We start from the raw sequence: 72,089 nt of genomic DNA, 5'->3' as shown, positions 1-72,089 counted from the left end.
AAATAAACTCAGCGGGTGTGTTGCTTTTTATGGCGCCGGAATCCCCTCTGCTTATCATAACACAGTTTGTCATCGGGCACATGCATATGTGAGCGGTTGTGCGTCGCCTGAGTCATCCCCGCGCCGGACAACTCGCTCCACGTGACATCGTCGGATAAGCAGCTCGCTGTTTGTAATAAAATGAGACAAAGCACCGCCATGCTCAGCCATGCAAGCCGCAGTACAAGAGTGCAGACGGGCCCGTTTTGTTTACTGCCACTGATAACTAATGTCTACAAGTTGCAGAAAATTGAAAAAGCAAATGGCATCGCTTTTTAGGCAGCGGGGGATCAAAGCGCAGCAACGTTTTTAAAAACATCAAATGGAAAAAAATTACAAGGCTGGGTAATGAGTAGGCTTATTTCTGGTTATTCGGCGTGGACACATTCATTACGTAGTAGGGGGCAAGACTTGCTAAAAAGGTCCTCAGACCGAAAACACACACATTACTCACTCTCCATCGGCCTGAATTTGTCTTTTTCTGTCAGGTTTATCACAGGCGGGGCGCCGCGCTCCGTGTTAGCAAATGCCACAAGTAACAAGTAGACATTTGGAACATTTAAAGTGACTCATGAACAAATACTACAGAGCCCTATATCCGACGTGGTGCGATGACAAACCCAGGCCTTCCTTCGGAGAAAAGAGAGAAATAAAAAAAATGAGGTGACTTCAGTGTAACCCTTTAATTTGTTTCATTCCGGGATGGGAGGGGAGGTTGTTATCATTCCAGTTCAAGTAATTAAAACATCACTCTGCATGTGCCAAAGAACGGCTGTTTCTTTTTTCTCTCTCGCTCGCTCTCCCTCTTTTTTTCTGCTGCCCGCGCACACGGTCTCCAAAGCATCAGCACATTACAAACCAATTTCCCTATATCAGCTTATATTCACATTTGATTCTGTCGCAGTGCTGATGGGAGTTGGAACACGGGTCTCTGTACACAGGAATCTAAATAACGTTATGAAGCCTGGCACAGAACTCATTTATAATCCAATGCCTTGGCTGAATTCCATTATGAGTTTTTTTTTTTTCCCCTCCTTTATTTGTGGGAAATAAGGGAAAACTGAAATTATTATAAAAACGGCATCAACATACAGTAACTGCTTGGAAGCTGCGGCTCCGGCCTGAAAACGACTACGTGCACAAAAGGAAGCCGCGGACAGGGTTTTATAAATTATCCTCCCTTTTGGGAAGAGCAACAATATATTAGCTTTGCTTGCTGAACTTTTATCACAGGCTATTGATACTCGATACCCACAGGTCCTATTTTGAACTCGGGGTCCAGCTGCCTCATGTAAGACAGGCAGGGAAAAAGGCTGAAATTACATTTTTCTCTATGGTGCAAGAAAGCAAGTAAACTGAGGAGGCCAACGACACAAATTAATCTCAAACCCAAAAATGTCTCATGTCGTAGGCAGCTGCCTGTATCACACACACCTCGACGCCCTGCGAGCCAAATCAACATCTGGAACCAAACTGATAAAGCATTTCGAGGCGCAGGAGCCACGGGCCAAGCTGCTTTGATATACTCCAAACTTTACCGGGAAAGTTGCGACGCCGTCTCAGGTGTCACACACGCAATGTCACAATGGCGACTGGGGGACGGTGGCCCCCGTGCCGCGGACTGAAACCTTGGAACATCTGGAGAATCCCTTGGCGAGCGCACGGCAGCCGGGCCGGGAGAAGATGTCAGACCTGAGTGACACGCAGATGCGTGGCCTCTTGGCCGTCCAAGGCTACCGGGCTGGGATAACTCATTAATCAGAGGAGCCCGCCAGCCGGAGGGTGCTGCCGCCGCCAAGTGTCTCCCCGCACACCGCCGCCAAAGCTCGCAGACATAAACACATTAGAGCCCGGGACGCAGGCTGTATATTAATTGACATATTTCATACATCTCCCGTTCCTTTCTGTCACAGTCCCGGCCCCGAAACTCTCTGATAATTGGCCCAAATGACCACAACGGACAATTCCTGACGCAATCCTCTGGTGCAAACCGCAAAATATGATCTATTCCCTTCATCGAATCAGGCACAAAACAACAAGCTCGGCACTGTATATCATCATTACTGTACACAGGGAGGGATGACAAAGAGTTACCTGTCACCTTGTCTCGGGGAAAAGGCGATTTAATTACTTATCAAATAGCCTTCAATGTCAACAGACTAAATCTGTTTCATAAATGTGCATGTAACAATTTTTGACTTTTTCCACTTCCCAAGGGGAGGAAAATCAATTTTAATCTAAAGTCCTCAAGCCGTTCCATATGTATGTCCCGGTGCAGCGTACTGTACATCATCGCGGGCAATAAATGGCTGTGTGACAGAGGAGAGGGGGGAGAGGGGGAAAAAAAAAATACATAATTGAAGTTGTTGTTTGCATTGCTTAGTGAGGCACTTTTTGCCGAGCGCTGCCAGACTCGTGTTATATTATATTGTCAACATTCCTAATGAGTTGCTCTCATAATTTAGGATCCGGGGCGGCTGATGGAAGAAAAGGGAATGCAAGAAAAAAGAAAAAAAATCTTTGTGTCGCCGTCTGCCATGTTGCGATTACATCCGCTACACCCCCTCCGGTTGGGAGCAGCCCACTCGTTCTGATGCCTTTTCTGTACAGGTTAGTCACTCCACTAGCTCTCCACAGCACTTCATGTATATATATAGGACTGTTATGCGAATGTGAGAACGCTAATGCTCTTGGAGTCTGCTCCGTGTGCATGTGACAGCGAAGTTGCTTTTCTTAATTCATCTCAGATTGCATTTTCTGACCCCTCAATCCTGACAATGCCATTCGGAGGGAGGATTTCACATCCAGTTTAAAAAGCCTGCATTTATATATTTATACTACTAGAGAGCGTGGATTTGTTTATTTCTGTCTAAATGCTAAAGGGGCCGACTCCTTTCATCACCAGTCGGGCACTTGGCAGGCAAAATCCCGACAAATTAGCCCGGGATGACGATTCGGCCTTAAGCGTCGGAGGAAACTCGTTGGAGGCCATCATCTGGAGACTAATCTATTTATCACACTTGGCATTAAGTTGACCGAACGGCTCAGGCCCGTGCATCAAATCATTTGTTAGTTGTTACGTATTGAATCGCTGCATTACACAAAGCTTTTCTGCATATTCTCTCTTTTTTTCTCTGCCTCCCCCCCCCCCGCGGTGATAAAAAGTCAGGCATGTTTATACATGAAATGCCCGGAGAATATTTGCTCTGAAGGGTTTCCTCCGTGAATCTCAATCGCCCTCTTAAGCCTGAAACATGCTTCTGCGTTTTCACGGGCCCGTAAGCTCAAGAGCCCTTCCGGGTCCCTTACGTGCTTCTGTATCCCTCCTTACGTGCTGACGGGTGTCGACCCCCTTTTCTAAAATTTACGGCAAAGCTCCGCAAGCTCACTCAGCCCGCAAGGCTGTGATTGGTCTGCTCTTCATCCCTTCTGGAGCTGCATTTCCGGTTTCATGCCCCATAATACCGGCAGAAATCATGGAAGATTTAGAAGAACGAATATGGACCAAATAGAAGAGCACTTGGCAGAAGATATCCGATAGTATGATCACTTGTATAACCTGTCACTGACTGACGGATTTGTCCGGCAGAAAAAGGCTACGAGGAGCCGCAGTGGCTATGTAAATAAACAATCGACGAAGAAGAAAGAAGGCGTCTCTAAGGTCGTCTTCGACAAAAAGCATTACTCCGCCTAGTGTTGTGGCGCGGAATTGCTTTGAAAGACGCGCAACGGTTGGGGAAGCATGAATGAAAACGAGTCTTGCGCCACAGCGGCATGAAAAGACGCAGACGCGGTCGCAGAAGCATGTTTCAGGCTTTAGGGAGGAGGGGAGTGGGGGAGGGTGGGTCTGGGGGGGACGGAGAGACAGAGAGAGGAGGGACAAATCTTCTTACTTTGGAGCTTATTGAGCAGAATGAGTCATGCACGGAGATGAAACGTGACTGCAAAGCAAAAAGGTAAAAAGGAAAGCCTGACGAGAACAGAGGAGCGACGAGATGAGATGGAGCGAGAGAGAGAGAGAGAGAGATAGAGAGAGAGAAAGAGAGGAGGGTACAGAGAGGTGAGACAGACAGGGGAGAAACAGACACGCAGCGACAAAGGGGGGAGCACGAGAGGAAGCGGGACAACATACAACAAGGCATGAGTACATGTACACGCGTGCACAAGTGTGTGTTTGTGTGTATGTAGGGTAGGGGGGGGGGGGTACTAAGATGGGCGAATGGAAGAAGGGAGGGATGGCAACATTAAAGACCAGATAAAATTAGTTCCATCAGGCCTCTCCAAGTGTTCTATTTTATGGTGCGACCCACCACCGGGGGAGCTGCTGCCTTCTTGGAGTGTCACGGGCCGGGGATGCCGACACGCGGCACTTTCAATATCACTGACTGAATTGTTCAAGGTGTCACTATTGATAGTGACACAGCCGCGCTGAAAAGGAGCCAGCCTTCACATGATGTTCTGCGCCCCCTCCGTCTCTGCCTCAGCCGCTTTCCACCGGCCGCCTCTTCCACCGGCGGCCACCGTTATTGTTTTCGGCCCGTTTTAAAAAAAACTGTAAAGCCAAGTGAGGAAGTGGTAGACTGGGTGGGGGGGGGCAATGTCGGCGTGCCAGCAAATCTTGCAGCCTTTGCCCCCCCCTCCCCTTCCCCGCCTCCTGTCAATGTCACGACCTGTGGCAAAAAAAAACTCAAGCCTGCATTGGATTTCCCCTCATTCAGGAGGAACAATGTTCCCAGGCTACTTGCACATTAATGACTCGGGGGCCTTTAATTGTCAAAGGGGACCGCGTCTCAGGTACAATGGGCCGGGGAGAGGGAGCTCTTTTTAATGCCATCGATTATTTATCCTGACCTTCAGCCGGGGTGAAAGAAAGAAAGGAGAAGTCAACAGAGAAAGGAAATGTTTCCCGAGCAAACTGAACACCTCCTGTGTCTGTTTCCACTCCACGTTTTATCCGATCCTTAAGCCCAGCTGCTTCTCCCTCGCCCCTTCCCACTATAGTCTTTAAAGCTCGTCCAAAAAAAGAGTAATCCCCCATAACTAAACCCCCAAAAAAAAAAATCCAAAAAGGATGAGGTAGCCAAAGCACTGGCTTGATAGCAAACGGCAACCCCTTCTTTCTCCGGGACCACTTTGTGGGACCATCGCGCACGGGGGGGATGAATATTTCCAGCAAGGGCAACAATCAACAGTGGAAGTCGAATTTGACTGCAGCGGGGAAAAAAAGTAGTGATCGTTGAATCCAACCTTGTTCAGACATGAATCAGTCAATAAGTGATATTAATGTGTTTACATCACACCTATCACCTACACTGAGGTTGCATCTTGGGGGTGGGGGGGGGGTGGCCGGGCGTTTTATCACGGGAAGTCCTGCTTTTATGATTGTGTTAACCATATGCTTAAGAAAATGAGAATTCGCCAACCATCAGGGGAATTACAAAAGGGGAGAGAGGCAAATTTCAAGGCCAGCAGTTAAGCTTGTTGACACATTTTAATCTAGGGAAGCCAGACGAGCCGCTTCCAACCCATGACTTTGTGGGGAGATGTAAAGGCTGGAGAGTGCTTGAAACAGATGTCGGGCTCTTTTTTTTTTTTTTTTTTTTTTCCCTCGTCCCTCTGAGCGTGATATGGATGCCATCAGCATCACGGGCTGCATTCATAACAGAGTTATTGAACCTGGGCTCGGCTCCATTGAAATTCAGCGCCACGCCACGCTGTTAAGGCTCTATCTTAAAACATGCACCTGGCTACGTACGGGGAATAAGCTCGTTACCCGCTGGAGGGAGATGAGGAACCCCGCTGGCTCCCTGCACCTCGATGGCCACAAGTCTTTTTTTTTTCCTTTTTCAGAAACAAAGTCGGTATTTTCTGGAAAACAAGGGGGGGGGGGACGCAATTGATTTGCAATTTGCATAATCCATTTGTGATTACACGGACGATTTTCACTTCGGGTTTATCGCAACTCCGCCAAACTCTGATGTGGCCAAACATGAGCACGTAAATACTTATCAAACTAAGACGAGTCCGATTTCAAATGAAAAGTTCAGATTGCCACATGCTGGGTCTGACAACAAATACTCAGCCTCACGATAAGAAATGACCATTTCATTATTAACCAGCCGATATCATTTCTACTTGAGTTCAAACAAAGGGAAAATAAAGAGCTTAATTATGATATTATAGAACTAGTTTGCATACCTCCTCCTTATATTCAATACATAATTCACTACCTTGCAGACTCAGCTTTTTAACCCGTTTAGACTAAATGCAACAAATGCATGGATACACCTATAAACCAGGTGAGTGCTTCTCCCTGGAGAGAGACATTTGTGTCTAATCCACGTTTTCTAAACATGTAACTGATGAAAAAGATGGCGATTCGCTGAAATACTTGCGGTAAAGGTGAAATGCATTATGGGAACTGTAGAAAAAAATTGCTGATGATCTAAGATCAAAGGGAGCGATATTGATACAGATTCATGTTTCACTGACGAAAACGACAATAAATAAAATGCCCGAAAAAGTCACCCTCAAATCATAAGTGATAAAAGTTGATGTTCATAACAGTCTACATGCATAGGAAATTTCCTGTGTAGATGCTGTGGTGTCTCCACCTTTATTGTTAATAATATCATCACTACCTGTGTAGGACCTTTCATGCCAAGATACAGCCTTCACCATCAGTTTAGAGCCATAAAAACTAAATGAGGACAGGAACACTGAATCATCTGAATCGAGAAAAAGCTGCTCCATTGCTACGTAGTTTGATTTCCAGGCTAAATTGCCGTCAGTATTTAGATCAACATGTAGTTGGTCAAATGCAATCTGTGAAGCTCGGAGATCTGACCTGTAATTAACAAGTTCACCAGCGTCCAAATCGGGCTTCGTAAGCAGAGCTTTTAAAAGCATCAGGCGGAGAAAAAAAAAAACTAATTGCAGAGAAGTGTTAATTGTTCTCGTTTCTTGGCAGAGTCACTGGAAGCTGGGTTTAAATAGTTCGCTGCAGGAACGGGGTCCAGTTAGAGCACATGTGGACGGATTCATTGCTGTCAAACATCTGCATACATCTGCTTGTTATGATACTGCCAGTTTTTATTTATGTGATCTGTCGTATTTTTGTCATTTATTGTTGCAAAAAAAAAAATACCCCCGGAAATCCCACTCAACTCTGTGTGGAATTTCCAGCCAGGAGATCACACAAGCAATAAAAATAATGTGTTACATGACGCTTTTCTCCACAGCGATTTACATTTTTGGTACACTCAGCATTTATGACAACAACCCATTTTAGGTGTTCAGTATCTTTGCCAAAGACACTTAGGCATGCAGGTGGGAAAGAGTGGTATTCAAACCAGCAACCCTCTTGTTGCAGAACACCCACTCTATCCCCTAGGCCACGCTCTCCCCAGAGTTGACCAGATTATCTGGATTTCATCATCATTTCATTGTGTTACACTGATGTAATTACATTGTTATTAATGCTTCATGAAGGTGAAGAGTGCAGTAAATTTGAAATACAAAATTGGCAGCGGTGGGATTTGAACCCACGCCTCCAGAGAGACTGGAGCCTTAATCCAGCGCCTTAGACCGCTCGGCCACGCTACCCTTAACATGTGTTATGAAATTCCTGGTGTCATAAAAATGCTGACGAGGGTTGAACCAGGACATGAGCAATAAAGAGGTATCAAAAAATCCATCTGGACTTTACTTCAAACTGTCCTTGTCTCATTTTGTTATTTGTGAATTCCAGAATTCATCAGAGCATTGTGGAACTTTGTCTTTTACTTTTTGCCTGCACAAAAAGCCAGGCTGGAAACTGGGTGACAAAGCTTCTCCCGCCTTTCGCCTTAATCAAAAAACCAGTTCAGAAATTGAACTGTCACACAGGAGCTTATGCGCCCCGCACATCTCCGCACTGCTTAAGTTATACATAAACATTTCTGCCACGGAGCCCAGATAAGCAATAGGCGTGCCTGGGAGAGATAGCGGAGGTCAGTTCCCTTGTCCATTCATACCCCCCCCCCCCCCCTCCCAGTCCCCCTGCTGGCCTTTCATGCTAATTATAAGATTTCTCTGTAATCCAGCGCAAAGCCACAATCTGCCGTACGGGAAATATTTATAGTCCTGGAAACGGCGAGCCGCTCTCCTGCCGCCCATTCCCCACACTCAATGGTTAATGGGTTCTCTCCTGACCTCTGCTTGGCGGGGGGGGGGGGGGCGCACACTTACACGGTTACACGGACTTATGCAAATGTGGTCAGCTCTCCTGCCGTGTTTGTGTGCGAGGTGACGCGTGTAGCGTGGAATCACGGGCTTGGCAGCGAGCAGGGGGGGGGGTCACAGTGGAGGTTTAAATCCCAGCAGGACAGGTTAACAGTGGAAACACGGCCTGAAGGTCAATCATCCTTACTCGTTTGATTGTTTAGAGATTAGTCGCCTCAACTTACTCGGCTATTTGCCTTTTGAACCGCCCATGTGAGGTGGCTCTCTTTCAATTACCCCAAAACGCTCGCCTGGCCGTAACAGGAAGTCGGCCGCGCTGTGGATAATTCATCAGAGGGTTTTCAGCGTCTCTCTCACACAGAGGAGTGGAGGTCCGCTCGCCGCCAGCCAAGGTCTGGCTCCGCCGACTAATGGCACGGTGCTCCAATTAGAGGTGACAGAGAGGAAGGTCCCGACCCCCCGTAAACCTCGTCAGTGGAGAGCTGTCAATCAGCGCGCGGCACAAGGGGGAGGTCCCGTCGCCTGGCAGTTATTGGCATGATGGGCGAGACCGGGGTCCGTTGTGATGAGGTCGACATTGACCCGTGCGCTTATCTCCGATCAAACATCTGCTGCCGATACAGGCGCGGGGAGGGAGGGAGGTGCCGGGGCGGAGCTGAAGTGAAGCCGCATCAGTTATGGCTTGAGAACATGACGGCGGCGATGAATGGATGGCTTTTCAATTAGAGGTCATCTGGACACTTCCCTTTGTCATGGGCAAGTGAGATTCAATTTCCTGATTGCTCCAGTCCGTCCTCGTGCCTCCCTATAGCAGGGGCACATATTGCTGTGAAACAGAAAGGGGTTAAAAAGGTTAAATTCTTCTAAGAGGGCGAGCGTTGAAGTTCAGTGAATTCGGGGACTTGTGTCGCATGTTTTGAGAACGCTTGGTACGGTGGCATGAAGTGATTGAGCAGATGGGGTTTTCCAGTCCGTGAGAGATGCGTCATCTACTCAGACAATGGTTTTAAAATGCATGAGGCTGCCGGAACAAACAGCGAATCTAAATGGAGATGATTTCTGAGATTTCCCTGACAGCAGGAAGACTATTGCACATACTGTGTATCACGGAGGCAGTCAAGGGATCACAAAAAACTTACAATGAAGGTGGTATTAGCCTCAGGTCATCTCTGCTCTGGCCTCATAGGCGTGGGATAGACGATCTGAATTTTCCATTTGATAACATTTTACTTGACACACAAGACGGGAAAAGAAATCAAAGCAGGTTTCTCTCCGGCGTATTTGCAACCGAGAGATCGAGACAAGATGTTCTGATCCATATACAAATCAACCATCTGAGCTCGTATATGATGTCGCCGCGTTTGTTTTTAACGCTCACTCATTCCACGTTGTTATAAAAGACAACAAGGAGAGCTGATCGCAATTCTGATGCAAACATTGCATTAGGGCCACTTACAAGAAGAAAGGAGGAGATTTTCGAGAATAAAGTTGAAATATTGCAAGACTGAAGTTGTTATCTGAAGATCAGTCTGTTTCATGAGTAAATATTTGATGTAAATACTTTCGTTATTTGGTTATTCGTGAATCCGATAATCTTTTATGACATCAGCACCACATTATCATAAGTATTAGGGCTTTCAAAAGATTGTGCAAGGACATTTCTATTACAAGGAAGAAACACACAGATTTAGAGGGAATGTTTGGTTATGTCTGCGTGATATGCAAAGGGATTTCTTAGTTTCTCTTGAGACTGATTTTTTAATCAGGGGTTTCCCTGCTGCTTATTTCACACACATAAAAAAAATCTTTTTGTAATTTTGCAGCTTAATTCTCGAAATCTGATGTTTCTTTAAACCTTCAATATGGCCCTTATACAAGATTTGAGCATTCAAAATTACCTTTCATGATATCGGATCAATTATAAGCAACGGAGAATAAGACACTCAACATAAATCACATTTTAGAATCAAACTGAGTCATAGTGAATATGTTTACGTCTTTTTCAAACGCCACACTTTGCAAAGAACGCCTTGGAAAATTAGACCTTCATCCTGTGCCAGCCCAGGGGTATGTAGGAAAAAAAAAGTAGGCTGCGGTAAACACAGTCACTGCTTCAACCCAATCGCAGAGGAAGAGAACAGTGCCAGTATAACAAATACACTTCATGCACCTGGATTCTGGCTCACTTTGCTTCCTGTCCTGTGTGGCTCTTTTAAACGTGGGGGGGGGGGTGATGATGATTTTCACATGAGCAAAATTAAGCGAATGCCTAAATCACTACCACGTGCACATATTTAAGAACAGAGCAGTTAACAATATAGAATAAATGATTATCAATGCTTCTAATTCCTTTATAGCATTTAAATGATTCACGACACAAATGTCTGATATTCTCTATGTGTCAGTTGGACGGCGGTTAGAGAAGAGAGGAGAGTAGTGAAGCTGTTTGTGTTGTTGGATCTGTGCAGTGCTCGGCAACGTTACCGAATATGATCTCACACGCCGGGCATTAGTTCACACTGATTATCCTCCGACCTGGGCTGTGTTGCGACTTCCTGGCCCCGGCAATAATGTTCGCTCTCACATCTCGGGAATAACTCCGACAAGGTGTTGTCACTGACAACACAAACTATCCTCTCCACATTCTCAGCTCCAGACATGTGGAGATTCCTTGACACTGACAACCACGCGGCGGTGCTATGACAACCTGGGAGTAAGGCAACATGTGTGCGTGTTTGTGTGTGTGTGTGTGTGTCTGGACACTAGTAAGGGGGTGTTTGATGGAAAGATGATTGAGGGGAAGGAACGTGACAGAAGACACGGCGTCACTCCGAGAGGTGTGTGATGAAGTTGGCGTGTCCGCAGGCGACTTGTTTTTCCTGTCCGTCTTTTTAACTCTGGGCCGGGGAAACGCCCCGCTCCCCCCCCCCCCCCCCCCCACCACCACCACCACCACTCCTCACCCATTCCCAAAGCCCAGCACAATACATCAACGGGTGTCTGGACGGCCGCTTTGTAATAACTCTTCAATCTCTGGAGGAATAACCCCATCACAATGCATGAGACGACATCTTTTATTTTTTAAATCAATTGAGCGGATCGAAAACAACGCGCGCCAACAAACGCTGCCAACAACCACCAAAAAACGCGGCAAATGAGGAGTGATGCGCGGGCGGAGGACTGCGTTAGCGTCCGTCGGAGCACAGACTCTGATGCTGGGAGAGCATGAAAGGAGGCGGGGGACAAAGAAGACAGTGGGGACGGGCAGATGGAGGACCAAAAAAGAAATGAACACTTAATCATTATATTTGCCCGTTCGAATTTTGTTCCCTTCCATCACTTTCAATTATTAAACACCGCCTTTAAGAATGAGTCACTTTATAACTACAGAAAGACCAATAGTCCCTAAAGCTGCATGTTACATTAGTCGACTATGTGCAGAGCAAACGACTTTCATTTAGCTTTACAGCTGACTAGCTTTTATGTCCCTCTGAAAACTATCCTCAGAGCCAAATGGTCACGTGGAGGAGAAGGATAGTGGGGGAAGTGTGTGTGTGGGGGGGTAAAGATGGATGTGAGGAGGGAGTATATCAGTCCACAAACACAATGGCTATAATTAATCATCAGCTGTGTTATTTCTTATCTAGAGATTATTTAGGGGAGGAGGGGGAAGTGAGATCCGGGGGAAAAAGGCTCGGGTGATAGGGAGAGTTCGACACAGGGAGAGGTGTGAAACTGGAAGTACAGAATATGGGTCACTGGTTTTTGGGGGGCGCTCCTCATAAACATAATCAGCAGGTAGGTTAAAGTAAAATAGAGGGGAATATATATATATATTATAGGACTTTCCTTTTTAATTCTATCCTACTCCGATTATGGTATCGTGTCTTCCCAAGCTGGTATCTTCATCAGCATCTTCTAAGTGTCTGGCTCCTGTTTTTATTCTGAAGATGTTTGTATTCTGGTCCAGATTTATTTAAAATGTATCCAGGCCCAGGTTTTCTGCATCAGAACCACACTCAAAATCCACACTTTCTGATGACAGACAAAAAATGGCTTCAATCTGTCGGCACTGCAAAAACCTGGATCCATCAAATCCACACGGCTTCAACTTTAGTTACATGGAAATTAAACTTCCAAAGATCTCCAGGCAGAAAATAGTGTCTCACGTTGACAAGAAAAAAAAGAAACAACCCTGAGGCGTTGTTTTGGAGGAACATTTGCACATCGGGAGGCGATCGTTGTCATTAAAAATGGATAATTCCCTGCGAACGAAAATGCCACAAAATAAAGACAAACAGTAAAAAAGACATATGTCCACTGTGATTGCACTTTTCAAATCATCAAAAACTTGCTATTTTCAGCATGCAGGATGTTAGCTCCGAGGTTATTCCCCGTAGTTAATGGGGATTATGAAAAAGTAACAGCGATGGGGAAGAATGCTGGGCGAGGCACGTGACTGTTGACCAGGACGGAAATCACGACAATAATTAACGGGTAAATCTAGGTTTAATCGAGGCTCCTGTGGTCTTGGGGAAAAAATTCATAGAAGAAATGTTTCAGTGAAGAACTCAGATCAATACAAAGCATAGCTACGAGGACCCAGGGAGCAGCTGATGAGTGCCTGTCACCTTTAACTGACCTTTAAGCAGCTTTAATTTGTCTATCAAGAGCGGGATTTGCAACAGGATGACATGTATCAACCAGCTAAGCGGAGGTAATGATTGCCGAGGTATAATCCTGGAGTGGCCACATTTAAAATCCACATAAATAAGAGAATTCTTTTAAGCGGAGGCAAAGATGGGTGAGGTGTTTGAGCGGTGGTGGTGGATCTCGGGCCGGCTATCTCGGCCTGCCATTTAATTTTTCGCAGCTCAGGAGAGTGTAAGCGCTCAATCAGCCCCCCCGGTGCAGAGAACCAGCCAAGGAATAGCCGAGGTAATGCCTCAACCTCCCTTTGGCTAGGTGGCGCTTGACTGTTTCACCATCAACATGGGATCAAGTACCCTCTCTAATGACTAATATCGATGCCCTGTACTTACAGAGGCACCAAGCCTCCAAAATGTCAACAGTGGCATTTTATGTGCTAATGCCATATGGGTGCAGTGGGCTGTTAAAAAGCTTTTCCTCCTGCACGCCACGCTCAAATGCTAATACCTCGGCACTCTCTGGTCCGCTTCACTTTCAGTCCCCGTTATGCTAGATTAGCGGCTGACATCTCGCAGCGCGCGGCCAGCTTGCGTTGATACAGAGGAAGGCGTTCACGGGTGGCCATTCTGACTCAGCCCGACAGATTGGTGTGCCGTACAATGAGAGTACATTCAGTGCCCGGCCCCGGCACCGGCGCGGGGCCCCGAGTGCAACCTGTGCTTGTGCCACAGAAGGTGAAATTATATAACATCCATATTTTGCATCCAGAAATAGCAATGTAGGCCTGGCACAGAGTTGGGTAGCCCTGCGTGACGGCATCCGAGAAGTGTGACAAAACAAAAGCTGCAGGAGACATCACTCAAGTTTAGCATCTTTTCAATTTTGCCTCCCATTTTTTTCTTGCTTATTGTCGAATGCATACTTTTGCATTTATTCCCGTTTGGCACAAATCAAGTCAAGTTGGCATTATGTTGCCTAAAGTTGTTTTTTTAAAGTCTGAAATCCAGGTGCAGTGGTGAAGACAGGTAGAGTTGGATTTGCTCTAATGGCTTTGCTCTTTGACAGGCCAACAGTCTTTGTTCCTCATCACACTCCATAACCCAACTGACGCCCATGACTCATTTTGTCACTCATCTCCCACACAAAGGCTGTCCTTGCCCTATTGCCCTGTCAACTGACTCACTCTAAATCTTTCTGTAAAGATGGCAATAGCGCCCGGGCTTTCCTCCCAGAATGGACATGAAATTAGGTAGATAGCCCCGGGATCGCTTACTCTTTCTGCCAGTCCTTGCACACTTGTGTCACAACCTGCAGGTGTGCCAACGCCCCAACCACCCCCCACACACCACTCGTTCCCCCAGTCGGCCTGTGATGTGACAGGAACAGAGCATACTGGTTCTGTGCAAATTGCAGAAAGTAAAAAACGCTGAGGCCCGGAGAACGGCTGTGTTTATCTGCTGCGAGATCTGCAGATGAGCTGACTGATCTAAAGCAAGCAGGGCTCGGGGCAAAATGAGATTTCTAATCCTAAACAAATTCTGAGGCAAGGCGGAACAGAAGAGCAGAGCTCCCTTATTTACATAGGCTGGTATCACAAACACAAAGTGACAGGGAGGGGGGTGGGATCCAGGCAGGCAAAATGTCAACCTTGTTTGAATGACCTCATAATGCAGATTAATACTGACATAACCTGCCATTTAGACAGGAACTGCAATCCTGTGGGCTCAGATTATTTGAGTATCAATAGCTTGTGGGGCCATTCACAGATTCATTAGGCTGACCGACTCTTTACAGGAGTGACAATTTGTTTTGTGACCCCTGAAAGCGAAAATGTCAGTTTGGCAGTTGCCGGGATGTGATCAGCTTCAGGAGGGCAGAGTCCTGTGCCTGAGCCACAGAAATCCCTCCTGCTATTGTGGAAAACGGCCCGTCCACGTCACGTGCACACTTGATACATTTACGTGAGCAGCTTAGTCAATCGCGCTTCCTCCCCACTATTTCCCATATTGATTAGATAACGTACAGTATAATTCTGTTCACTCACTGATTGTACATCTGCCTTCAAATGGTCAAGATAACACCTACATTCAAACGTATTGGGAGTATCCAAGCGTATCCATCCACTGAGGACACGATGCAAAGAGTCTAATTTAGATTTTAGATTAACATTAATTACAACAAAAATAAAGAAAAAAAGAAGAAGAATCTGATCTACACCAAATTAATTACGCCCGGGTGAGTGAATGCTTCGGGAGCAACCGGCCAATCAAAGATGGTCTTAAATCATCAGTTGTTCTACAATGCCCCCACGGCGAGCCCAATGAAAGACTCTTGCAAATTAAAAAGTGACCATCGTTTATTGGTCACCGCTTGAAGCCAGCTGCCTCAGAGGAAGCCCCATGGCTGTTCCCGGGCCTGTTTGGACCAGCAGGGCCCCGCTGCCACGCCAAGAATAACAACTCTGGCTTTTCTAATGAAAACTGATTTACTGGTGGATACCACATTTGTCTCTTTTGAAAATAAAATAGGTAATAAGCTTGAATGACAAGATGGAGTACTTTAAAGACTGAGAGATATTACTAATACTTTAAAGTTACTGTTCAGGTTGGTGGATAAACTCGAGTATTTTTTAACATTTGCTTTTTTTATTTTGTGTGTTGTTGCTGCAAAAAGCAAAAACACTGTACAAACTAAATTTATTATAGCATTGGTATACTGGACCCTTCTAAGAATCGCCCCCATAAGATGGTTGAGGGGTTTGTGTTTCCCGTTGATCCTGGAAGATGTGTTGATGGGGGGGGAGACCAGACTAAGAGGGATTCACACAACCCTCATGAATGATTCTCTTTGGGAGAAGGGGGAAAGAATCAGGGACCCATGCTGGTGCCAGACCTGGAAGGGGATGGCGTGCCGTGGCCGGGCCTTGACCCATGGAGTCCTCTTAGGAGGAGGCACAGTTTGAAGACCCCGGGGGGGGGGGGGGGCTTCACTTGTACCTCTGGCAGGGAGGTCACTGTCACTTCTCAGCGGCGAGGCGCCAGGTGTGGACGAGATTGGCCCCGACATGCTGAAGGCCCTGGACAATGTTGGGCTGTCCTGGTTGACACGCCTCTTCAATGCCACACGGAGGTTGGGGACAGAGCCTGTGGACCGGCAGCAGGAGGCCGTGGTGTTCATATTTTAAAAAGGGGGGAGCGGAGGGTGCGTTGCTGGGGAGAGGTGATGTGTGGACTACCTAGCTTATTAAGCTGCTGCCATGACGATCAGACCCTGGATTGTTAGATTTACTAATGTATTTCTTGTGTGACTTTTACTCACATTGCGTACCGATGCAATTACTGGTCCCTTAGCAAAATAAATGTACATGTAAAAATACAAACTCCTAAAATATGATGCATTTCTATAACCATACATCTGAAGAGCAGGATAAAGTCAGCCCAGCCTCCCACTGGAATAAAATTATCTGACCAAAATAACCGGCCTCTTTCTGAAAATATAAGTGGGAATCAGATCAGCGGAAAATGCCACAGCATAGCTAGCATTACCCGGCATAACGTACAGTTGGCCGTGGCCCACCTCCCACTTGGAGCAACAGTCCAGTTCAGCTGACTCAACCTTGTGGCCCACAAATAGAAAGGAAAAAAAAAAAAAAGGCTTTTTTTAATTTACATGCAGCTGGTGCCGTTTCCACACCATGAGACTTTGGCACGGGCTGCTGGAGCGCCGCACGCTCGCCGGGGCTGGCACCAGTTTCTCCATCTAAACCTTTGCAGAAGTCCAGCCGTGACGCAAGAGGCAGGAGTATTTCGGGACGAAGTGTGTGGGTTTCCCAAAGAGCGACCGGAGACAATTTTAACTGGATGAGCACGATTCCTTCCTATTCCTGCATTCCAGTGGGGAAGTTATTTTCGGGGCGACGCTTTACAAGGCACCAGGCACAGCAGGCGGAAAAGAAACTAACACGCAGTTGGAAGAAACAGGCGCAGGACACATCTGACATTATCCGAGGTCCTGCAGCCGGAGATAGGTGCTAAAACTCCTGCACAGTCACAGCCAAGATTTTTGGCTGAAGAATTCTGTGGGTGTAATATTGTTTCCTGCTTCTAGAATAGATTCCCAAGGCATTCATGACAGTAGGTTTACATTACAAACTTTATATGTTGTAATAAAGAAAGTACAACCCATTATACTGATGATTTGGATTATACCAGTGTTTGTGCAAATTAATATTTGTTTTGCAGGCATTTTCTGCACACAATGATTAATTATAGGGTGAAAGAATCAATGTGAATTGAACAAACAGACGATTCTGTTGGCTCAGTGACACGCTGCATATTGCAAATATAGATGGACACTTTCACTCTAATTCATTTCTTCTTCTGCACTGAGACTCATTACATTATCAGCTCCTTCCCGGGCGCATTGCCATGTCCTAGATTTACAAAGCACAGCTCGCACCCTTCACTCGTGTATTCTGAGCAAAGGAAATAAGAAAAAAAAAAAAAAAGGTGAACATTCCTATAAAAAGGAGCAAACCATTTTGTCTGTGGTTCACAAGCTACCCGTTTCCGGGTTTCCTGTTGCAATGCTTTGTGCGGACATTGCATTTTTCTCTGTTCCTGGGTTTCGTGTAAAGCGATCCTGGCACACCACTGTTCCGGACCGTCTTGAGTGATCCATTACTCAGCCATGCCAACGGCACCCTTTCAAGTCTTCCAAGCGTTGGCAGCTTGAAGAGCAGGCACACAATCAGACATTTCATCCCGGGTGCTTCTTGCACTGTATTTTTCTCCCGGAAATCAGTTCCTTCCCTCCAAGGTCCAGGCGTGCTCATACAAAGAAAGTCTCCATGTCGGTATTAAAACATTTTTAGGTCGCTGCAACAGTATGTAACCCTAATGATCTTCTGCATCTGACGTGGAACATTTTCAACGATTAGTGAATGTGGTGAGCGCTTACCACAGGGTGAGCGCTTACCACAGGGTGTGTGTGTGTGTGTGTGTGTGTGTGTGTGTGAGTGAGTTTGAAAAGTGAGAGCGTGGTAAGGCACAGTGCTCCACGACTCGTTCTCCTAATCGTGCGGAAACTCAGACTACTTGCAGGAGCAATGAGGGAGGTAATGAGAAAGTAATTTTTACTAATTTTCGCCGAGCTCCACTTCCATTCTGTATGATTGTGTGTGCCGTCTGCATCATTACGGGCAACATCTGCAACAGCTCGCCATGCGTACGCCACCGAGAAGGAGTGGGGGGGGGGGGGGAAGAAGGGGCAGAGAAGTAGAGGAGAGAGACTACAAGCTGGTGACTGAGTTTCATGTGGAAGAAAAACAAGAAAGCAAAGGGCTGCCAATCCTCCAAGCTCATACTGCCTCCTGTTGTCGAGACTCTTACTCATCAAGGTGGTTGTGATCTGAGACAATGAAGCCCTCTGTCGAGATGTGTTTTTTTTTCTTTCTTCCCTCTCACTAAGTCCGCCGCCAAGCAGCTGCCGCTAATCTCTGTTAGCAGAGCCCCGCTAAACAGCTGACTACAGCCTTTAATCTGGTCCCACCACAATCATTACCTCTGGAGCCAGGCGGGGAGGGGTGGGGGGGGGGGGGGGGGGCTTCTGCTTAACACAATCGCAGAAGAGTAAACAAATGAAACCTGATTTGTGTCCATTTGTCAGCCATTCCTCTGGCTTTTGCGTAATCTCATTTGAATATTTGCGGTAGGAGCCAAAGTTGCAATCATCTCATCGGGCCGTCGCGTGCACGCTCCACAGCTCTGGCCTGCGTTTGCCCAGTCTGCCTAATTTGTTGCAGCAGCTTCCAGAAAAAAAAAAGTTTGGAAACTTCAAAATCCAAGCTCTTGTAGTGCCGCTCGCTTTATCCCTCCTGACCACCGCCACAGGAAAATCCTAAGAAGGATTGTTCACACAACCTCATGGAGCCATCTGTGGCCCCTGTTGCTCCCCATAACGGCCCCCGACTCAACATACGCTCCTGTTTGCTTCATCGCTTTTCCGTGTCATGCCTGCACGTCAGACTAACACGAGGAGGCGGCCACTTTGGATGACAAACACCGGCACAAATTTGTCTTTGCAAAAACACGGCTCGACGGGTCACCGCCAGACAAGCTTGTCATATGGCGTGTTCTTGTAGAGAAGGCATTTCTCTCTCTTCTGGAATCGCCAGTCTCCGGCTCGGCCCCAGTGCTTATATATGAAAGTCTGTGATTTGACTCCTCCGCCACGAGCACACGAGGGGACAGGTGTCCGTGAAATTAAAGTCAGGGGGGGTTTTCAGAAGTGTGCGAGGAAATGCAGAGAAGCCCCCTTGCTGCAGACTGCAGATTACCTCTATATAGCATGAGAGCTGCTGGAGAGCTGAGGCAGCCCCCTGTGACGAGCCCGCGGGGAGAACGCTACCAGCAACTTGACAATGACTTCTGGACACTTTGTTCTTAGCTCCTCCGAGGGGGGGGGGGAAAGCTGGACTTGTGTGATGATCACAGGGGTTTGATGCTTGCTGTGTTATCGGAAGATGCAGTACTTTGCCATTATTGTGCCCCTGCCTTATTATAGATTCCATTAAGATGGCAGTTAAATTGGATGTCTCCATCAGCTCTGGAGCATGTTGTTTGTTTTAGAGGAACGGGATGCTGAGTCACAGAAGTATTATTAAGTCTTTCAGAAGATAACAGATGAATTAAAGTGACAAAGCAAGCAAGAGGCTACTGTCTTTTTCCTTTTTCCTACTGGTTATGTACAAAAAAAAAAGGACAAATCGAAATACTATTCAGCCACAATCCATATTTAAGATAAGAGTTTTTCTAATTATTTTAGTTTAGCAAAAATGAGTTTGCACCATCAATGACTTTAATGTGATGTCAAGTAACGCAGGGGAGTCGCTGATAACAGCCAAGAGAGTGATGGGGTAAAAATGTGTCCGAAAATGTGTCGGTTAATTAGGAAAGTACAGAACGTATTGCTTGGAGACCTCATGGATGTTAGGTGTAGTTGCTGTATATGCTAAAATCACTATGTTTCCATTTATAACACAGCTGAATGTGTATGTGAGGGGTGGCTGGTAGGTTGGGTAGTTTTCTTCAGGTCCACAGAGCCTGTCAGTGTCTTTAGCTCATTGCTTTGGTTTTACAGCCTGTAGCTTTTCTGCTTTGGTTCACTCTCACCACTTTCATCAGCACTGGGATCAGTCCAGCCGTATCAGGCAGCCGCTTTCAGCACGGAGAGGTCTGATAAACCCACTGTTCGCTGCCTGCTCAGCACCACATGACAGACAGAGAAAGAGCTGGAGAACATAGTGGAGCGTTTAGCCACAGAAAAGACTCAAGAGTTGGTGGAGACCACCAAATCCAAATCGGAGCGAGAAAAAGACACCTGCATCGGCTGGATGTTAAAATATCTAATATCCAAAGTATCCACATTATCAGATACACACAAACAAACTACAAAAGTCTCTTTTGATTAGTAAAAAAAAAACGAATAGATTTTAACTCTTCTTTTATCTGCTCTATTTTGTATTTAATCTAAATTGGAGATGAACATGCCATTAATTATCTATTAGCTGTTTGACCTCTTTAAATACAATATACAGATATGAAAATTATCTCTCCGGGTTCATGTAAAAAAATAATTGGGAAAATAAGCAATAAGAAAGAAAAGTGACCCAATAATGAAAATACAGTTATCAGACTCCATTTATTAATTTCATGTACTGATCGTTCCCACAGATTTTCCATGTTCATACAGCTTTTCAAAGCATTCAGTACAGTATCTAATTCTCTAACTGTTGGTGATACTAGCAATAACAATATACAATGGACCTGGTGCCTTGTAAATAATGAATTATGACACTAATATATTTCATTTAAAATCATGTTAATTCCTTCATTAGATTTTCACTCAAGCTTGGAAATCAAGTTTAGGGTTAAAATTAAGTTTAAATAGGATATAAAGGGTCCACATATTCTCTACTTGGAATCTGACACCCCATAAGGTTTAAACCTTAACAAACAGGACATTTCTTCACAGGAAAGCTAAAATGCAGAGTAATCTACTGGAACTCAACCATGCAGCCGATCCGATTTCGCACCGGAGTCACTCCTGGCTTTTAAAAGACATTTCCCCTGCATCGCTGGGGAAGGAGCACATTGAAAATGAAAGATTAGTGCGATTGTGTTACATTATTGTGAGGTTCCCCTCTCAGCTTAGGCTGATTTGTGAGCCCATTGAGCGATGTTGCGGGCGCACTCCTTCGGTAATAGATGTACTGGGCCTTGAATTGTTGTGCGGCGGAAGCAGTTCAATTAATACAGAACCGCCATAAAATAACTATTGAAGTGACGAACGGGTAAGTGAAAAAGCGTTTACCTCTGCGGCCGCGGGGGGGGATGTGCGCCTGCTGGAATTTATGCCGGCGAATCAAGCGCTTTTGGGGAAGATGATGCCGTCGACTAAATATATCCGGCTGTCACACACAAGAAGGGGCAGGTAAAAGATGGACCCGTTATCTCTCACACCATCGACGGATGATGGCTCATTTGAATATTTACAGCTGCATCTAAGGTAGAGAGAATGATCTCCTATCATTAGGCCACAGGCCAGTCAGTGCAGCATAAAGATGCATCAGAGACGGCAGTAAAATGCAAGGGTGGGAATAAAGAGAAGAAGTTGGCATGCATGGCGTTTGGTTATCTCGCACACAGTGAGAGCAGGAGAGGCCTCAAGGTGCAAAATGCCCCCGGTTGACCGTGTGGTGGGATGGAGAACGCCCTCTCACTACTGTCAATATTCATTTCTGGCAGAATTGACAACAACAACAAAAAAAAGCCAAAAGGATAAATATGCATGAGGGCTGAAGGAGGTGGTCGGAGGGAGAGTAAGAACTCCTGGTTTTAGTCAACAAGCCCACAGTGTTCACTGCATGCTGATTAAACACTCGAGTGCAGGAGGACTAAGTCATGTCTGACAACTGCCGGCTGAGGAAGAGTTTCTAATTCATGCTTTGCCACATCCAGGAGGTTGTCTGGTCTTAGTCATGGCTGCCGTTTGTTTTTGCTCTAATTGGACTAGGATGTTTTTCGACGATCCGGAGCTGGTTATTTTTGGTGTGTGTGTGTCACCACCGAGTATATTTGGTTGTGGTTGTCTCCTGCCATTACCCAGAAAGACTCAATGCTGGCTTAATGGTTATCATGAGCAAGGGCTGTCATTTGCTGTGTGGAAAAAAAAGAGAACCTGCTCCGGTTGAAGGTGAGTTAATCCTGGAACCACTTCCAAGAATTAGATCAGATCACATGCACGTTTGCAGCGGTGGCTTGTGGGAAAATGGACGGTGTCCAGAGTGTAGTTTACATGGGTTTCAATTAGCAGCGTTTAAATGAATTAAGAGGTTTAAAGTCCATTGCTGTTCTAGTGGTGGTATTAACCTGGTGCTTCTCATTAGCCACCCCTGGCTGATAAAGAGAGTAAGGGGAGCGGCGGTGCAGACCGACACCTCTCGCTGACAACGGGTGACAGAGTGGATCACACTGCCTCATGAATAGTAATGGCCGCCAACATGTCCCACTCTCCCCCGTGTGAGGAGTGACGGATTCCTGTGTCAACAGGGCCCATGGCTGGGGGAAAAAACGACTGACAAGTGACTGAGACATTCTGGGGGGAGGAGGAAGAGAGGGGAAAAAAAACCAGTGGTGACATGAAGGGTGCATCATAAGATTGTTGGTCTGTCAGAGCTGCCTTCATTACCTCCCTGAGAGCGGGTAAATAAACTCTGTTTGCAGGGAAGAGGAAGTGAGACTGGATTGTTACCCAGTGGCCTTTGGGGCGCGTGGAGAGGCGCTGGCGCGTCTCAATAAATCAGGCTGAGCAGCCGCTCTTAATGCACTCCCCAAACTATCGATAAAGGAAGGAGAGGCAAACGCGCCTTTTCTCTGGAGTGATGTCACAGATAACCCGGCGGGCACACGCTCTTCCTCACTGACCAGGTCCTGGGCTGATCGATAGCAGCACGACGCCTCACTTGGCAAATGCACAGGTGAGCAGAATGTGGAATAAGCTGCGAGAGCGGAGAAAAGACCGAGTTTTCTAATGGAGCCAGAAGTGGCAGCGCTGGCTGACACGTCCAGAGCTTCAGACAGGAGCCACAAAAAAAAGCTCCACTGAGCCAAGCAGTTGGACATCACACTTCAGCCAAGTCTACGGCCTTGAAATGTGGGAGAGGTGGACGGGCACCTCTGCTCCGGGTTGTCTGGCTTTCTCCTGATCAAAATGTCTTGTTATTGTGTTGACTGAAATGTGAGCACAGCTGGGTCCACGAGTAGTTCATTTGTTCCCTGTGAACTCCCCTGGCACTGGACGGACTTTCCAAACTAGTTGGTGGAATAAAGGTTACAGGTTACACAGGCGGACGCTAATCGAATCCGTCCATAGAGTCCAATTACTGACAAACTCGTGTGCAACATGTCCCGGGCCTTTCAAGACAGCCGAGCATGAAACGTTTGAGAAAGTCACTCCACTCGCAGTCCTTCATCCTATTAAAAAAAAAATAAGCTCTACCTCTCACACGGCTGCCATGTGTATTCCTCACATCCAGGACAAAATTATCCCTCAGCAGGTTTCTCCGCCGCACAAGGAAACCATGTCCGAATAATCCAATTGAAATAAAAACATTTATTCCTACACAATGGTGTCCCGCTGCTACCTGAGTGACAAATACCTAACTTGCCTCGTGGCAAAGTCACTGATTAACCTTTTGCGTGTCATTGAAGTGCAGTCACCTCGGTTAAGTCTCAGGTTTACCCTCTGACACAGCTGTACAATGTTAAAATAAAACGTTCGTCTGAACTCCTTTTAATGTCAATGAAATTTATGGACATGGCTTTTCACCAGCTCGCATTTAGCATCTTCCCCCGCAGCCGTCTCCTCACTTTGTATCGGGCATCATTTCACGTCGTCTTCTGATTGGTTGGGTTGGAGGTTTTCAGTTGCAGCAGTCACACTGTGTGGAAGATTTCTGCATAAACAACACAACTGATCCGACGAACCATTACCACGTCTGAAATGACAAGTGCCAGAAGGACAAAACCTAAATGTCACTTCACTCTGTCCATCAGGCTGCAGCTGTCCAAACTGTTGCAGTGATCATTAGTAGATGATGCACTTCAACAGGTCCACATCTGCAGTCACTTCCCATGACTACTGGTCGGACTGGTTTCCCGAGGCTAGGCAGCCGGGACACACTGGTTTTTATCATTTCCGCGCACTTTCATCTCTAACTGGTAAAAGTAAAAGGTGTGTGGGAACTGGACAAAGACATTTTTAAGGGGAATGAAGCCGACACAGATATTAGGAAGTAAAATAGTCGTAACATTGATATAAATACGGCAATGATTTGATTTCAAAGATGTCGTTTAAAATGCAAGGTCATTGATACTTAATATTTAACAACTTATGATTATTAATAAAGTGTGATTGAGTGATTCACCAAATAATAGAAGTCGAATTAGAAAAATGAAATGTAAGTGTAAACATTATTTCTGAATCTGCAAAGTGAAAGTTATCATTAATCCTACAAAAGATTTGCATTAGCTGATAATAATAATTAATATGGTCAACAGCGTCATAAGTGACATGATTTAATAGGTACTAAAAAGGACAATTTGAGGATCTTGCTCGATGCAGCGTTGGTCCTGAGCCCTAAACAGCACATCACGCTGATATTTCACTTGCCGTGACAGCCGGGGATGTCACATCCACAAAGATCTCTTGTGAAGGAAACCACTGTTGTTAATATTGGCTCTCCCCTCCCTCTAGATTTTTCTTATCACACACAAAATGTGCAGCGAGCCTGACATGCCATGGGGCCGTCTGTCAGACAGCCCTCAGACTGAATGTGGTGTTTTTTTTCCCCCCCCCTGATCAAACTGAAAATGAACTATATTTTCCGGCGATTTGTTGTCACAAATTCCTCCCGTGGATGTGACGTGTGTGTCTTGTGCGAGCTGTCGAAGCCTTACTGGTGGCAGAATGTGTGTGTGTGTGTCTTAAATGAATGATATAGGTGCACGAGCAGCTGAGAACTGGGGCTATTTGGTAAATAAAATGGTTTCAGTAGTCAAACGAACTGTGGCCATTGAGCAAGACTCTTATATAAAGCTTGTGACAAACTGCACTGACGCACGCTCCATTAGATAATCTTTGACTCAATTTGTTTTTATTTTTATGTTTCGAGTCATTTCAGGCGGCGGAATGAAAAGGAAAATGTTCCTTTGAATCCGATTTTCACGGCAGAAAAAATGAGAGGAGGCTAATCTCAAATCTTAAAGACCATATTAAAAGCAATGCAGAGACATTTATTCAGCAGTGTAATTCATTATATGCCATTAATGTTGGATTATTTTTATTTTATTTCTACATTAATGTGATCACTGCACCCGGGCGGAGTGAGTCACAGCAGGCGATCGTAGGTGTTTGTACACAACTGGAACAGAATATTTTGGGGTGTGTGTGCGTGTGTGTGTGCACGTTAGGGTAAAGAATAATGTGGGGGGGGGGGGGGGGGGGGGGGGGGGGGGAGATCATTCTGAATTCTGAAAAGCTGAGATTGATTTCCTGCATCAATTATTCAAGTGTACAGCCTGTTTCGGTAATCGCTTTCATATTGTCCGCTAAACGCAGAGTCGACAGGCAAGGAGGCTGAGTGCGTGCTCAGCAGGAGATGAGGCCCCATTCATGGGTGGTTGTTTTTTTGAAAGATGGTGCGAACTCGGGGAACTTTAAAACAGACTTGTGACTGAGGTGAGGCTTTAAATCTACTTATAACCTGAACGGTGCCATTTACGCCACAAAATACTGAGGACTGCTAGAGTCTACATCTCTATATATCATAAACTCAATACTAACATGCGGGTACAATGTTTACTCACAATGTCACCATGTTTGCAGGATATTAAGTCATAAACCAAACTTATAAATGGATTTAAAACCTGGGAACATGAATGCACCAAATATTGGGTCAATCCATCCAATAGTTCATAAAAAAAAAAAAAACTGCATCCATACCAGCACTAAACAAGACATCCTGCCACTAGCCCAGCTCTGAGATGCTTCCTTGCTATTGTTATTGTCTAATGACGTGTACTTTGTGCAAGGGGGTCTCTCTGCTGTTTGTTTCATGGGACGTGGTTTGTGGGAATTAATGAAATAATCCCCATTCAAGCCGATAAATCAAACAATTACTAACGTGTGCTTTTAATTTTTTCTTCCTCTAGTGTGTTGCAAAGTTTTTATGTGATCTGCAAAGTTGAAAAGCCAGTCGCACAATTGCGTATAGCCACGCCGAGCAGCATGTCTGGCACGCCCCCTGAACAAACCCCGGTACAGCGAGTGAGGAGGCCATTTTTTCCTACAGGTGCTGTAAGTTGTTGACCAACGACAACATAGTGGGCCAGCTGACCAATCAGAGCAGACTGGGTTTCATCACCTTAAAGCGGCATGAGCAAAAACCGAGTGTTTCAGACAGAGGCTGAAAAGCTGCAGTGATTGACAGTATGAGGGAAGGTGATGTGATTTCTGAACATCAGAGCATGTGAACCATTTTTGAGTTATAACAAATATGGCAATTATGAACCTGGATATGAGAATGTGTCTCCTTTAAGGTTCACCGTTTGGACGGCGTGGATATCAGTACCAGATTTCATGGTGATCCATCTTATAGCTGTTGACACATCTCAGTGTGGATGAAATTGGAGGAGCGACAGCGCCATCCGTAGAGCCACACCGCTGGCACCGCTGAAAGGATGAAAGATTATGTGCACCACATCTAACAAGTTGATTCCACTTTCCGAAAATGATGATTGCTAGGAAGTAAATTGCTTAAACTTCCTCCTTGAGAGACTGAGCGTGTGCATTACTGAATCTGGGGCGTAAATGTTTATTTCTGTGTGTAAATATAATTTGTTTTTGTTCTGGTGATAAAATCCATGAAGGGCCGAGAGTAAAACAAATCGCGGCGGAATCATTTGTCACAGGCACCCGACAGCATCAGACCTGTGCTCTTCCATTTAATCACAGTTAGTCAATCACTTCTGCGATCACTTTTAATCTTGTTTTTTGTCACCCACTTTGTTTTGCGGTCTGATTTGGGCCATCAATAGCAAACAGTCGTATCATTTATTGTCTGGTTTACAGCGAGCGCGGAGGTTGATGTTCTTCTCGGGGGGGGGGGGGGGGGGGGGGGCTCTGCTCTTCTCCGGGAGCTGGACGGCTCCTGGTTAAGGAATCAATTTGACTGGACAGCCTTACAAATTGCATAAAGAGGCAAAGTTGTCCTTGGAGTGCGCCACAATTGATTGATGGCTCAACACACTTGTACCGTAAATCCTCCCGACAGGACGGAGACAAATCAGTCGCCTGTTCTGCCACCCCCGCCCCCACCTACACCACCCCCCGACCCAACCCCACCCCTCCCATTTGCCCATCTCCCCTAACGCTGCCTCCGTTCGCAAGCCACGATTTATTCAAAACAAAGCCAAAATTCCTGTCAACCTTTTTGTTTTGACACAAAATTGTGAAAATGTGCACAATCAACACACAAAATATACTTATCAGACACTCTATATGTAAATGAGTGAGAATTGAGTGACGGCGAGTGCATGTTATGAGGATGTTACAATTTTGGAAAGCCATCGTCTGTGTAGGAAACTGAATGTTTCGCTCTCTCTCTCTCTCTCTCTCTCTCTCTCCCCCCCCCCCCCCCCCCCATCCTGCACAATATCATCAGCTTTTGATGTGAAAAACAAGGCCTGGCCGAGCACACAGTTTAAAACCCCAAAGTTAACGGCACTTGGGAGATAAAACAGCTTCTCTTGGGGGTTGTGCTGGGCTAAGAAAATGTCTATCTTCCCCGCGGAGGCCACACCACTGTTTGTTTCGGAGAGAAAAACACTACGGGCAACTTTTAAAAGCACCCCCACTAATCAGAAGTGATCCGTTCACATGTGCTATCCACTCTCCCTCGGGATGGAGTGGGGGAGAGGAAAAAGAAAAGAAAAATAAGTGCAGGCTACTCGCACACAAACACACACACACAAACACACACACTCCAGAACAATGTTGGAAATAAACATCCAAAGGGGGTGGAACATGAACTCGTATGAACATTTGGTACTAAACTTGCTGAAAAGCAGGACTGTCTGTTAAATTTATGCATTTCGCCTGCGTGAGAAAAAAAAAAAATACTTGCACACATGCTTGTGCAGAATTCCAAGCAGGTTAAATGCAAAACATAGCCAGAAGTAGAAATGAAACCAAACAACTTCAAAAATAATCCAACAGTGCTGCTCAAGAAAAAAAAAACAAATATCACATTTAACTCTTTCTATGCACACAAGGGGGCAGAGTGGGCCAATGCGCTCCCCTCCGATTGAACAACTGAATGTTACCATCGCGCCTGGAGCGGGTGCAAGTGGGTGGTTATATACTGTACTATTTCTTATTAAAAGGATGTTCATGCTGGTGCGTAGGTGCAGGCAGGTAAAGCACAACAGAAGCCATCTGTTCAGGATTAAAAAGGAATGCTACCATTCCCCCTACCTCGGTTAGTAAAACACAGGGAGGGATTTGGAGCGAGTTAAAAGTCTAAAGTAGACGCACAAGGGGGAATATTAGATTCCTTCTGTTGTATGCATGTTAGTGTCCTCCCGATTTTCAAACCGTAACGGATAGGTATAAATAATTAAGCGGCCTGTTGCCCTGGATAGCCAGGGAGCAAAAAGAGAAGAGAGAGGACAGAGGGAAATTAACAGCGATCATCCCGCTCGCGGCATTTTAAAGCACCACAGCATTGTCATAATTAGGTCCTCTCTCTCTAGGAATCACCAGGAATTTCTTACACGAGGACAAAAGCCTTCCCCTCCGTCCCTCTCTCCCTCTCTCTCTCATAATTAGAATACGGCCTCCGCTGCTGCTTACACGAAGATGCAGTACGCGCCATATTCTCTGTCACTTTAATGAGAGTGATAACTGCTTTGCTAGCTTTGGCCGTTTATGAATTCTATGGCACAAATTGTGGCATAAAAGGGCACAAATCGGATGAATGACAGACGAAGGACAGCTGCCGCATCGTCCCTCCATTAAACGCTGCGAATGGCCAACTGTGGCCCGAGCAGGTAATTAGCCGGAGAGGTCCTCCCCAGGTAACGCATTAATAGGAGACGCTCGTGGAGCCACAGATGGAGTAAAGAGGGAGGAAACAAGGTTGGCTTTGGGTTCCTCGTAAGAGAGGATCAACAACCTGCTCTGACCTGCGTGAAAAAGAGAAACTGTTTTGGGCTGAACTTTTAATTTTAATGGATCAAGTGAATTCTATTGTTCTGCATGTGGCAGGGGCTCCATGTGAGGTTCAGGACCCCCAGGAGATCAAAAGATTTCTCAAGAGCTGCTTTGAGCCGTGCACTGAACTCTGAATATTCTCACAAAATGATCTGGACGGGAAGAGTTTGAGGCTCCTGACCTTTTCCCGAGTTTTCCGACCTGCCTCCTAGTAAAACTCCGGATAATGTCGGAGTTTGCCCACTTGAGAATACAGCGGGTTATTTTCTGGAGGATTCACTGCAAGCGAATGCGAATGGGCGTGTTGATGACGCTTCTCACGCATAACATTTCAAAAACAGGTGCCGTACACATAAGACACCAATTAAGACATCAACTTGGAAAGACAAGGGTCAAGAGGCTTTAGTGACTCGGGTCAGCATCGGTGTTGATTTGCTGTATTTGAAAGCATGTGATCTCCACAGTGTATGAACATCCTGAGATTGTTGTGCCTTGAGTGCGAATGACCAGAGTTCATGTCTGAAAATGGTGCCCCGTGGAGTTTTGCATTAACCTTCACATTGTCTTTATATAGCACAATCTTCAAATTGTAAAGTGCTAGAAATAAAAAAATGTTGTGCTACACCGATGTTGAGACATAATGTAACCTGTGTCAAAGGATCAGGAGGATGCATTAGGAGGATGGGAGCCAAGGGACAGGCGTGATCACAGGCAGTGAGTAAAAAGGGGAAAGACACAGAGCAGCAGCATGAGGCGGTTGCACCTGGAAGTCAACAGAGGACAGACCGGAGCATGTGTCCTCTGTCAGTACGAGACAGTGGAGAGCTCACACTGGGGCAAACACTCGCGGAGATAAGGCAAACAAATGCCTTAAGCACCCTGAAGTTAACCACAAAGGCCTCTGCATGCATATCAAACAGGTCCCCGCCAAAATAAAATCCAGCCGGCTCGCCTTTTTGTAATCTGCCGAAACAATCAGCCAGCCAGCATATCTCACAGAGGGGAGAGCGTTAGAGAGCGAGGAGGAGACAGAAATAAATGAAAGTCAGGCTGTCCTGACTGATGATGTGATGCTGTAAACAGGGAAGCTTTTTTCTAACAATTAAAGAGCGGAGGCTTATTGATTTCCAATGGTGCTCTCAAGTGACTTGCTGGCTGTCACAATGAGGCCCGGGGTAAGGTGACCATGTCTCTGCTCAATGTGATAAACCTTGCATGTCATCAGGTAGGGAGGACAAGGTGTCCCCCCTGCCCCCCCCCCCCTTCCCAACGCCACTCTCCCCGCCTCGCACACTCTCGCTGCAGCGCTTATCCACGCTGGGATGTGGAATTATGGGCCACTTCATTTAGTAATGAAGTCACAGAGGAGTTGGCAAGTGCAGCCGGCCCAGATGAGGGAATGAGTCAGGGTTAAGAGCTTTCCTGTGCAAACATTTAAAGTTCAGGCGCTCATAAACATGTGAAATCCGTTCTGACGGCACCGCGGCCAGCGAGGCAATCCGGCGGCTGGAGGTGCGGCTCTGCAGGCATCATGGGAAGTGGTGGCGACTGAGATGAGAGGTCAACTCCAGTCTTACTCCAGCAATAAACAGCCATAAATCAGAAGACGAGCCGTCAGTCGAGTAGATCCATCATGGGCCAACCGGCAGTTGCTAACGCAGGCACACACACAAACAGGAGAGGAAAACAGAGAAAAGGCCCATGCAGATTGATTGGCTCTTTCAAATTAGTGGCAGTGGGGTTATGTTGATCGATTCAATGGATAATTGACTAATTCTAGTGTTGTTAGAAGGCGAGTAACGACTACATGTCAGTCGCTGTGCGGCGACACAGCCCGCGGGCATTCTAAGCTGTAGACATGCGAAAGGAAGTGGACAACATGCAAAAGGAAATCATCCTCGGTTTTAGCTCTCGAGAGATGAGAACTGTGTTAAAAGGGTTTAGAGGAATGTGATTGCAGGAGGTCATTACCATGTACATGGTGTAAACGTGTGATAAAACGGGAAAGCACAGAAAACTTGGAAACTTGTACAAACAGCACCGATTGCCAAAAACCCACAAAATGGAACCACTTTTAAAACAAACAGCCTTGTTTGCCAAGCTTATTTGCCCTTGTTTTTTAATGCCGGGTTGTGGCTGAAATGCATGTTGAATATAAATATCCTTTTTACTGTCACTTTAGTAAAAGTTGATTGGAATTATTACGGCGGAGAGTCCAGCCAAAAGGAAAACAAAAGGCTTCTAATCAAATTTTCCTCCACCTCCACCAGCCAGTCGCCATTCTCACAGGTCTGAACCAATCAATGGATTAATTTACTGTGGAATTAAAAAGGCACAGCCATGGAGGAGTTCAACTTCATATTTGGAAACCTTACCACTTAGTGACACAGCATCTTGCAGCTGTCTGCTACTGCCTGGAAAATAAAACTGATAAATACTATTCAAGAAAAACATGCAAAAGTATGAAAGATACGAGAAAAAAGTACCCCTCCCCTATTGTAAGATACAGCCAGAGTTATTATGCCAAGAGGTGGCCACTGAGTGGGGGAAAGGACACTGATGCATGGAATGCAAAACGATTTTTAATTATTCTTGGGAAAAGAGCACAAGCCCTTGGCTTGTTTACCACTTTACCGGAAACAGCTTATGATTGCTTTGTAATTATCTCCTTGATAATGTAAAATTTACCCCCCACCCCCTTTCCGTCCACTCCTATCCGCAGAGCACCACGCTGAAGTGATCATGCATTCATCATTTAGCCCAAATGTTTTAACTTCCATTCAGGGGAGGTGGAAGGAGGGCTAATAGATTATGGGTAATGAAGCAGCTCCGGCAGTAACACAAATAGGACTTGTTGTGAAAGACACAGGCTAAGGCATGAATGTGCTCCAGTCATCAGTCTCTCTTTTGTCTCCTGGTAAGTCGAGAGCCTCACCTTCACCCGGAGAGCACATCATTTCCCTTCTGTGAGGCTTAATGAGACATTAGCCATACTAACAAATGGTGGACGAGAAAGCGAAAGTGACTTTCCAGGTAAAGGCCGTTTGCCTGACCGTAATCAGTCCCCAAGTGCAGCTAAAAGATGGAAACAACTCAGAGTCTCCGTCTCAACAGCTTGCAGTGGCTTTTATGACAGGCCTCCCAGGGCCCATCGAATGGCATGTAACGTCTTAATATCCCTCAAATAGAACAGGTAATCTGCTTTTGTTGTCGGCCAGTCTGCCGCGATGCAGACAATATAGTGTGTCCATTTTGGCTTGGAGTCCTGCTTAGGGTGTCGCCCGGAACGAAACAAAAATAACTCCCCGTCCACCTGGGCACATATGTGAGAGCTTACGGCTTCATTACTTACTTAAGGTTATTTATAGTAACAATCTAAACACGCTTCAAAAAGCAACCCGGCAAAGCAATATCGCTGAATTGTGCATCAAAATACTTCCTTTTGTGCAGCATAGAGTGTTTCGGAGACATGGGAGTAAAGACACAGTGGTGGATGGAAAAAGAAAGGAAGTGGCTAGCCGGTGTGTGAAGGGGCCCTGTTCCCCCGCCGGGCCTCCCAGCTCAATTAGCTCAGCTCATCCCGGCTTTCTGCTGATGGGGAAATTCAGCAACACCAGACTGTACCGCAGTCCAGGGAGTCTGGCCCGTTAGTGGGTGAATGAGTGAGTCAGTGTGCACATTGTGTGTTCATGTCTCACGTGTCGATTTTTGCATTCGTGCATGTGTATATGTGCGGGATGCGTCGTCTCTGGGAGTCTGGCGCCCCACAGTGCTCTCGATATCAAACACCTAAACCAATTAAGATACACTCATAAAATCCCTTAAGCCATTAGTAACAGTCGTGTAAAACTTAGCTTAAAATAAGTTTCTCTGGATTCACTTAAATAGAAAATTAAAAAAATAAGACGAGCTGGAGAGACACCAAGACCAAAAAGTCAGAGTTATGGATTGTGAAACTTCCGCCAGACTAGAAAGGTTACATCTCCACACTTTCCTGCCAGCTACTCCAAGCTGCACAAGAAACTTCTTCCTGTTGAAAATTTGTTTTTCAGTCAAGCTTATAAAATTCAAATAAACAAAATACCCCCAAAAAATAAGAAAACAATTTTTTTAACTCTGAGGCAATCAAACTCTAAGTTGTGGTGAAAGCATTTCAGTACAGTACAAACAGTGATGGTACAGTAGGTGGTCTGCATGTGAGATGTGGCCCATAAATCACAGAGATGGCCTCTGGACGTGCTCTGGATGTCCTCAAAAGAAGAAAGAAAGGAGGCCAAGGTCTGAAGAGGGCAGGGTGCGGCTGTATGACAGCGTTCCAGTGTTTTGCAGGCAGGCGCCGGGACCTTTCCGGAGACCCGATGCACCTCAACGTCTCAAAGGCAAAGTGAGATGGAAAAGAGCAGTCGTGACTGAAAGTGCTTGGCCGGCATAACTCAAGGCCAAAATCTATTTACTCATTGAATAAGGACGTTACAGGGGGAAAAAAAGGGCAGAGTACCATTCCTGAATGAAAACACCCCCCCCCCCTCCGCCCTCCTTCTCCACTTGACGACACAATACATTTCACTGTCCACACACTCGTCTCATCTGCTGCTGTAACTATTCCCAGAAATGCATACACCTCTCACACGTGCCTTAAAAAGCTGCCCAGGAATACTGCAGTGCACCAAGAAACTAACTAAACAAACAAAGTAAATACACTGATAATGCCAATGATAAACATCCGAGGCGAAAGCAAATGATGAAGGTCAGTAATTGGGAGAAGGTGTGTGTGTGTGTGTGTGTGTGTGTGTGTGTGTGTGTGTGTGGGTGGGGGGAGGGGGGCACGGTGTGGTTTGTTTTTCTCTCCTGGCAGGGGTCCATCTGGGCGCGTGCGGCAGGCTCCGGGGCGGTGTAGGAGCACGTCTGTGCAGAGGTTAAGAAAAGCAATTAATCGGCAGCGGAGATAATCAAAGGAACCTTCCCCTCCAGAAACCTTGGCGAGGAGGGGGGGTTGGAGTGGAGGGAGGGAGGAGGGAGAGAAACAGAGACGCAGACAGAGAGGGAGATGGGAAAATACTTGTTTACAGGCGCCGGTGCCGCGATCAAAAGCGCAAAAGGGGTTCAGCTCTGCCACCGGGGCCCCTCCGTTCCAGGTGGAATTGATAACACTTCAGACGCACAATTCAATGTTTGCGAGAGGACTTTTACCTCCCGGTGAGGAGGCCAGGATTTCTTCACAGTCTGAGCCGCGTCTCCTTTCATCTCCGATTTCGCGAGGTATCAACAGATTGTCGATGGAGAGGAAGACGTTTTCCCCGCACATAATCAAAGAATGCAGTCTGGAGTGCTTGCGAGTCCCCCCCCCCCCTAATGCTGCTGACGATATTCATACGTCACCGGTGCAACACGGCTTAAAGATGTAATATCACTGGAAACAAATATTGTGATTGTATTCATTGATCTGCGAAACAAGCAAAAACTAATACAAACAATACACACAAAGTATTTGGTCTGTTGAAAAGAGATTTTGACTAACGACTAATTTTACAGTTCCAAAGGGAATCAAAGCTCGTCGCTCCCCCTGCTGGTGCAAACCTCCCTCTGGAATTCAGATAAAGTGAGGGAGAGGTTGATTTATGTTCAACCTTTAGGGCTCTGGGGATAGTTTTTAAACGCTTTTCAAGTTGTCCTTATATAAACCACATAAAAAGAAAACAGCATGGCCTTGTTTGGCAACCTTTTTCCCAGCACAGTATTGCCTGTATTTCAAGACATTATTTTTTTTCACCTTGACATACTATATCAACTTACGGGACCCAAAAAACTGAAAAACTGAAATTATGTTTTTGAGAATAATGAAGATATTAAAACTAGATACAAGGACTGATTCATCCCATCGTCCTATATTAAGAAGATCATATCAAAACACACACAGAGTTTCAAGTCAGCACTTTTGTCTGAAACAGAAACCAATGCTCCACGTGGCTTCCTGTTTACGCTCCAGCATCTTGAACCTGCTTTACTATCTGCTTTAATCCAAATCTTTAGAAATGACAGGAGAGCTGCAGTTGGAGACATGTTGGTGTCATGTTGTTGTTGTTTAATTATTTAAAAACTACATCTGTTACATCAACATCGCTGGAAAGAACCAGGTTGTAAATCCCACTGAGCAACATGAAAATATCCTGGGTTTAAACTTCAATATTCCTTTTAATATATATACGCTTAATATGCTTTTATTTTTTGTGTTTGTGCATATTATAAAAAGACGAGATTCTTTGTATCACCTTAAATATTGACCCAACACTAATACACTATAAAAAGCGCCAAAATGGAGGGACTGTACATGATTGAAATGGAGTATATACACATTAAAAAGCCTGGCAGACAGTGAGCAGGTCAGCGGTGGGTGAGCGGCGGCACTTTCACAAAGTCTTAATTAGATAACTGCCCATTCATATCTTGGCAATATGCTGCAAGGGAACGACACGCAACATGCTCATTAAACTGACGCCGGGCCCTGCTCCTGTGGGCTGCTATCAGAAGCAAGGTGTTCAGGAGACGCACTTGTTGATTAAAAAAAACGTAGGATGTGCCCACGTGGAAATTAGACTTATTCCTCTGTGGGTAATTATAAGAGGTGGGTGTAGTTTTAGGTACTGTACACAGAGCAGTCCATTTCTGAACAGGATATAAGACTTCACGTTTCCTGCTTTAACCATTTTAATCTCATGTGGAAGCAGACTGGCACTAAGTAGAGCACATACCGCCGCCAAGGCCCCACAGTCCCCTTATGAAACCACATTGAAATTCACAAGATCCAGAATTTTATAGATACATCTGTCCTCTACACATGTTGGATTGTTCCATCAAGATCAATGAATTATTTCTTGAGAATTAAACAAAAATGCAAACTCAAGACCAAAAGCCTTTTCAGTCAGTATCTACTGCAGATGATTTTCTAGATGCACAATCCATATTGCAGAATGCTGGATTTTGGACAAATAATTAAAATCACGACATGAACTGCCAACTTCTTATATTCGAACTTGTGTCGATACAAAACGAAGCAATTGAGAAAACAACCGAAGGAGCACAAGCGATATGACAAATAAAAAACTAGAATGCCACTAAGAGAGTGAATACCTCAAACTCCTCCTTAAAAATCCAGCTGCACCAAATTTCTCACACTCTCATATATATCAGAGTCCTGAATGAGCCCGATCTATTCTCAGAAAACGTTGAAAAAACTGTTTTGATGTGAAAAAAACACTGGCTCTGCCCCAATAATGACTGGGTTGGTCTTTGGGTCATGCCACACCCCTCCAAAAAAAGGAAATGAGTTGAGTAGTTTTAGTGTTATCCTGCTGACCAACAAACAAACCCAGATGAAAACAAATCCACAGTTTACCTCATTCTGACACCATCACTTGTATTTAAGTTAAGTTTAACGTTGATTACTTGTTTACAGTATTTCCATTATTTGCTGCAATTCTACTTCACTGCATTAATTTAACAGCAAATATTAGTAGATGCTTTTCAGATTCAGATGTTAAACACAAAAACTATAACCAACTAAATCACTTTTCTCATGTCAGTTCTGAAGCCAGGTAGTTGGGTGTGAGTGGACAGAAGACAAAATATACAAGGTTTCTACAAGTCTACTAAAATGGTTTATAGAGTAAATAATATAAAGTAAGTACTCCAAGATGAAAAATGCACAAACTCAAAACTCGACCTTATTCATACATTTCCATCCCATGCTTACTGCAGTGCCTCTTCTAAACCATTCAGGCTCCTGACTTGCGTGGATTAAACACTGTAAATAAGAGCACACATAAAGGAGCTTTCTTTAAACCGAGCCACTGAGCGAGTAGTGCTTTAACTTGAGCCTTGCTGTGATGAAACATACTGTAGGCAGAGGCAGACAGACATTAAAAAAAAAACACATTGGTCCTCACTGCATCTGAGAGCACGCTCTGTTACCTGCTGAGCTTTTTTCTAAAGAACGCCTTGAATGATAGGCTTCGCCCTTTTTTTTTTTTTTAGGTGGACTTGCCAAGCGCTGGCAGACTTTTTGTCCAGACAAACCGAATACATTGCTTTTGAAGAGCGGCGAGGGCCGGACGGGGACCGGAGAGCCGCTGGATTCAAAATAGACACGCAGGAAATCTGTGATGAAACTTTCAGCACCACGGACAGCGGTCGTCCAGAAGCCTGACGGGGGGTGAGTGTGTGAGACGGAGGCACCGAGTGGGAAATGAACAGGAGTGATGTGACAGGCAGTGAGTTCATTTGGTAATTAGGCAAAAGAAAAACATGCATTCCAGCCATCCCCACCCCAAAACACACACACACACACACACACACACACAGACACACACAGAGAGATACAGACAGACACACACACACACACACCCCTGCAGCAAAACCCAGCTTTTCCACAGTTTCCCCCTCATCTCTGTGTCTCAGGCTGAATAATGCAGGGCCTTTACCCAGAATTCAAGCATGAGTGGATAATCTGGCCACAAGGACAGGCTGTGTCAACATTTCCCTTTACTTGCTTATTTATTTATTTACCCGGCCGCCGTAGGAGCCGGGGAGGGCGAAGCAGGATATGCGCATGGCTAACAACACGTTGGCCCAGCGGATGACCTGCTTTCAGAAGGTTCCCTTTTTAAAAAAGGGGGGAAGAATGCAGACTGCGCCCAACTGAATTTTGGGAGAATACATTGCGAGCTCTTTCAGGGTAGACAGGGATTCTGCCTGAGCGAGAGATTAAACACAGAAAGGAAGGGGCCTGCCTGCAACCTGCAAACTCCCAGAGCCCAAAGTGAAAGTAGTTTGAGGAAGGGGTGTTCGATAATATACGAACAAATTAGGTGTCATGGCAAATTCAATCGAAGTGACATTTAAATTACTGATTTTGTCTGACCAGCAGACAGAAACCCCCAAAATATTCAACCCAATTGGAAAGCCAATAATAGTCGACTCAAAAAACCAAATGATCATCAAAACACACGTCACTTTAAGTTGATCAACAAAGGAATGGACTAAACAAACAGCTTCTTGATTCAGCAACACAAAAAACAGGCACAAATAACAAAATTGGAATGGTTTCTCTCTTTATGAACAAAGAAGTGAAGCCATGAAGGGATGATGCATTCAAAAACCTACAACTCAATTCTTCTTTCATTGTGGATTTAAGTGCCTCAGGTTTGTAACTGAGTGGCTCCCAAGTGATGAGCCAAAATCCATTTTGCAGCAAAAACAGCTGAGGCTTAATTGTTGCACACTTAAAAAAAAAAAAAACAATGCCATTCAATGTGACTTTGCATTTCTGAATCATATTTGGGGGCTTTTGTTTTTTTTTCCCTGCGTCTGAATAACTGTCAGCAACAATGTGACTCTTAGTGCAGCTGATTGCAGGCTCGGGCTTAAAAACAGCCTAATCCTCTTTAATTTGTGATTACTTGTAATTCTAAACGGTAGCCCACTAAAGCACAGGAGATTTATTGTTCAGATGTCCTCCTCCACTGTACAGCAACCTGGACGCTGATAACAGAAGTAAATATCCTGTGTATTTATATATATGAGCTCTCGTGGAGGCATTGAAGTAAATTGCCATACAAAAAAAGAATCACTGTACAAATATGTTGGCAACAATCACTGAGCATAAACTGCTAAGTAGCCGGGCCCTCTTCGCTTTCATAGGGAGCGATTTCATTTCATTTCTGTGGCCGATGACTTGAGCCTCACACAAATTACAACGTGAGAATTAAGGGGGGGGGGGGGGTTCCGTACGGCACGATAAGTGTGTTTTAAAAGGCAGAACTGATTAAGCTTGAGGGGAAGAGGGAGGAATTAGGTAATTATCTCCAAACAGACACCGCCGCTGCTCTGCTGGTCTGGGAACAGGCCCAACGCTCCAGGATCAAAGTCTACGCTCGACGACAACAAATCAGAGACTGTATTTAAAAGATGGACGACGCGTCTGCACCTCCTCCCACTAGCCAGGAATTGAAGCCAAAGTATCCCACATATCCTCCTGCGCGGCTGGAGGCAGAGGCTGCGCGGTGGAGAGGTCCCATCGCTACACACACGACCAATCTCAGATAACAATCAAAAGGTTTTAGCCTGTTTTTCTAACATCAAATAACTAATAAAAAACAAACTTAAGCTCAAAATAAACACTTGAGCAAACATCAGTGCTATCACAACAATCTAAAATGATAGAATCATCTTCAAATATTCAAATATTCATCTTCAAATGCTTTTTTATGTGTCCAACAAACTCGGCCTATCGCAAGTTTGCCAATACCTGCTTTTAAACACCTTAACTGGCCACCCTGACAAAACATCATCTTTAGTTTCTTCAAACAGGAAGTGAAGGTTTTGCCACTGATCCATCGATAGAGTTCCTGGCATGTGAGATTCATTTTGTCTACCAGGTTAATTCATTATTGATCTGGAGGGCAGGATGTTTGAGCCCTGACAGAGCTCAGCCAACAGGGGGAAGTTGGGAGAGGCAACCGTTCAGGAAAGTAGGGCCCAGCGATGCCAAATGTACAAAAGTTACCGTAGTTGTACAACAATTGGGCCCCATGAACCATCCACAGTGCATAAATTCCCATAATGTATCATAATTTGATATTTTAGTGACACTGTAACGGATTGTAAAAGTTATAAAAGTCAAACACTGCTCCTGCGCTTGTTTACGTTTGTTGGGATGACAAACGTGAATATGAGATCTCTTCTCAGGTGACGTTTTCCCAGCCAGTACTCACTCATGAAACTATGTATTCTATCATTGTATAATGTATCTATAAATATTTGGTGTTGTACTATTTATTGTTTTCTAGGATATAATCATTCTCTGATCTAGGGTTATATCTTTTATTTGTTATCTTGCATATATTTGATTCGTGCTATTCTTTGCTTTAAAGCAGGCGTTTGCATTTGCTGTATGAAATGTGCCATATAAATAAATAGCTACTTTTCTAATCTTTTTTGAAGTACACCATTTGTTTGAAACAAGGAACAATTTTCAATACATATTCAATGCAGGGTTAGCGAGACAACAGTAAACAGTGCAGGAATGAATGAAGCGACAACTTTTCCATTCGATCCCAAACTGTGATGTCAGGCAGAAAAAAAAGTTCCTGAGCTCCAGGGCTGCAGGTTTGAGGCTGAGCAGGGATCCAGGAGCATGGAGGGGAGGGGAGGGGAGGGGGTGGATGGAGTTGGTGAAGTTTGCCGCCTGCTCCGGTGCTGACTCACTCAGAACCAGAGGCTGAGACCTACCTGCTCGTAGCAGCTCTCCCAGGTGAGGTTGAGGAGGCAAGCGGAGAACAGCTCGTCCTCGGTCCGGGCGTAACCGTCCATGGCGCGTCGGGTGAGTGCGTGCGGCGGCCGGGCGCGTCGGGTGGAGGAGTCCGCGGAGGATGAGTCTCTCCCTCGTCGAGCGTCCCCTTCTCTTCCCCCTTCTCTTCCTCCTCTTCTTCCTCTTCTCCTCCGCCCGGTGCCGTGTTCTCTTGTCACACGCGCAGCTGCGGTGTCGCTGGCTGATGTTTCGCCTCAGTCACGTGGGCGCGTTCTCCCCTAAAAATCACGCTGCTTCCCAGGGGCGGTGGTTCCCAAACACGGGTCTGCGGACCACCGAGGGTCCCACAAGGGCCCGCCCCCCCCCCAAAAAAAACACACACATACAGACAAATACAACGCAACACGATGGAGATTACGTCCATGTCTCTGTAGCTTCTCTCAGTGTGTTATCAGTGTTGTCGGTGTCCTGGTGCTCCTCCATAGCTCCTGTTTGCCATGTAGCACTCACCTGCGGCTCCGGCTTTAGTTAGTTCTTTTAGTCCCGTTTCAGCCTAAAGGCTTATTTTAATTTGACAAGATAAATCGTCATTGGACAGATAACGGTTAGGTGAATAGGTGTAGGGACTTTTTTCAGTTTCAATTTTTCTCATCTTTTAATTTGTGAATTGTGTGAATAGACTACTTAGTTAGTTATTTAGTTATTTAGTTCCAGGTCAAAACTTCTCAATTTCCAAGTTTAACCAATAACATCCATAACCTAAAGCCAATTCATTACAAATACTCTTATGTGAATCACACATATACAATCATGAAACCAAACATTTGATCCCTCTAGTTTGAAAAGTTTTTTTCAGACTTTCTATAAAGTTAAATTTGAGATCCACATAATGACTCGTAAGGCAGAAAGTTTAGCACTTTACTTGGGACTAATTTGTAACTTACAAAACAATTACTTTGTGCCTCCTCTGCAGCCTATACTTCACGCTAAGGACTTAAACACTTTAATGAAACAGAGGGGGGTAAATAAAGTGCACCATATAGCAATTACAACGTGATTTTGGACACGGCCCTGCGGATCAGTACAAGAACAGACATTTTCTTGGCAAACACTAATTACAGCTGCGTTATATCAAAGTGAATCCCGTTTCCTGGCTCACAATGAAGCCATTGTTAAAATAATCATTTACAAAATTTTCTTCCTGCTGTGTTGAATCTAAAAACACAGCTGTGTGCACACAATCCAAAAATCCAATCCAAAAATACATAAGTACTAATGTCCTCACTGAAGAGAAGCAACTTTCCAATGAAAAAGAAGAAATGCGACATGAGGAGACCTTACAGAACCAGCCTTGTGGACCCACGGTGCACAAACTATTGTTCCATTAGACATCGGACACGTGCGTTGTTTTATGATTGACGTCCCTGTAAATGACCTGTTAGTATTGTATCACCTGTTACTGCAGAGTAGCTGCAACATCTAACTTCCATACTTTCCTTCAGGGAGACACAATTCCCTTTGTAGCTTCAGCGTTTGCAGAGGTCTGCATTGAATTGATTTAAGACAAAACGCAGAATTGAAAGTCAAAATTATAACTCTTAAAAAAATTACGCTAATTATGCTAATGCTGCTATCAAAGTACAGGAAATCTGCGAAATACAAACAATTGGAGATCCAACTTTGCATCAGGATCAGATAACACAGAAACAAAGCAATACAAATCATTTGTTATAAGTTCATTGGTCTTATTATAATAAATAAGACATTATCATTATATATATATATATTAATTCTGCCAACTGTATTTCCCTGGTTTTGATGTTCTATCATTTGTTGACTTGTTGCAGCATCAATACATCTCACTATGATGAACCAAGCTGGTCTTTGTCGACGCAATACAGTGGTTACCCATCTGAGAAAGAAAAATCAATAAGTACTGCAGAAGTTCTGTATCTTAAAAGATCGTGGCTTGCAGTAATGCCAGAATAGATGTTAACGCTGTCTCACTTCTTGTTTATCACAGAAATCCTGTACAGTTTACATATTTTAATGAGGAGTTGATTTTTTTATCACCATATACTTATTCAAACAATAAAAGCAATGTGTTTCATGGGAAACTCAAAGTAATTTCAGATTTAGTTGCAAAAAGCTTCTCAGCAAACACCCTAGATTTGTACTGTTTGACCAAAGGTTGACTCACAATTATCGGTGTAAGACTGAAAGGCCATTGCAGCACCCTGCACTTTAAATAAAAATAGCTGATACTCCCATGAAAATCTCATTGAACTGAATCGCTGTCCTCTTACTCATCTGTTACAATTCAGTCTCCATGGACCTTTACAGTACATCTACTATGCGTAATGAGGAACAGGGAGTGCCCTTGCACATAAACCCACTAAAGCATTATATTATGGACACTTTATTTATTATGATGGGGCTCGTGCATCCCGGAGACGAGTGTAGGCTGAAGGCATCAAATGTTAAGGTTTCAATCTCAATACAAGGTTTTACAGATAATGAAAATATTGGTCACTATCACTATTTCCCACATCTTATCAACGAAGACATTATTTGTCCTTACATGTCGTGTTTGATTGCACTTATTAGCCACATACACAAGAGACCGACTTGCACGTTTAATCAAACCCATTATGCTTGATTAAAATATAAAGTCTGCCTCATTAAAGTTTCATAATGTAGTTTAATGTGATATCCGTGCAGCCTTAGACAAAAACCCACTCCATTGAGCATATCTAAGCTTTGTTTTCTTTCTATCGAACAAAACCAGTAATTTTATGCACTGGAATTTGCTTTATCCACGTGCAGTCATGCTGAGCACAGAAAATCTTTCAAGCTCGGTGAGAACCGTGCGAGGGGCGGCTGCTCGCAGAGCTCATTTGGAGAGCTGTCTCTTAGCACACTGTTTATCGTGAGGCCGGGCGTGTGCGGTTTCGACGGGGCCTTTTTTTTTTTTGTTCATCAGTCCTCTTCGCCTCCTCGTTTGATCGGACCGGTTTGCCACGCATGATCTGCGGCCGTTTGAAGTGTGGTCAATTGGCCCGGCGCCGTGCACTTTTCTCATCCTGCAGAAATTGCCCCGAGGATCGACTGCAGCAGTGAGAGTGCAGAAAGGCAGAGGACGGCCATGCAGCGATGGGCCGTAACACAGCTGACACATTTCATAGTGAATTGTCAGGAGGCGTGTCAGCGGTGTCAATACTGCAAATTGGGGAGTAACCAGACATTAAAGGTTCAGTGTGTAAGATTAAGGTGAAAGAGATCTAGAGTAGAAATTGAATAATAAAAATCCTTTATTGTAAGAAGTCTTGTATTCTTTATCCTGGAAAGAGCCCTTTATATTTAAATACTTTATATTTACATCAGGAGCGGGTCCTCTCTATGGAGGCAGCTAACTTTCTTTACAGTAGCCCAGAATGGACAAACTAAACACCTTTTGAGTTTTTATGACAACTGAAGGCTTCCAAAGGTTCTCTGTCATGTTTGGAAGGGGAGGGTTAGGTGAGGGCTATTCAGCTGCCACATGCAACCTCGCCACTAGATGTCACTATATTCTACACACTGACCCTTTAATTGTCTTTATTCAAACGTACAATTTCTGCGCAAGTTTACGTCTTTTGAAAATTCTCTTGCAAATATGGGGGGAACCACCTGGGTGCCTTAAGAGAAAGCCGGTCCTGATGTGGAGGTGAGGTAAAAGGAGCGACGCAAGCAAAATGAAGAGCAGTTTGTTCTTTAGCCTTATCTGTCACCATCGACCATAATCTGTCCCGTGTTGTAGATTAATTTAAAGATTAGCGAGTGCCATGCATTTGCGCGGTGGGGGGACTCGAGGCACAGGAGAAATCACAGATCGTATAGCCCCGGCTCCTTTCGGAATATATGGCACAGCTCAGCTCGCCCCTGTGTGTGTTCCGCGCTCCCTCTTCTCTGATCTGCCTCTTCTTCTGCCCGGTGACACATGAAAGCTTTTCCGCTGCATCAAATCAACAGCCGGAGATAATTCAGTGTGACAATGTAACAACTGCGTTAGTGTGATTTCTTGTGGGGACGTTTCGATCATTCACACACGTCCCATTGAAGGCTGCGGCGGTGGAAATCGGGTGAGAGTTCAGGGCGATCCGACAGCGTTGCGGGGGAAATAAATGAGGTCAAGTCAAATATTGTTCCCCCCCTGCCTACCGGTAGCGGAGGCATGTTACTGCATAGGTGCCTTCAGTAGTTGGGTGATTCATTTGGCAGGCCCATTTAAACATAGAGTCTACAGGCCACATCTCCCCTACATAACCAATCTATCAAGCCTAACCCAGCAGTACATGCATATACTCCCATATCACAGAGAAGCCTGCAAAGCAACTGTCAGAGATGGCATGATTGAATTGTTCCCTTGCACTGTCACCAGAGGGGCTATTATTTCAAATTAGCATACAAATTCAAACCAGGACAGATGGATTTGTCACATTCCAGTCGCCATCTTCCTGGAAGATTGGCCGTGCTTGTGCTGCGCGATGGAGATAAGACACCTGTCTCGGCTGCGATTGGTGGCGGCCCCCCGGTCGAGGGGAAGGGCCGGCGTGGGATGGGGAGGAGGAGGAGACCGGGGTGGGTGGATGGATTTCCTGAGACGCCGTGGTGTTCTGCAATAAACTTCCCCCCTACCCAAGGTCTCAAATGATGATGAGGCACCATCCAGGACTCAGTGGGTGGCGGGAGATTGAGCTGGTGATTCACACTGTTTGGAAACACGCTGAACAATACCTGTCTGGTGTCGGTTTGTGTTCGCTGCTTCTGTTGAGTTACTGTCAAAGAGCCATATAAAATGGCCCCCCAGCACAGGGTGCAAGAATAGGTGTGGAACAGCTATGGGATGGAACACACAGTGTATCATCGCGGGGTTCAGCTCCGTACGTCCTTTACCTCAAATATGTTTTCGGCTTCTATTAGCTCAACAAATGATAAACAGCGAAACTCATTGCACTTCTGTCAGAATCCCATATTTTAAATCAGATCTAAGGATTCTCATGACACCCACGGACAAATGATTAAGCACGAGAAGTACGACCGCGTGCGCCCACATCAGACACTAACAAAATACAACTTGGGAGACATAATGATTTTCATTTGTAATTATGGCAGCGTGAATCAATGGGAAGTATCGTGCTTGAAAAACTGTTCTTACCTCAGGATCAATTCCATATAATTTCCAGATCAGCTCAAACTAATGGGTTTTCTATTGGCTTCACTTTGGAGGGAGCGGCTAATCTCTCCGGCACCATTTTCTAGACCTATGCACGTTTCCTCAGCAAAAGGCCATCCACTTAAAAAAACATGTCTCACAACAGTCCCAAAAAATATGAACGCACACATGCTAATTTCCCTGACTTAGCATATTATACAATCTGCGGGCTTGATTTAAAACTCCCTTAGCAGGTCTAGGATCTCTGCCGGCTTTCTTGCAGACACTACAGAGATTTTGAAAAGTGCCTACAGCTTCTTTCTTGCCTCTTACCCTCGCATCAAGGTTTTGTTGATTTCCTTATAATTCATGTAAACTTAAGACGCAGAACAGAGGAAGGGAAAGGTATGACATCTTTACGGCTCTGGGTGTGTTCACGATGATAAAGTATTTTCATTTCATGCTTCCAATTCAGAATAGTCGGTCCTCCTGGAGACGTAATGAGGAAGTGATTAGTCGATTCAGGGTTTGGTTGATCCACAGAAAATGAATCGACTACTATTTAGATTGTGGATTTATCATTTCAGTCGTCAACATTTTTAGTATTTGCTCTTTCTCAAACATGAAAAGGTAACTGATTATATATAGGTTTTGGATTGTTGGTCTGACAACAGTTTTAATTGGTTAAACCAGCAGTTTAGAAGATTGTCTAATTACGCTGCTGACCTACGTAATGAGGGGAAAGCTTACAAATAAAGTTTCTCTTTTTTGTTAATGAGCTAGTTGTAAGTGGCTCGACTATCCCAAAAATAATACTATTCAAGTTGCGTCACTAGCCGTTCATGTGGTTATTCTTCAGATCGCTGCCGTGCTTCGAAAATCCCTGCTTCTCCCGACTGCAAGCGTTACCTTCACCAGAAAGAGAGAGACCGACACAAAGCGGTGGAGCCAGAACAGGCTCCGGCACAGCAGGGATTTCACACTGATCTTGTTCCGAAACATTTGTAATTAACATTCCCCCTCACTCCGACTGTTTCTGAAGCTATCAATATCCCAGTAAGAAGATTTAACTTCCCCGAAGACTTTCGGAAACAAGCTGGATTTGGCAGGTCAAAACGAGATCGCTCCGACTGCCTGTGTGTGTGTGTGTGTGTGTGTGTGTGTGTGTGTGTGTGTGTGTGTGTGTGTGTGTGTGTGTGTGTGTGTGTGGATAAGGGTTAAGTGAAAAGTTGATGCGTAGATTATCGTGTTATTTTAATGCTGACACTGGAAAAACCATATTTTATTACAAAGTCATTTTTATTAAGTTGACTGGAAATGTGCCTCTTCCTCCGTGACAAGAGGACATTACATTATGCCTGCATCAAAACACAGTATAAATTACATTTGATCAAAAGCTTGTCTAAATGGACGAAATGCTGTTTTTTAGCTGTAGATGCAAAAGACCAAGCAAGAATTCCGAGGTGACATATTTTTTAGCATTGATGCCTTTAAGAGGAATGTTGAAATTGACTTCTAATGATGATTCAGACAGAATTCCTGATAACCGGTCCCACAGTCCATTCTTAACAGGGCTTTACGCTCCTCGCTCCAAAGACAAAAGACACATGTCGCCGGAGAAAGCGACTGGACACAATTCATCGATCGTTATGAAAATACATTAAACACAGTGAGACAAAAATAGACTTCGGGATGAGATTGTTGGTTGAGATAAGAGGAAGAGAAAGAAAAAAAAGACTTGACGCTCAAAGAGTTCAGATTGGACTTTGTTCAGATACTGAGGATGCACATGCAAACCCTCTTAGTACTGAGAGTATTCCTTGGTGGAGAGTTTTGCGACGATTCGCTCCAACTGTCTCTTTGCTTCACACTGGGGGAAGTTGCTCATCTCGTAGTACTGCGGGGCGACTTTCACCAACCTAGGAAAGGAGGAAAGGAATGAAGGACGGAAGGAAACGTTAGTGGCAAATATTATCTTCATTATTTACCATATTCACACAACAAATCTGACTGCACGAGGTCAATCCCTCCACGAGAGGGAAGAGAAACATGTCGCACAAACAAGGTTTTTACTGAGGGTGAGCGCTGCATACAGAGCCTGAAGTGGTGAGGCTGACTTCTTCTGTTTATTGGACTTAAATCGTTGTACTTGTGCACTTACAGCTCAAACATTTCATTGACTACCCAACAGACTGACAAATGGAATTGATAGACGTTCATTTTGATGGTCAGTGATTTGTTGCAGTGATATTTAAGGCAAAGATGAAATCCTTGTTTGGGTCCAGACTCTAAAACACTATTTTCTTGGTGTCAGATGATAGCCTGTGTATTATAGCCCAAGTATAGCTGAGAGCGAATCTTGCACTGTGTCACATTAAGGTTTTATGTAATTTTTCTAATGTCAATACAAGTTCACAACTAACAGAATTGGAAATCTCACAATATAAGACAAGAAACACACACAAACAGGAAAAAATATAGTATTCGTTGCAAACACAAATAATGAAATGTCCATACGACTCAAAATTCAATAGAAATTAACAATGAGACATTATTCCGTTTTTGATGTGGAGGGTTTAAATTTAAATAATTTACAATTTCACAACATTAATGACTTCAAATGAAATACTTTGCCCATTACGTTAACAAAATGTGATAATTATCTTTGAAATATGCCGACTTCATCAAAAATGCAGCTCAAACGGAATCTTACCACTCTGGTTTGACGTCCGTGCACGTGCGGATGTAATTCTTGGTGGTGAGCACAAACTCATTGTAGAGCACCCACTCGGGCTTGTGGTCGAGCACGGTGGAGGGGTGCAGCTGAACGACTTGGTTGTCCTTCACCGTGAGGTAATGGCCAGTGCGCTCCAGGTGAGCGATCTGTTTACAGCACAGGAAGAGAAGAGGGTTGTTACAGGATCCTGCACAGAAGGAAAAAACGAAATGCCCACAAACACTGCTTTTTTCTGGGGCTTGATTTATATGTTGTAGCTACTCTGGACCCATTTTAACCTATGTAAATTAACAACACACTGATTTAAACAAGGAAAAGTCACACGACACAGAAGAGACAAACGTGTTTGGAACCAGGCGCTGGCTTTTTTTCTCTCTCTACTTTGCAGATACTTGGTGAAGCTGCGGTGGCTGTTGTGATTAACCAAGGCAATCAGTCTCAATAAAGACCTTTCCAAACAAAGACATGAACTCAAATGCTGTGAAAGCTCGAACATGAACCGCAAATTTGTCTCCGAGATAAAGGTTAATGTTGACAAATATTTAAATATTAACACCATAATTCAACTTGTCAGGTTTGCTTGTTTCAGGTGGCCTTGAAAATGGCTCCTCGCAAAATGCCATTTGTTTCCTTAAGGGAGGCACAAATTGACATGATTTCTTGTTATGTGTTTAAAACAAAGCAGCTGTGTGTGTGTGTGTGTGTGTGTGTGTGTGTGTGTGTGTGTGTGTGTGTGTGTGTGTGTGCGACCATTACAATAAACATCTCTGCTGCAGTGAGTACGAATGTTTTGCACAAAAACACTTGTTTTTCAAATGATCAAACTCAACAAGGGCAAACTTTAATGAGCATCAGGTTAGCGGTGGAAAAAGAGTGCGTGTACAAAAATCACAAACAACAAAACAACTAGAATTGCTGCCTGCTGATTGTCGGAACTACCTTCACCATCTTCCCTGTTGCTCCTGGGTTATGGTGTTGAATCGGACTTTGGATATGAAGTGTCCTCTCCATCATTTTAACCGATAAGACAGTGGAAGTGAAAGGACTTATTTATCCAATAATTCCAGAAATCTCTGTCTGTATGTGACTCGCATATCTCGAGAAGCCATCATCTTATCAGCTTCACACGCTGCGTGTGTATTGTTAAGGCCCCGAGGAAGTGAGGTGTCGAATCTGGGGCAACTTGGACACCCAATATGTTCAATATTAATAAACCTTGAATAAACAAGGGACCAGCCCTCTGTAGCAGCAATGGCTTGGACTCTTTACCATAACAACTGATTCTCCAGTTCAGGCTTCTGCGTTTTGAGACGAATTGACTGAACTTTGATAAAAACAGGTGAACCACTGTTTGTGCAGCAGCGGTGGAGCAGCTATACGGTTATGTGGACTGAGACCTGCTGTGGGTCTTCTCTTGCCGTGGCTCAATTAGTCCAGGTCACTTTTACAGTTCCAGAAATAAAAATAAATAACTCTGCAACCAGCATTGCCACAGGCCAAGCAAACAGCCCATTCCAAACGGGCAGATTTAGAACTGGCACTGTACTCGCTGAGACCAACTGGCTCGGGTCAACAGGTTACAAACACACCAATACTTCACCAACAGGCTCGTGGTGTGACTGACTGACCTGCATGAAGAAGCCAGTGACCAGCGCTCGGCGGATGTTGGTGTAGTAGTCTCTGCTGTTGAACTCGGTGCTCCGTCGCGGCAGATTGAAGCGGTCCATGATCCTGGACAACTGCTGCCGCACGTTGTCTGCCGACATCAGCGAGCGGTAGTTGACAAAGTTGTCATAGCACCACTGATTGGCGTCGTGGTCTGTTGGAGAAAAGGGTCCATTTAGACAAAATGAGACGACAGGAATCGCTATTGGGGAAAAAGCGAGTGCGCGAAACAGCCACTCACTTTGTTTGAAGGCGTGGTAGACGTTGAGCAGCGTCATGTGGTCTCCGTCGATGTGGGCGAAGCGCATCTTGGACTCGTCGGCCACCTTCCTAGCCTCCGTGGGTCGGACGAAGCACTGTGGGACTAAACAAGGTTGGTATAGGCCGCAACACAGCCGCCCATAGGGATAAGTTAAGCAAATCCCACAGAGGAACAAGGCCTCAGCTGAAGAGAGGCATAGAGCACTTCACAGGGCACACTGTTCTCGCCAAGTGTTTATGGTGGAGAGGGAAAGGAGGCGGGGTCAAAGAGGAGGGGAGGAGGTTCGGTTTCTCTGTCCTGATGCCTTTTTATACCAGATATGACAAAACAAGCCTCCTGCCTTACCCACCTGATACTGAAGCAAAATAAAAATAGAGCTGTGTAATTCACCCAGAGGACTTTGCCTTCTCCCCTCTTGCAAACTTGCTCTGAATTGCTTCATGTCAAAGCTGCTTGATTGCAGCTTTAATAGGAAAACCCCCTTTTTATCGAGCCCCGCGGCTGGCTGCTGCGGCGGCATCGTCCTCAGGTGTACGTTTGCCGCTTACTCAAATGAACTCAGCAGAAACTTGCCATCCTGAAACACCTGCTTTAAGTGCTCGCCACGCACACCTACTTAAATCCATTTCCCCACTCTCAAAGACCCTCGCGCTCCCTTCAAAGGCTTCAGGATTCATCTCAATGAGCAGCATTCTGCTTTGAAAAGCCTGAAGCACAATTACCACAGGAGTATGCTGGTGCTGCTCCAGCTACACCTATACATTTTGTCCAGACATGTTTTTTTCCCCCTTCCTCACAAGTAATAGCTGACATCCCTTACTTTATCCTCTGCTTGCCTTGTAGTGAAGTTCAGTAGGACACTTATTCTACGTAGATCAAAACTTCAGGGGTCGGGATTGCTCATACAGATAAAGTCAACTGTAAGTAGTATTTAAATGAGAGGGTTGATTGTGTTAAATAATACCTAAAACTACTTCACTGTTAGATATGACTAAAATAGTTCATAAAATATGCGTGTCCTTTAAGCTCTTTGGTTATTTCTGAGGCACGGTCCACGAGAACAGGAAATGGAAAGTAGCAGCTCGGACCCACACAGCAGGCAGGCCCCAAGCATTACCTGACAACATGGCAGTGATGGAGAGGATCTCGTTGGAACAGTTGAATTCACAGCTGGCGATGACCATTTTGGCGAGCTGGGGGTCCAGGGGGAACTCTGCCATCATGGAGCCCAACTCCGTCAGGTCGCCATCGTTGTTGAGCGCCGCCAGGTAGTTCAGCAACTCCAGGGCTCGCATCAGGGTCTCTGGGGCTGGAGGGGACAGAATGGGGGCGAAGACGGGCCATTACAAAAAAATGGTTCCAAGCCCATGGCCAAAACACAGAGATAATGAACATTTCTAAAACTTTCATTACAGCCACTCTTCAGAAGAACTACGAGGAACACATGGGATTGATTGATACTGAGATGACGGACCGCATCTGCTCTCAAAACAGACTTCTTTTGATTAGCACTTAATTAACTAAAGTAGAAATGCCAGCCTTTCTCAGATTTCCTTTTAATGAATAACTTATATTTTTTCCAAATGAATTAATGATGAAAACAATCAACATTTAAAATATAAAAATGTCCAAAACAATATTTATCTGCTTTGGAATTTTAAAATCATCCCTTATTGTCTCGCCATGTCCTCAACATTAAATTAAGTGCAATTAAGGCGGAATAAGTAAATGAGTGGACATTTTTACCTTCAAGCAACTAAATATAAAAACATAATTTCCCTAAATAATATCTTTTAACTAATTTCTTTCAAGCCAATAGATAAGAGTTTAAATGCTATGCTATGACATGTGGTTCATGGATTCTTGTGACCATGTTGAAACCAAATTACTATTTGAGAAAAGAGGCGGCCCAAGAAAAGAAAGAGCTGTGACAACAATAGAGTTCCATCATCTGCTTGTTCTTGGACCTTTAATGGAAGGACAAATGCGAGTTAAAAAAAGACACAGCCACTCAAACAAAGGCCGGCTTGTTTGCAGGTTTTGTGGCAGGGTGCATGAGGTGAATCAAAATGAGAAGGCTCTCCGTGTGTGCGACGGCCAGAGCTACGCTAGACAGCAACTTAGCGGAGAAGTAATCACGGCAAAGCTCATTTTTCATCCTTCGCTCAGGCAATCCTAAACAACTAATGCAATTACAGGAGAACTTTCTACTTAATGCTTCAACACAAAAGGCTTCCACCGTTTGGTTAAAAGATTTTCCCTCCAGATGCAATTATTGACCTTTGGCTCCCGAGAGCTGAAGCCTAATGACCAGTTGCATGTTAACTGAAAATTAGCTTCAAGCACTGGCCGTGGTGCTCGTTCACTTTCATTTCTCCCAAGTGCTCACAAAAAAAAAATTCAATTTCAAACAGCAGGGAGGCATTTTTTTATGATTAACAAATATTGATTTGGGGCATCAAAGCTCTTAAAACACAAAAAAACACAAAGTGAGTGCCGGCTACATAACTTAACACACCAATGGCTTGAGCAGGGGGCTGCACAAAAAGTGTAAACCTGATTTCCAAGTTCTGCTAGCATGATGAAGCAGTGTGGAAATTCAATCTATACACAATGCGGCTCATCAGAAAGTAAGTATCGACTGCCTCAACACACAAGAAGCCGATATATTAACCAAGGGCCAAATCAATGAGACGAAAGGCTAAAGGTACATTAAACCACACTGGCTTTGAAAATGTGCTTCTTTGGAAATGTCACGAGGCAAATGAATCCCACCCAGCCAGGTCCCTGTGTAAATCGCTACTGATTTCTTTTGGATTTTCCATTTGGTTGGCTGGCTCACGTCATCGCTCCCGTGTTTAGCGAGCAAGGGATGAGGTGGGTAAAGAGAAAAATGCATGACACACTTGAGCATTTCACAGCAAAAAGGGAAAATCAAGGATCCATTAAGAATATGGACAAGCTCAAATGGGGTGGGGTGGGGGGGGGGAATAACACTTGCATTTCGGGTGAACCATCAAAAACAACAAAATGTTAAATCAATTTTAGATTAATTGGAATTTCCAATGTTCAAAATGTATGTTGGCCTAGGATTATAAAACCCAACGACGTGGCCTGAAACAAAGGATTCTTGATTGTGACGGTTTAAAAACCCTTCATACTCGATTGTTTCTTCTCCGATGTGTCGACTCTCCAGCGACGCTCCTTTGACCTGTGCATTTACTCTGAGGGGGGCCTTTGACACAGGGTATCAAAATTGATCCACTGTAACTAGATATCATGAAGTGCCTGTCCAGGAGCTCTCACAGAAATCACTGAGACAAAGCAGACATCATTCGCTGCACTCAACTAGCTCCAGTGTGCTCAGGAGCTAGTTAGGAGGAACCTTTCGCCATGAATGGATCAAATAAATAAAAAGGTAATCCTCCCCTTTGCCTTCACCCCACTGTTCCCAGTTAGACTCGGCAGACAAGGCCAATCCTATATGCCGGCGCTTACCCGTACGTTTTGTGAGAATTGTGGGGGTGTTGGTGGAGGTCAGTCACGTTTCACTGGAGGAATATAAAGGGAAGGCAATAGCCAAGGTGATAGCACTGCTATTGATGTAACCAATTTCATTCTCAAAATGGCGTTTGCCACGGTGGACGGGGAGAGATGGGTTTAATCTCAGAGGTGAGATGAAAACTATATTATGGTGAGAAAAGGGGGGAGGGGGGAGGATAGGGATAGGGAAAGGAGGGGCTGTTCTCGTTGGGAAGATGTAGGAACTGAAGAATGCCATAACTTGGCGCCACAGCAAGAAGAGGTCTGTGTTCTGGCAGAGAACCAGCGTTATTCTCGTGTACGAGAAATAAGAAATACAAACAGGGGCTGCCGGAGCATCACTGCCTTTCCTCACTCTCTCATCAAAACTGCAGACGGCTACTGAGATGTCTACCAGAGTGCTTATCCACAAATCTCAACATTCACCACCTGATATCTGCCAAGATCACTTCATTTACGCTGCTGAGCTCCCAGGAGACTCAGCTGACCCAGATTTGATACTGCACGTCAGAACCACACTCAAACGAAATGTTGCTCGATTTCATAGCAGCTGCATTTGTTTTGATTTAAATTGAGCCATAGATCAAGACCAACATTATATTTTATCAAGACGTCTTTATGCTTCAGATTACAGTCATGCTTGTTTTTGGGGAAAGAAAGTGTAGTTTGACACAACTGAAAACACTCGCTTAGCAACTATGCTTTCAGAAATACAACAGAGGCGCAACTGGTGACTGTTTACAGTACAGTCAAACTCTCTATATTCATTTCCATCTTCAAGCTTTATACTTTTCTGTTGAACTGAATGTTAATGAAACAACATAAAGAGCTTTGAGCATTAACGAACAACAAAATTACTTTCTGAGCTGAAGATATACTTTTTTTTTGTTTACACTAACCTGGTGGGTCCATGAAGTCGAAGTGCACCAGGTCATCAATACCCAGCTTCTTCAGCTGCAGCACCACAGAGCCCAGGTTCGACCTCAGGATCTCTGGATATGTGTTGTCCTGCGCCAGGAAAGAGGTAAAAGAAAAAACCCTGAGTCCATTTAAAATGCATTAGACAGCGCACTTGTTATCTCCTCATGTGTCGCTCATATGTCAACCTGGGAGACTGCAGCGTTTGAAGGGCTATTTAACTTATTTTTTCAAATTCCATTTGCCCCTCAGCATGGTGTGAAGGAATTACCCTGCTAAAGAGGAGAACTGAGCGTCTGCACGTCATTTGTCACAAGTCCGCGGAGTCGTTTATGTTTGAACGGTTATGAGGCAGAGTGGGGAGGCTGTGGTTTAGCACTGGACTCTTGGAAACAGAACTCAGAGCTAAACTGGGACTCGTGGAATTGCAACTACTACATAACAGAGAGCTTTACCAGCTTGAGGGCAGCTCCAGAGGGATACAAAGTGCTTGTGGCATTGAAGAATGTGAGATATGACAATCATTCGCTTGTTTACTCCTCACAGAATTTAGTTTTTTCCCCCCTAGACTATCTTGTTGCTTACCTGCATTTCTGTCTTGTAGGCTTTCTCAGTGTAAAGGCGGAAACACTTTCCTGGGCACGTCCTTCCTGCGCGCCCTGCCCTCTGCTGGGCTGAGGCCTTGCTGATGGCCGTCACCAAAAGCGACTCCACACGGATTCTTGGGTTATACACCTGATGGTAAAAATAGAATAAAAATTACATTTCAGATGGATAGTTTTTTTATTCCAGGGATAGATATAAAATTAAATAAGTGGTCAAACACAATACCATCAGCTAACAAAAAATGTACAACACTTTTCACACAATTCACTACAGTGCATAAATCGTCTCTTTTCTACGCCATGTGCAGGACTTGGCTCCGGGCTGGTGAAATGTCAGAGGAATAAATAACTGGCTTTTCCATCTTTTGCCGCTGTCAGAGGTGCACTGCTGTGTTTATCTGGGGATTCTCAGGCAACAGACACAGATGGTCACTGCAGATAAAGGGCGGTGGGAGAAGATGGGGTGTGGGGGGTGAGGGGGAGAAGATGGGGGGGAAAGCTAACCTTTTGCTTGGCAAATCCGGGATCAATTACAAACACCACGCCGTCAATGGTAAGGGACGTCTCTGCGATGTTTGTTGACACGACGACCTGTGGAAAAGAGAACACGCGGGTGAAGGCATGATCTACCTTGGGGGGTGGGGGAGATTGGAGGAACACACTGGTTTGCATGGTCAACAGTTAATTAGCAACATGCAAGTATTTAAAAACAGACAACTCAACGACTTGGACACATGAAAGAGGAGCGTTTTATAATGTTTCACAGACAGAAACCAGTGTGCAGAACTAAAGCTGGAAAATGAAGTCATTCTTTCTCATGAAGAGGAAAAGAGACAGACGAGTGCAGGTGTAACACTTTGCTGCAACTTGAAACATATTCCCTGATGTGAGCGAGTTGACTGAAGGAGCCTCTGTGGTGCTCTGTACACACATTGTCTAATGCAACCCAACAGGGCAGTACAACAACAGTTACTGCAATCAGGTTCAATGTGCTTTCAGCGGATTTGTGGAGAGTCGGCGAGGTGCTCAGTGGCCCATCCAAATGCATTACCTCTGTCCTTTGTGTTATGCGTGCATGCAGTTGGAGTTTCTGCCTGACTCTCCTCAGCACCCATCTGCTTTTGTTGAGGTGTCAGCTTCCCTCACTTGGAAAGCTCTTTGTGGAGATTTTCAAAATTGCAGAAAACAGTTGATGTAATGGTTCCGGCTTTTCAACACGTTGCGGGCTCAATAGTGGTTACTGCTTTCCTATGAGCGTCTTCTCTCCCCTAAATCGCGGCTGCTGTATTTCTCTTATGTGAATCCGGCACATGTCTCGAAATTTGGAACACTGCTGTCAGCAGACGCACACACTATGCATAGCTCATTGTCGCTGATTGGCTCTCGCTGTGAGTTACGAAAGGCTGGCTCTGACAAAGCTGTGCTTCAAACACCACCAGAGGGAAGCAGCATTGCAGTTTGCATTTGAATTTGACCACGAGAAAAATCTTCATCATAGCAGAATTGCTGTTAGTTGTGTAGGAGCTTTCGAGATTTGGCAGTGCTGGTTTTATAACAAAAAACCTTTATTACCTCCGCTAAAAATGTTTTTGCCGTCTGATGGTCAGCCAGATCTCGCAAAAACTGTCTAGCAGATTTCCATTAAAATGAAAGGAAGGTTGGAACACCAGCCAACAATGAAACCATTACAGTTCTTTTTTTCTCTCCAATCACAAAGGGTTGGCTCATTGTAAGAACTATAGGGTTTCTCTATAATATTGTAAGGTCTCGACCTTCTGTGTTGTGATTTGACTCTGGACAAATAACATTTAATTGAACAAGAGATGCTTACATTCACATTCTAATGGAGCAACATCGTGCTTGTCATACAGAGCTGGAATTATATCCCGAAATAGTTTGGATATAAATTGAAAAGCTGCATTCTGACAGAATGCAGCTTTTCAATTTGCAGTGGAGCCGGTTTTGACAGACGAGTGTTTGACATCCGAGTCTGTCTTCAACTTCCTTCATGTCTTCTTCAGTCGCAACAATCCCCACTGGCATCAAAGACTAGCAGGAAAACACAAGGTGACCAGTTACAGCTCTTGTTTCGTCTCTTAGTAGCTGCCACAGCCCTGACGTGTACATACATTCAGGGTTGTTTCCTGACACGTAACATCTTGACATACAAGCTAAGGTACAGCCTACAGTAAAACTACAGCGGATACATAGGAGCCTCTATCGCTATGCTGCAACCCTCTCCTCGCATTTACTAAGTCCAGCATCAGTAATTTCACACCAGTGTGATGAAAAGCAAACCGGGTAAGTCAAAGCAGCATTATATCACAACAACCTAATGATGTCAGTCAATTCAAGCTTCAACCAGCAAGACAGGCAGGTTGTGCAACATATGCTAACTATGTTGGGCATAAGGAAATGTTACAAACAAAGAAAAACGCAAGCAGCCAAATGCTAAAGCAGTTCTGATCATCTGAAAACAGGGGAACGTAAAAAGGGTAGTGATGATACAGATGGTTTATGGGACCAGTCGCGTGCCAGCGTGGTGTGGGAGTTGATTTAAGCATCAGGGCAGATGTCATTGTTAACAGTCTGTGTGCAGAGAAATACTGCGCAGAGGAAAAGCTGCTTGGTTTCAGCAAATAAGACGGATGGGGGAAAACTGTGAACCTGCACCATCTCTCAGTCTCAGATCTTTTTCTATTACAATTATCCCCTATAGCAAGACTGTCTATGAGAAACGACAGCTGAATTGGAGCAAAAAAATATATAAAATGACTCACATCACCCTATGGGTCTCTAGCTGTCAGCATATACACAAACAGGGGAGAAGTGGGGAGAGGATGGTGGAGACAGATTTGCAGCTGCTCTCACGCAAACCATGACCGCCGCTAGGGTGAGTTCTCCTTATATAACACTGGGAGCCGACTGGACAGAGAAATCCTTTAGATTCATCATAGCACTTCAGACTGTGGCAGCCGGGTCATAGCCCACTCTACTGGCAACTGCCACTCCACTGTCACAGCTCAATGTGGAAGTGGGTGTTTGGGAGGGGAAAAAAAGCGCCTTTCAACACGTGCTCATTCACTCAACATCCACCAGGACAGGAACAAGCTGCGGGCTGACCGAAGCATTCATTTTGGTGGTAGCGAGTCTGCTTTCTTGGTAGTGTGCATAATAAAATGGCAGGAACAAACCCAAACAGTCCTCTGTAGTCTTTGCTGATGCAGGTCCACAGAACCAATTTTGCACACTTGACACACTTCCTTTGTGGCTGTGCCTCTTCAGCTGCTTTCAAGCTGTGAGCTGTAGAGACTTTTAAATCCCACCTTTTAAGCAAAGATTCAACAGCCGCAGAATGTCGGCCTGTTTAGTTATTAATGCCAGGGAGGGACTTTCTTCACCCTCATTCAGCCCTTGACCTCAAGTAATTCACCTGCCCAAAGACTTAGTCCCCTGATATTCATACAGACGAATGAAGAAGAGGCAGTGAGCGCCCATCTCCATATGAAACTGATCAGACAGTTGTATCTGATGAATGGATGTAGTGGTTATAACCTCGGCCAAGAAGGTTATGTTTCTACCCCTGTCTGTTTGTTGCTTGATTTGTTTGTGATTAAGATTACACAACAACGGCACAATTCTCCAAGAAACCAATTAGAGTAATAAATCAGGCATATTTAGGAAACTTATATCTCAGAGTGTGTTTACTGTGGTGCAATTAGATTGAATTTAAAAAGGGACTGCTGGGCAATGGCAGGGGCTCTCGTTATTCATGTAAGAATGCCGGTCGACTCAGCGACACGTGTGATGAATTTACTTTTTCCACACAGCAGAGAAATATGTTCCTGAAAACAAAGCATAATCTGAGTTTCCAGGTTCTTTCTGAGGTTGTCCGCAGTGCCGTCGATCCTGATTGGCCTAGTAAATGTGGCATCACAGCAAAGAATGACAGTATTTTACTACTGCATTGGTAGAAAACAACATACTTAAAAGTAGAATAGAAGAAAGGAGAATTCTTGGGGAGGCAGGCTGTAGGGAGTTTTCTTAGTGTCTGGCACAAATGGAGATAAAACGAACAACCATAAAGCCTAGGACAAAAACGAAAGACAAACTCACGATATACCCAAAAAACTAATTTCAATTTGTTTGATATGCTGGACATTCTGCTTTATCTTTTTAATAGCACAATATCCCAAAACAACCAGGTACCCAAGAGTCATAAAGTGCCTAAAAGCTCAGTGAAAAGCTCCAGGTTAGAGGTTGTTAAGTTCCTGCAGTGTGAAAGCACTGCCACAAGCCCAAAGGTATAGAGGAGTCACATGACTGTGAAGGCAATTCGCCACACTGTGGCAGTCTGAAAATAAATTGGCTGGCCAAACAAAGACAGACCAGACCATCAGACAGTGTCTCATGACAGACACTACATGCCAGCGTCCCAGCAAGGAACGGAAGGCATGGAATGCTTCAAAGTCTGGTTTTAAAAAATGGAATAGGTGAGGGTGCGCTGCCCTGTGTGCTGGGACACAGTCAGTGCTCCAGCAGATGCCACACATGACACGCTCTCACATTTCATGATCATATGGGTGGCCTCATTGGCTGCATTGATTCTGAAGGATTATCCAGCCTCGGGCCATTATACTGAGGGCAGACTGGCTCCTTCCAGTCTGTTGCTGCACTGGATAATCCTTGCTTCTTCATCAGTAATATCATTACAGCATCATCCCTGCATGTTATTGCTGGGTTATTACCTGCAGGAGAGCAAGTGCTATGGCTAACACGGGCCATATTTCACGTACCCTGCTGGGAGACACAGCCTTGTTGACAAATAAAGCCTCCCCCCAACTGGGGAAAGGAGAACGTGCCTTGAGCTGCGTTGTCACACCCACATTCAGGGCTCATTGAAATGGATATAGGGGAATTAAAACTGACATTTGAGGGACTATACCAAATGTGACAATGCTAAAAACAAACCTAGCACTCATCACAGCACATTTGTTAGAGACAATCTTTGAGAAGATGGCAAGCAAAGTGAGATTATAGTCTTTGTTTGTAATTAGTCAATTGCCGCCTTGGCTCTAAATGATTAAACCGTTCAAAAATGGAAGATCGGTAGCTTTCCTGGAGAAATGACGAGCTAGTGCTTTATGTTAATTGAGGGGTGCCTAATGCAGTCGTTAGCATGCGTAGCTGCAGACATGACGAACATTAATTATTTTTCGCTCCTTCCTCTTGGGCTGCCTTGAATGACATCTCTGCATTTTTCACTTGATGAGTTGCTCAGTCAGATATGGAGGAGAAGCACATCTACTTCAAGCATGGCACCTTTAGATGCAACCTCGACCAATTCAACAAGCGCCTGAGAAATCTGTCTTGGGGAAAACAGGGTGAGGAGTTGAATGTGCTAGCTGGGTTCAGAGTTGAGGGGTCACAGTGGAATCACTATATATCCTGAAGTAACTTGTGCGAATTCAGGAGAAATTAGTAAAGGAGCAACACACCATGGCCATGGTGGAGCCAAATAGTATCTATGACATTAGAACTTTGAAAAAAGATCTTTACAAACCAACACTGGGTCATCTCACTAAAGGCTGGCGCATGTGTCTGCAACTGCGTCTGCTCTTTGTCATTCATGCTTCCCCAAGCGCTGCGCGTCTTATAGAGCAATTCGCCGCCAGAACACTAGGCGGAGTAATGTTTTTTGTCAAAGACGACCTTAGAGACGCCTTCTTTCTTCTTCGTCGATTGTTTATTTACATAGCCACTGTAGCTCCTCGTAGCCTTTGTCTGGCGGACAAATCCGCCAGTCAGTGACGGGTTATCTAAGTGATCATACTTTCGGATCTCTTCTGCCAAACGCTCTTATATTAGGTCAATATTCGTTTTTCTAAATCTTCTGTTGTTTCTGCCGGTATTATGTGGCATGAAACCGGAAATAAGACTCCGGAAAGGATGTATTTAGCAGACCAATCACATCCCTTGCGGGCTGCGGGAGGCTTGCGGAGCTTTACCGTCTAGTTAGAAAAATGGGGCGACGCACGTTAGCACGTAAGAAGAGATACACAAGCACGTAAGGGGCCCGGAAGTGCTCTTGCGCTTGAGGGGCCGTGAAAACGCAGAAGCATGCGCCGGCCTTTAGAATGATGAGCCTCTCAAACCTGCACTACACAACCAATGTTGACTGAAACAGCAAGACTGAAGAGTTGAAACTAGGGAGATGGGTTTTAGTGTCAAATATATTATCCAAACTTTGTAAGCAAAGCTTCTGCATGGGCCTTGCTAGATATATGTAAGTGATGACGGACTTAGGGGGCTTTCACACCAACCTGGTTTGGTCCCGAGCTTTGGACGTAGTTCATAACTGTTGTGAAAGCTGTCTTGGACCAACAGATGGAAATTTAGTCCATGAGGTTGATTTGGTACGGATCAAACTCAACATTTTTTTGTAAAGTTTCGGACTTTCTGACCAATGGCAGGTAGTTTAGATAGCACTAAACCAAAAAATCATATCACAACATTTATAGGCCATAAATATGTTCACTGCTCATGTTTCGGCCTGATCTGCCTCAATTAGAGCGGTTGTATCAATGAGTCATTCATCAACACGTTCCCCGATCAGATGCTCGGGGTGAATGTTTGCTCATTCACTGGCAGTGATGATATTCTGATACTCTTTCAGATCCCTTGCCAACAGTGGGCCAGCGCAGGTGGTGTTGCGACTCTCGGTGATGAGCCAATCTGAATAGAAACTGTCAGACAAAAGAGTGGAATTGTCTTGTGTCTGTATCAATAAAAGGACCTTCCAGTCCTCTGAGATCCCACAGCCGGAAAAGTCCTGTTTTTGGTCAGCTGAGATCACCTTTGAAAAATCAGACAGCAAAGGTCTTAGGCCTCCTCTCTGAGCAGCAGCAGGGCCTTTGCAAATATAGTGGAAAGATAAAAATGACTGAGAATGCAATACTTTCCTCAGGCTCAGAGGGCGTGAGTAAAACCCCAGTTATAATTTAGAGCAGAGAACTGCATGCTGACAAAAGCAGCATATGTTGTGTGAGTCAGTTCTGCACTAAAGCTGAGAAAGGAGGAAAAAAGTTTCGGTCCCTTCCTTCCAGCTCTCTTATTTTACCCACCTTATTCTCCATCTGTTCTTCCTACATCAACCCCACTCAGTTTCTCTTTCACTTACCCCCTTTTTCAACCTCCCCCTCTCAGTGTTTTTATAGCAACAAGGCCGTTATACCTTCCTTCCGATTGCACCGCTTGGTTTATTGGGTGGGGGTGGCTCGAAGATCCTCTGTTGCTGCTGTGGAGGCAGAGTGGAGTACAAGGGGATGATTTTGATATCGCCAACTTCTGGCCCCAGGTCCTCAACTTCTCTCTTGATTCGCTTGCAGGCTTCATCAATTTCCTGAAAGACAGAGAGCGCAGCACTTAATCACGGCATCATTCGTGTATGCAAGCGGCGAAAGCAAACAGGTTCTGAAAAACACCTGGAGAAACAATGGCGGTGAGTGTGGATGATTCAGGAAGGCGAAGAGGAGGTGGCCAGGGAAACCGTGATTCCCTGCTACAGTACATTTGTTCTAACTATCGCTCCATCTGACGGAGGAAATTAAACCTGGACTGCAGTATGCTTTGCTGAGCTCCCTGTGGCTCTGTTGTCAAATGCAGCAATCACGAAAAACATGGACGTGCACGCTATGCAGGCACACACACACAGACACACTGAGTCAGACAGACTCAAACAGGGTTCATTATTCCACAGTGCAGTATTGTAGAAGGGAATGTGAGATGAGACTGCAGCACTGATGCATAACCAGCGGCAAATCATGGCAGATCAGTTTAGTGAAGCTGAACGTTCTAGAGCCGGTGGGCTGGCAGACAGACAGAGGACCTGAGTAACACCAGGAATAAGAAAGCATGATGAGTGAACACTGGGTTAGGAACTATTGTCTCAAGGCCTATTAGTACACAATATTAAATTTAATAAAATACATTCAGATTTTCCACAGGCACAGCTGCATCACTACAATAGGAAAAAGGGTTTGATTTTACCTACCTCTATAGACATACACACATATTTAATGAGCCAGAACATCATAAAACCGCTTTTCATTTAAAAGCAACTTCCGCTGTTTAGGACCATTTTCTTTGTTTTTTCCTAACAACAATCATTTAATCCTCAAAGCAGCAGTTACTATGTATGTCACTATAAAGCCTATACTGTTGCACCACCTGCAGGCCCATGGGAACAATGCAACAGCCCTTTCAAGCGTCACAGTGAAGTCACTGATAAACAGGATCTCGGATTCTAACAATTGTCTCATAAGTGGTTATGGACACACAAAAAAAAGAATCACAGCTCGTGTTGTTCTTGTTATTTTATATTTTGCCAGTAAAACTTCTTGGACACTGTCGCCTCCTTTTCTGAAAGCAAACTGTGCATAAATTAGTCAAAGCCTGGCTGCACGAAAAGATTTGTCTTTTTGTGTGAAGCCAGTAACACTGGCCTTGACATGAGATAACACCGGGTGATGTTTCCTGGTTTCCTTCTGGTCTGAAAGAGTGTTATTAGCCCCGTTTGTCCTGTTGTTCACTGCATTAAGCCAACCCCGCTGATGGCCATGTGCCTCTTAATCAACACACTGACAAGTGGGAAACGGTAAATCTGAATGGATTGGTAAAATTATCCTGGGTATTAATAGCCTATCAAGCCTCTGGATGCAGCAGCTGCCATGGAGGAAAAAAATTGCCCTCTTTGGCAAAGCGCTGGAAGCAAGCTGGCTGTCTGTCCCTTAGGGACATGAAGACAGAGTGTGTGTGTGGTTGCGTTTGTGTGTAAATGTGTGTATGCACACATCAGGGCAGTTGGCCAGTGTTGGAAACCTGTCCGCCAGCTCTCCCTACGACCCCCAGAAGCAACAATCTACAGCCAAGATAATAACCGACACATTTAGGAACTGCTCTTGACTAGCAAACAACCCCCCTGCCAATCCCCATGTTTTGATGTTAGCTGCTGTGGGGGAAGCTTAAATATTAGGACTTATCTTAGCTCAACAGCTGTGATATGTTTCGTCTTCCTTGTTTGGAGTTGGTGCCTCAGCTCTTTTTGTTTGTGGAAGCAAAATATCTCACAGAAAAACTGCGTAACAGAAGAACCCAATTCTGTGCATTTTGCATCTGCCTGCTCTAAATGAAATGGTCAGATGAAGAGAGTCTGTGGCTATGCCAGGGATCTGCCTCACAATCATTAGTCCACATTCACGTCGCTGGGAGACTGAAGAGGTTAAGAAGTGCTCGAGGGGTCTGCTGCAGAACCCTTTGAACACCCGTCTCTGCCAGACCCACCACACATTAACTTCTTTAACCCAATTAGGACAGAGTGATAATGAACTCGCTGTGGGAGTGCTCTCAGTAATGCTTCAGCTAGACACAGTGTGGGGCAGGGGGGGGGGGGTAGCTTGGAATATAACTCGACAAATTACATCCAACAGCAAGAATCTAAAAATATTCTCACATTGGCTGTGAATATCCCAAACTTTTCTACACATTCATAAGAGTGACGATCAGTGTTTCAGGCCCTCCGAGCAGCTGGGATACCTCTAAATCTAAAATCAATTACTAGCCCTCAAAGGAGACCACTTCAAACACCATGCCCTCTAATGACTTCATCCCACCTTCATAACAAGCTGCATATTGATCACGCTCTGACAAATGAAAACGGACGTAGATGTACTGCAACAGTCTGCTCTGGCGTGACAAATAATTACTGCTAATAAACACCGCCACAGTTTATTTGAGAAAGTCACAGAGTCACGAACGTAGACTGGATATAAAGACGGACACCACGACTGCTCCTCAAATGTGAATCACCTGGTGGCTGGCTGCAGTATAGTTTATAACTCCAAACTATACCATGTTAGTGGATGGGACATGTGTCAAAGTAAATGTACACGTCAAATGAATGTTGACGTGATTTAAGCTACTCCTTATTGATGAATGTTCAGGTGTTTATTTTTTCACACAAACTATATTCTACTTTTCAACCACAACTTGTCTCTTAAACCGTTTTGTCAAGAGTAGTGATCAGTAAGTAATCACAGTAGCACAGGCGCTGTTGGCGCTGACAATCTTCTCTTGTCCATGGATCAGGAGATTGAAACATTTGTTGCTGCTCTTTCTTCTCTTTCTGTGTGTGTGTGTGTGTGTGTGTGTGTGCGTGCGTGTGTGCGTGTGTGCGTGTGTGCGTGTGTGTGCGTGCGCATGTTCACCCAGGTGTAACCAAATTCATCATTGTGGGCATGAACCCAGACCTCCATTACATGTCAGCGGACAGCACTTGCAGAGAGAGGGGGAAAAAATAATAAATGACTTAATTTCACAGATTCATGGGAAGGGCAGAGTGTGGGTCACTCATCTTTTTCTTTTTTTTCGCCTTCTCTCTGCAAATCCTCATGGTTTCCCAAACAGGTACAGTCACATCCACTAACATCTATAAGTCTGAGGATTAATAGTTTCCTGTGCGGAGTGGAAGTGCGTGTGTGCACATGTCAAAGTGTGTGGGAGTAACTCATCTATGTAATTAGATTAATTGAAATGCTCTTAACTTTGGGGATGTAAACAGTCTTTCAACAAATTTGTTGGGACAGAAAAAAACACAATCATGAATAAATCAAGAGCTGAAACGAGTGGCTGATTAATAGATTATTTATGTGAAATAAAAGCAACTATTATTATTATTGCTCGTGTGTGAGTGTATGAGGCATAAATACAAAACATTTGCTCGTTTTACATAAAGTGAATTCGGTTTTGAAGTTGAAAAAGTGATTATGCTCAAGAACATTCTGATGGGCGCAGTTACTGCCTCAATGATGAAAATAATAACCACGTGTAAACAATAATTACCTGCAGCCCTACAAATATTGAATAATAATTACATACACTAACATTTTGTGGTGGCACCAATAATGTGTCCTGTTTCAAACCAGAGAAACAAAACCATAATCTTGTGGACTCGTACCTCTTGTCCAGTGAGGAAAAGCAGTAGGTCCCCTTCATCCACCTCGCACATGTGGATCTGGATCACAGTCCGGATGGCTGCCTCCAGGTAGTCGCGCTCTGGTTCCGGTGTGTAGAAAATTTCCACGGGGTGGGTGCGTCCAGGGATGGTCAGAAGTGGGCAGCTGTCAAAGTACACCTGGAACTTGCCAGCGTCAAGTGTGGCGCTCATGACAATGACCTGGGCAGAGAGGGAAGAGAAAGGCGTTTGTTCAGAGACTGTCGTCATAAAGGAGGTGAAAGAAAAGATTAAAATAAAAGTAAAGACAGCAGAGTTCAAATGACTGTGGCAATTAAGGGAGGGAGCACTCAAGTGAAGAATGAGTTAACACTAAATATGGCTTGATGGTGATTGCGGATGAGGACACACGCTAAGTTGATAACAGTGCAACCACATACAGGATAGATGAAGTGGGTAATACTCTGGATAAGAATTTAAGGTGAGCACACTGGCACCAACCCAAGATGGTGTCTGTAGTGCAGAAGTGGGCATTACACTCCAAGTCAGTGACTTGTGACTTGGCACTCTGTGTAGTCACTGACCTACACCGAGCCATGACAGACCTTGTTCCTGATATTGGGTACACAATGTTCTCTCCAGAGCCATTAGATAAAGCGCATTAGGATTCTGATGGGAAACACGTCTCCCATTTTCAATCTCTAGCATTTTCAGGGGCCAGCGTCTCTGCATTTCCCTTTACGCTCTGCGAGACATCATAATTGCTCTTAATCAAGGCAAATTAAACTTTCAAATTTGGTAGGGGATGGGAATTTAAGGGGATAGAGGGGTGTGGGTGGATGATCATTCCCAATAACCTAGACCTCATTTAACAGTCCGCGAACAACAATCTAACCTTTGATTCCACACTGACACACAACTAGTCATTATCCATCTGCTGTATGAGAAGTATTTCTGGCACTCCCCCTATAAAACGTCTGCCTGCCTGTACACTGCCATCCACACCGACACATTGCTGTTCTTCCCCTTGGTTGATTGGCTTAAAATGGGGCTGACTCTGGGAGCAATCTCCGCTAGTGCTGCGGTGCAGAATAGATGTGCATTTCTGAACCTAATGCCAACATGTGTCTTTCCTCAATACACAGACAGCTGTCAGACATGGGGACACTGTCAGGAAAATTGTAAATAAAAGGAGGGAGCCATAAAAGAGGGACATAAACACTCATCCTACAAGGGAGTCATAGTGTAGAGCTTTAAATGATTTGTTAGCATTAAGTGGGAAATTTCTGGGGAAAAAAACAGAGGACTGTCAAGAGTACTTTCTACACCCAAGCTGCTTGCAGTCAGGACATTTTCCAGAGTTTTTGTATGAGATAACACAAATGTCCAAGTCAGTTCCAGGGAATATGCTGCCAGCCCCTGTCTGGAAAATATTTGAATGAACAGCCGGAAGATTCACTGCAAGGGAGTGAGTGCGGGGATGTTTTCAAAAAATGAAACTGTATATAAAAATAACTTAGAATGAATATTAGGTGCCACATACAGAAGACAGCAACAATGTTTTTGGCTAAAAGGGCTGACGCTGATGTGCTGAAAAACAAAAAAGAGCAGAATCTATATGTCATGTCGTGGGTCATCATGCTCTACACAAGAACCGCCATCCTTCGCCTGAATCTGGACCCCAACAATATCCTGCTGTGTTCTTCATATGGGAAAGACAAACTCTGGAAAATGTCCAGACACAATTTTCACAAAGAAAGTTCATGTTTGAAAGCAAGTCTAAAGAGAGCGCAAAATAAAAGTGAGGCCTATTTGATTGAGAAAAAAATAGGCTCAACAAATAGTGTAAAACTAAGGCCATAAAAGAAAGATTATTTACCTTGAGGTCAGGCCTCTGGCGGACCACCTCCTTGAGGACCCCCATGAGGATGTCTGTAGCTAATGTGCGTTCGTGGGCCTCGTCCAGGATGATGACACCGTAGCGCTCCAGCAGGGGGTCGTTCATGGCTTCCCGCAGCAACATTCCATCTGTCATATACCTGAGAGAAAAACAAGAGATTCAAAAGGCTTTATCACCACGCACAATGACATTATCTGAACAAGACACTGTTTGAAACTAAACCAATTAGCAAAACATTCCCCTGAAGAGACTTTCTATGTGGTCAAATACGTTACAATTCACTGTCCATTATGAGTTGGGGCATTAAAAAAAGATTTATAGCCTTTAATAAATTTAAAGCTATTCTTGAACTCAGAAATCATGTAACTGTAAAACAAAAAAAACAATGTGCACCAGTTGAGAAAGTGTTTGTATTGTGAAGCACTTTATGTGTGATTAAATTAAATAAATTGTCATTTGAATAAAGCTTTTGTTAAATTCCTAGGCTTCTGCTATTGTCCACTTCTCATACAAAGCAAGCTGGGACCAAACTGACTTTTTTTCTTACTTGAGTACAGTCTTGGCAGAGCTGCAGTCCTCAAACCTGATGGAATAGCCGACCTCTTGGCCCAGCATGACATCCATCTCATCAGCCACTCTCTGAGCGACGCTCATGGCCGCAACCCGCCTGGGCTGGGTGCAGGCCACCGCTCTCTTTGGTCCCCCCGTGGAGCGCACCATGTCAACACACCACTGGGGAATCTGGAAGACAATGCACATGATGAACTCCTGAAATGATTCAGCAAATAATAAACAATTACATATTAGGAAGTTTATTGCTACTCTGCAATGTCCTGCAAAGCAAAATCTCATTTCTGGAAGAACACCCTTTGTTCTGAAATAACTGGCTTTGAATAACACGTCATCAGAAGGAACGAGTCCCAATGACATGTTTGGAAGACAAACATTTCACATACGGTATTTCAATCTTGTTTTAGTATTTAAAAGATCTTATCATAAACACCATGTTTGGTAGAAAACTGAACGTGGCTGCACTTTTCATTGTTTAACAATGTGATCTCAATATATATTTGTGTACAACATAATTTGTGCATGGCAAAGACTCAGCTGCATTTGCATTTAAAAATAAGTGAACAGTGTTTTTTTGTTTTTTTAATGTGCTGCTGTTATAAAGTAACAGAAATCCCATAGATTTTTAAACTCAATAGAATCATGGACTATTTCCCCTATGTTTCGAGAGATATCCATAAATCAAGCCTACTCTACTAAACATTGTATGTCTGTGGAATGCATAACTTTAGAGAAAACAGATACTGGAATCAAGGCAAAACACAGTGCAAAGACTGTGCAGCTTCATTTAAGAAGATGGTTTATATTCCCCTCAGGAGGGCCTCAAGGCTCAATCAGGGATTTACTTTAATCTTCTCTATTGCAAATTTGAAAAACACACAATCAAGCTCTTTCAAGAACTTAAATAAAAAAGAAATAAAATAACCACATACTGCGAGTCAACTCCAGGGAGAATCTATTTAAAAAGCATAATCTGCTCACTGCACCGTTTTCTATATTACTATTACACCAATTTTATCATATTCGTAGTCACGGTTCAGTAGAAGTGTATTTGTAGGGGCAACTGACAACTAAGTTCTTGGATTGCCGAACATTCTGCCTCTGTACCTGTGTGGTCTTTCCAGAGCCTGTCTCTCCCACCAGCACAAAGGACTGGTTCCGCAGCATGATGTTACTGAAGGTCTCTCTGTAGTCCCAGACAGGCAGCTGCAGCCGCTTCTTGAGGATCTCATAGTAGCGTGGCGTGTGGGGCAGGTTGGTGAATGGGTTGATTTGCTGCTGTATGGGGTTTGGCTTAAGAAAGCCTGCACTGAGTGCAGTCGGGATGTTGTGCACCCCAGACGACTTCACGTCCCGGTCCCGGTCCCGGTCTCGCTCCCGATCACGGGGCCTCTCTTTCGACCGATCATCACGGTCTCTGTCGTAGCCACGCCTGCGGGAGGGAAGAGACGCACGCGGATTAAGATTTGGTGAAGCACCGCAACAAAACACAACCAAATGAACTCACCACAGCACTGATCTCCAACTGGTGGTACATGAATGCATGTGCACACACACCATAAATCAATAGTGGCCTTGGACTGGTGCAGTGAAACAAAACAGGAAGGACCACATGGAATAGACGAAGCACATCTATTATCCTTCGTCAAAAGCACCGCCTAAAAAAGTGTAGCATGCAAAGGGCATGAATAAAAAACATATTTTCCAGAAAAATATATTCATATAAAATGGGTTCAGATGTAAATAAAACATTTATATCCACACACTAAAAAAAAGCTGGACTCAAACACGGTTTTTGCACTGAAGCTGGCTGCATGTGGTGCCAAATGTAAAATAGGGTGCTTCGATGGAAGGGTGAGAATGCATTTGATTATAGCTGCAGCTCTGATTCATTTGTCTAACAATAAATGAAGGCTGAATATGACAGTGACACCTCGATCTTGATAGGAACAGATAAATAGTAATTCCTTTTGATTGTTACTTCTCTTTTATAATGTCAAAGCGAACACATTGCAGTGACCCTGAGCTTGTACTATTGGTGTCAGCCAACTACTACAGGCCATGCAGAGACACAACATCCCCATTGGGATCCCACACTACCCGCATTTAAAACGCCTGCCACCGATTTAGGGCTTTAACACGAACCATGACACTGACATCTGACTGACAGGGCATCTCGTTCATGCTTCGCAGCTAACATTAGCTTAGCACACCCCCGCCTGCAGCCCTAGCGTACACTTCTCGCTGTATTGTGACAACACATGTCGTGGCACATGTGTTGTCACAATACAGGGAGAAGTGTACGCTAGGGTTAAGGAAACAGCCCTCCCTGCTAGCATGTAGCCACGTGCAAACCAGGCCGGTGGATGGCTAACTGTTTGCTACGTTAGCCACACTAGCTAGCCAACATAAACAGCACGGTGTCCTTTTATCCGTCAGTGCTAACTCGCTAGCTTAACTTGTGGAGGGGTTAGCCCGGCTAGTTAGCAGCGGGGCAACAACACAGTGGGCTAAGCTAGCACACTGCATACCGGTGAGAGGACCTCTTTCTACTGGGGGACTTTCCGAACGGCGCCGCTCGGACATGCTGGCCCCGTCCGCACAGCGGGATAGGCGGCTAATTCTCTCACGCAGTTTCTCCGGAGATAAAACAAAACCCCAGTTAACACACCGGGAAAATGGCGACCGGAAACTCTTACCTCATCGTTATTATCCTTTTAGAAAGCCGAGTCGAAAGCTACGACTGACGGTGAACTCTCCCCGCGGGTGAAGCAGTGAAAGGGGGGAAAAGGCGCCGGTTCTACCGAGTCCTGCACATGGCGCTGTCTGCGGAAGTCGGAGGCTGAGCTGCGGGTCCGGTGAAGGAATGGTGCTGGGAGGGGGAGGAGGCAGCGAGCTCTGATGATGATGATGATGATGATGATGATGATGGTGATGATGATGGTGATGTAGCCACCAAACAACACACAAACATGTTAATTAATGCTTATTGTGTTTTTTCTATATTCATTTTTGTTTCCTATTTTTTTTTATATTTTTCACATGTAATCTTACACCGCACAAATACACAGCAGCAAATTCCTTGTATGTGTAAACCAGCTTTGCAATAATACCAGATTCTGATATATTTTT

At 44.7% G+C, this 72,089-nt stretch overlaps 1 protein-coding gene and 1 non-coding gene across 3 annotated transcripts; both read right to left on the bottom strand.

Moving 5' to 3' along the window:
• Positions 1–7,562: 7,562 nt before the first annotated feature.
• trnal-aag (transfer RNA leucine (anticodon AAG)) lies at positions 7,563–7,644 on the bottom strand. Its single transcript has one exon. It is a non-coding gene; the product is annotated as a tRNA-Leu (tRNA).
• Positions 7,645–47,026: 39,382 nt separating this feature from the next.
• On the bottom strand, positions 47,027–71,820 carry dhx15 (DEAH (Asp-Glu-Ala-His) box helicase 15). 2 transcript variants are annotated; one of them, XM_062383780.1, is made up of 14 exons: positions 71,657–71,820; positions 70,065–70,389; positions 68,935–69,128; positions 68,367–68,526; positions 66,491–66,709; positions 62,711–62,878; positions 55,981–56,067; positions 55,457–55,606; positions 54,853–54,961; positions 51,528–51,719; positions 50,390–50,512; positions 50,112–50,302; positions 48,460–48,629; positions 47,027–47,665 (listed from the first exon to the last, which is right to left on the bottom strand). In XM_062383780.1, the coding sequence occupies exons 1-14, from the start codon at positions 71,659–71,661 to the stop codon at positions 47,548–47,550; spliced, it is 2,211 nt and encodes a 736-aa protein (XP_062239764.1). In that variant the 5' UTR covers positions 71,662–71,820; the 3' UTR covers positions 47,027–47,547. The 2 variants fall into 2 exon arrangements, with proteins under 2 accessions (XP_062239764.1, XP_062239763.1); XM_062383779.1 differs by lacking the exon at positions 71,657–71,820 and adding an exon at positions 70,465–70,517.
• Positions 71,821–72,089: the final 269 nt, after the last annotated feature.

Source organism: Platichthys flesus, chromosome 24 (assembly GCF_949316205.1).
Source record: "Platichthys flesus chromosome 24, fPlaFle2.1, whole genome shotgun sequence".
Lineage (NCBI taxonomy): Eukaryota > Metazoa > Chordata > Actinopteri > Pleuronectiformes > Pleuronectidae > Platichthys > Platichthys flesus.
This window is presented reverse-complemented; position numbering and strand designations above follow the sequence as displayed.

Excerpts from the sequence above, each read along its gene's own strand:
- dhx15 (XM_062383779.1), bottom strand. The coding sequence starts at position 70,517 with ATGGTGTGTGTGCACATGCATTCATGTACCACCAGTTGGAGATCAGTG. Across the intron at positions 62,879-66,490 it reads TTTTCCTCACTGGACAAGAG|GAAATTGATGAAGCCTGCAA; the intron begins GTACGAGTCCAC and ends TCTGTCTTTCAG. Across the intron at positions 56,068-62,710 it reads GCGGTGCAATCGGAAGGAAG|GTCGTCGTGTCAACAAACAT; the intron begins GTATAACGGCCT and ends TCTTTTCCACAG.